Genomic DNA, 69639 nt, shown 5'->3' on the forward strand with positions numbered 1-69639 from the left:
CATTATCCTACTCTGATTTGAATGGTAATAAATTTAACTGCCTTTATCTTCATCCACAAGGTTTTTTTCCCATCCTATCCCCCCCCCCCCCCCGCCCTTCTGCTAAGGGGAGTGATAAAACAGTTCAGCAGGCACTTGGCATCCAGCCAAGGTCAACCCACCACACACCAGTACATTCCCTTCCTAGGAGGAGCGCTCAGCATGGGTGCATATGGGTGCATGTCTCTCCCAGCCCTTGCTCTGACAGGCTAGAGCCCTGTAGGGGTGAGTACCTCCTGGAGATGCCCATCCTGCATCAGGGTTGCACATTTCCCTTCCAGATCCACGTGGTCCACTACAACACCAAGTATGACAGCTTTAAGGAGGCAATGGTCCACCTGGATGGCCTGGCTGTACTGGGAGCCTTCCTGGAGGTGAGTCCCATAGCTCAGCCCTGGGTGAGAAGGGGTAGGAGCAGTGCTGGGGGGGGGAGTGGGACTGGGGAAGGCAGAGTCAGGCACAGTTTTGGGGACAGGCAAAGGTGCAAATGTACCTGGGGAGGTACCAGAGGGCAGCGCAGCCCTGATGGGAGGAAGGGGTCACTTGGACCGGGTGCTCCCCACAGGGAACAATTTCTCCCTGCTGGCACTGCCATCATCACCTGGTCTCCATTTGGCCCCTGTGCTTGTCATTTCTGTGAGGTCTCTATGTTGCAGGTTGGGCCCAGAGAAAACCCATGCTATCAGGAAATACTTGAGCATCTGCACAAAATCCAAAGAGAAGTAAGGCCCTGTCCCACCTAGTACTTGTCTCAGGAGCTGCAGCCCAACAGAGAAACCTGCTTCATGGCAGAGAAGCTGCAGCAGACATTTGCCATGTCTATGTGAGAAGGGGAGCATTGCACAGATTGTACAGAAACAGTTTTTCAAGGTGCCCTCTGCTTGCATGTGCTTTCCCTTGCCTCCAGGGAAAACCAACTGCCCGTTCTCCAGCACACTGGGTGCAGCAGGGTGGACCCTGGCACATGTGGTGGCAGGCTGGGCTGGGGGGATGCTCCAGGTCAGGTCTGTTCCCATGATTTCCATGCTGGTCCTGCCTGCTGTCCTCCAAGGGGTTGCCCCACTCTTGCTCCTTATGATGTTTCTTCTTCCAAGCAAGGAAGACTTGGTGCCTGGATTCAACATCACAAGCCTGTTGCCTGCCAACCTGAAACTTTACTTCCACTACAGTGGCTCTCTGACCACCCCTTCCTGCTACCAGATGGTGAAGTGGACGGTCTTCAACCAGAGCATGCTGCTCTCTCGTGACCAGGTCCATGAAGGCAATGAGCTCCACACTCAGTCTTGCCTAGCCTCTCCCTGCAAGCATTCACCATCTGTTGGTCCCCTTGGGGCTCACCTAGCTCCTGAAGGCAGGACGCACCCTGCTCTGCTCAAGCTGCTCTCCTTCCAGATGTCAGTGCTGGTGACAAGCCTGAGGAATGATGATAGCAAACCTCTGCAGAACAATTTCCAGCTGGTGCAGGACCTGCAGGTGCTTGCAAGTTTCCAGACCATCCTCCTTTTGCTGAAGCAGCTGCCTTCTGGTAAGGAGCTTGTGAATGTGCTCAGGCTGCACCCAGCCATGGGGATGCAGGGATGGGGTGAGGAGCAGGAGTTGAAGCTTTGTGTCTCTTTTGGAAATGCAGCATTTGCATGGGTTAGCCTTGCCTGGCAGGTGACTTGTGGCAGCACTGGTCTTGGGGTCCCACTCTCCCCCATTTCTGCACTTGTCTCACCCTGCATGGGGAAGATCAGTTTCTAGGAACTTTGTCCTTGGTCTTGCAAAAGCAACAGTAGCATGGCTGGGGAATGTATGGTCAAGGGCAAATAGCTAACTCCTAGCATCCCAGACAGATTCTTTATCCCCAAATGCAATAGCTAAATTTGCTAAGAGCTGCAGAGATACAGGCTTGCAGTGAGCACCTCACTGCCAAGTGCCAAGACCTGCAGAAAGGGCTGCACTCTACCAGTGGGGTGACACAGCCATCCTAGCCAGGTGCACAGTCCCCTGCCTGACACATCCCCATCTGTCCTTTGTCTGTTTGTCCTTGAAGGCCTTTCTTACATTGGTGGTTTCCAGTTATGAGTAGAAATTCCTGTTAACCCTCAGGTGTGACTATTGTTCTGCATTACTGGATTCTTGCCCATTGCTGCTCTCTGAGATCACTAGGGTATTTTTGTCCAACATCCTGTTCCTTTTCTGTTTTGATGGTATTTCCTACACTTTGTGTCAAGATAACTAATAGAAACAGCACACAGGCTTGGTCGCAGGCCTTTGGTCAATGCCTCAGTAACCACAAACCATGGTGCAGGGCACTTCCCATCTGCAGCCAGCTTGCTAACAGACATAGGTTTTTAATCACTGTGGTCTTCAGCCTGGCTAGCAGTTTCCCATGTGGTACCACATTAAATGCTACACTGAATTAGGGAGAAATTAAATCTACCACATTTTCTTTTGTCTAGAATATGACTTTACAAAGGATATCAGGTTAGGCTGGCATGCTCTATCTTTGGTAAACCTTTTAGATACTTTATCATATTTCTCACCTCCAAGCATTTCTCTCACTACTTCCTTGCAAAAGCTGTTCCAAAGCCTCCAGCCACTGAAGTTGGGGCAATGGGAGCTGGCAATGGCCAGCTGCCTCCTCCTGGGAAGCTGCACACCATCTTGCCGCAAGGAGCTGTCCCTGTGGTTGCTGCCTGATGGGCTCACCCCATGCCCTTCTCCAGGGTCTCCTGCAGGGCTTGGTGTGGTCATGGGGTGCTACGGTGCTCTGCTCCCTGCCCGTCTGCTGCCCAGGCAGTGGCAGCCACAGTGGGGGAGTTTCTGGCTGGACTCAATGAGGCTTTCATGTGAGCTGTGGTTCAAGGAACATTTTTTTCCTTCCTTTCCCTTAATGCTTTTCGCAGGGTATTGGGGCCAGGCTTGTGAGCTGCTGGGGATGCAGAAGGCAGTTTTCCCCTGTCTGCTCACAGGCAATGGGGAATCTTGCAGGCAGCCCTGCTTTGGCAGCATGGCCTGAAGCCCTGCAGGCTTGACATTTCCCTCCCCAAACACCCCCGGGCAACCTCTTGACTGTGCTGTCTCTCTTCCAGGTAGCAACAGCTCAGCAGCAGCAGGTAGGTGAGGTGCTGGCCTGAAGGAAGAGAAGGTGGCCAGGGGGCATACCCACCAGGAAGGCTGAGGCAATTGCCTTCATGTTCTTTCTGCCTTTGGGCCATCAGCCTTCTCCAGCCTTGCCCCATCTCCCTTGTCCAGCAGCCACAGGGGACTGTCCCCAGTGTAACAGGCCTGTGCTCAGCTCACTTGCAGGGGATGCACTGGCCATGCTCTTTGGGGTGCTCTTTGCCATCACAGCACTGGCCTTCCTGCTGTACAGCTACAAGAGAGCAACAGGGAGATGCAGGGGGAGGGGCCCCAGGGAGTGGCAGGAGTCAGTCTGGGACATGGGAAGGGGGGTTAAAGGTGGTCTCTCAGGCAGCAACATTAGTAGACTTGCAACATAAGCAACAGTTAGCAGGGACCCCCTGCTTGCTCTAACATCCCCCTCCCTTCCTCCCCCACCAGGCTCAACTTGCTGACCAAATCCAAGGTCATCTACACAGCAGCCACCACTACCGTGTGAGCTCCATGCCTCTGCAGAGGTCCTGGTTCTGCTGGCTCAGCCTGTTTCACCCCATCTCCCCTCACTCCTGCCCTGGGCCAAGTGAGGGCCAGTGCTCCAGCATCCCTTGGCCACAGGCTGCTCACATGGACTGTTTGCCTGGGCAGTGTCTGGCCTCAGCAAATATTTGTTATTAAAAAAAAAAAGGGGGGTTAAAAAGGTTAAAATGTATTTAAAAAAAAAGCCTCCCATGGTGCCAGCTGTCTCTGCTGTCCCAGTGTCGCATGCCGGTCTGAGACCGGAGCGTGGTTCTGTTTGTATTCTCTGGAACAGAATTAAGACTCAAAACAGAGTCAAGAGCCAAGGAACTTTATTTACCCAACAATAAATCTGCAAATGCAAAGGGAGAGAGAGCGAGAGATAAAGAGAGAAAGGAAGGAAAGAAAGAAGGAAAGAGTTCACAGCAATAGCTACCACCCCAGAGTTGCAGCATCCCGACAGTCTGATCCGTTTCCAAGTCTGGTGGGGGAACATTCCGTCCCATGTTAGTTGGTTCCGTTTTTTATAGAGTTGTTACAAGCTGTTCTACTTCACCACACCTTCCACCTGGCAATGATGTACGTGCCCAACATTCCTCAGGGGCCTCCAGGCACCTTGATCCCCCTGACCCCAGGTCTGGGCACATGCACAGGGGTTTGGTTAAGTTTTGCAGGATCAGCCTCCCCCATTGCTCCATAGCATCAGTTGGTCTCCTAAATCTCTGCAGTGGCAGTGGTGTTATCTTCCTGCCTTAACAATGTATAGATAGATCATTCACTGTGGTGATGGCATGAGTTTCCTGCCATAGCAATGTTGAGAAAACACATCTGCTGTGGTGATGGTGGGTCTCACCGGCACAGTCTCTTACACCCAGTCTGAAGCTGTAGGGCAGGAACAGGCACTAGTGGAGCTGGATCCACAGCAGAGGAGTGCAGAGGGACCCCTTCCTGATCAGCAGAGACAGCATTAGCCTCTGTGCCCCAGGCAGAGCTCTAGAGCAAGCAGTACAGAGCTCCTTGCACAGCCTGGCCCTGCCCTCTGTCTATCTGGGACTTCCTCCTCTTATTTGTGCAGTGTTGGAAAAACATAGCCGTGGCTTGGTAGGGCTGGAGAAAGGCAGAGCTGAACATTGGCAGAGCCACAGCTTCATTGCTGGCTGACCCCCACCCAGCTCCCCTCCAGCTTTGATGTAGCTGGGGCATTCCCTGACCCATGGCTGCCTCCCACCTTTCCTAGCAGCTCCAGCACAGCTAGAGCTAAGCCCTGGGGAGCTCCACAGCCCCACTGAGGCCAAGAAAAATGGTCTGGACCTGGGAAAGGGGAGGAACTGCTCTTTCTACTTCAAAGTGGTAAAACCAGAGATGGACAGAGCAGGAGCAAGACCTTCAGGCAACTGGGATCTACGACTGCCAGACACCCCCCATGATCACACCAACATGAAAAACACAGGGATGGCTGGGGACAGGAACATCCCATGGGGCCTCAGGATTCCAGCTGAGGGCTGGCTCTGCTCCATAGACCTGCAGGAAGCAAGAGGGGAGGGGGCCAGTTTTCACCAGACTCCTTACCCCATCTACTTCCCCCAGGAGAGGCAACAACCTGACCATGGCTCCAAACCCCAGTGTCTCCTCTAGTCCGGCAGCCAAAGGGGATGATGACCTTGCTCCAGCCCCTGGGACACCCTCTCCCCACCCCAGTGCTGGTCCAGGTACCCAGAGGAACCTGCAGGGTCCCCTGTCCCCATTATGGAGCAGAACTTACAGAGCAGGAAGTGCCGCAGGTTCTGGGCTGAGCCCCCTGAGAGCAGATAAGCCCAAGTGGCAGCGGTAGCCATCAGCAGGTAGGAGGGCACCAGGCTGCCCATGTACAGGGGGTTGCAAAATGTCTAGGGAGAGAGGTAGGAGAGGGAAGGGGTGAGCAGGCAGGAGAGGACAGGGCCAGGATGAATGGCCATCTCAATGAATAGAACGGGACAGGAGACACCAGCTTTGGCATTCAGTTTGCAAAAGGCCTGTCCTGTGCAGGGACAGCTGCAAATCCCCAAAACCCAACTGCTTCACTAATGCTGAAGGCTGTCGTCCCCCCAGCACAGGGACCAGCATGCACCACAGCCATCCCCAAATATAGGTCCCAGTGCAGAGCTCTGCTCCTGGCTACTCACCAACCCTGAAACAGTGAGGTGCATGACAACAACAGCTGTGATCTCCCACCAGCGCCAGTGCTCACAGCCGTGGAAGAAGAGGATCCCCCAGAAGGTGTGAAGGAAAATCAGCACCATGGTCATAAAGGCTGCAGGAAGCAGCAGAGGGGTGTCACTGGGGAGCCACCTGCCCTAGCCCAGCCCAGGCTTGGGGAGGGATGGAGAGGAGCTGCAGAAGGGGAGTAGGGGCACTGCTGGGTCAGACTGGGAAGGATGGGGAAAAGGAGCAGAGAGGGCCATGGGACAGAGAGAAGGGTATAGCACAGAAAGATGTGACAGGGGACCACAAAGGGCTCAGATGGGTATGGGGAGTGGCAGCAGGATGCAGCATGGAGGGGAGAGCACAGGGGGCTGAGCCCCAGCCCCCCCCCCCCCCCCCGGTCTGCTGTCTCTGTGGTGGGGCAGAGATGTGGGCAAAGGGTGCCAGTTGCTCACCTGAGGCCAGGAAGTAGAGCTGTGAGTCTCCGTGGATGCCCATGGTGCCAGGCCCTAATGTGTCTGCCAGAAGATTGATCATGGAGAAGGTTCCACTCATGAGCCCAAAGCCCACGCCAGCCACTGCCAGGACAGGGATGCCATCAAGCCCTGAGCCACCCAGGGCCACCCCAGGCACCTCCCAGCCCCTTGGAGGACTCAGCCAGCTTCAAGGTGAGAAACCTTCCTTAACCCCCAGCGCCATGCCCAGCCCTGCCTGGCTGCTCTGTGCAGCACTCACCATATGCCATTTGTTGGATGGAAATGGGGGAGCAGCCATCCTCACTGAGGGCCACCAGCCCCTCAATGGCCTGCCTGCAGAGGGGAGAGCATGCTGGAGGCTGACACGGCCTGGCCACCTCCCAGGGCACGGTGCAGCACCAGGACAGAGTAGGTAGGAGTCAGGGATTCACTCTGCACCATCCTACTATACTGGTAACCTCTCCATCACTGAACCGCAACACCTGCCACTGGAGACCATCCACAGGACCACCCTGAACCACCAGACAAACCACATGTGAAAACCGTGCAAAGCCACAGAAAAATTTCCACAGAGGGGACACGAGTGCAAGCCAGCCTCACAGGTGGGGCAAGTGAGATGTCGGGTGCAAAGCAAGCAGCACCCCCGCACAGAAAACAGCCCCAGTGCCAGCATCGGAGGCGCATGCCAGGAGGGTGTACCTGATCTTGGCAGTTATACTCTTAGAAGATGTTGGGGGAAAAAACAGAGAAGTAGCAGGGAAGACCTCAAAGAGCTTGAAAATTTCTTTGGAGGGAGAAACTGAGAGCACTGGGCTTCATAAGTTGTATCAGCTAGAGGTGTGGCAGGTGAGGAGGATGCCAGATGTTTCCACAGCCCTGGAAGAACAGCAGTATTTGCAGCTGGAGAGCCACAGGGCAATGAAATGCAGTGGTTTGTGTTAGAGGCCACTCCACAGAGTTCTGCTACCCTCTGCCTGCCCACCTCCAGCAGCACCCTGCCACAGGGAGCAGTGCAAGCATGTGTACCTGACCCCCCCAGCCTTCCCTCAGCCCCTTGCCCCATGCCAGTGCCCAGCCTGCTGGGAAGGTGGGGACCGCTGGGGGGGGGGCAATGAGGGATGCCAACTGTTACCGAAATCTCGGAATGAAGAACTTATCGACACCAATGTGATGTAGATAAGCAGACACTTCTTTATTGACGGCCGGGTGCGTGAGCGAGTCCTCTCACGATCAACGCACGCCAGGTCCCAAAATCAGATTCCATATATAGAACTTATTCATACATATTCATTAAGTATTCATGCATAACCATGATATTTCCTGTAAATCATTAACATATTCTCCTCCCATATCCGATTCTGCACAATAAAGCTTAGAAAGGTCTAGAAATGGGTCTGGGGTACGATTTGGGTAGGTGGTATATGAGTCGGTGGTCGCGATCTCCCCCTGCCAGAATTACCTTTTACTAAAGTTCACGATTTCTTGGCAGGCACCTACAAGCTGTTCCAGTCGACTCTCCCCAGTTCCCATTAATCTCATATTCTGACATTTCAATACACCTCTGCGTACAGAAAACTGGTTAAATACAAAGAAACCTTTCAACCCTAAAGTTATTACCTATGTTTTAACAATAGTTCCAGCCCCTTCTTCTAGCCTTGGTACAGGACGTACAGAAGATCTCATAACAACTTTTACTGTGTAGCTATAAGTTTCTTATAAAAAATTTTTTTCTTATCCTTCTATATTTTAATTTTATTAAATGGTTTTATAAAATCAATTAATCAATCAAATAAAGTCAATCAATCTTAACTTATTAACAAATCGATAACAAACTGCAGCATCAACTCCCCTTGTCTGCCTGCCCAGCCCAGTGCAGCATCCATCCAAAAGCAGTATAGTGTGCAGCGTGTGCTCACCCAGCAGGTGGCACAAGCCCCCACACTCTGGGCAGGCAGCACCAGGGAGGCCGGGAGCTGCTGAGGCTGCACCCAGACTTTGCCTACAGCTGGCCAGGGTACTGAGCACTGGACTGGCAAGGATGCACCACCCCGCAGAGCACTGAAACCACTTTCAGGCTGTCCCCACTGACACAAAGCCATCCCTAAGAAAGGAACAAGACTTGCCAGGAGACAAGGGCAGATCCCTAACCCTTCCCCATCCCCCATGCAGCAAAGCAGGCATTTCCTGGTGCCTGGTATACCCCCAGATTCCATCTGAGCTACAGGAGCACTGCTGGTGCTAGTCACCACAACAGAGAGGATATTACACATCCTACAGCAGCCCAAACCCACAGCCTACCTGTCCCGAATTCAGAGAGACACTACCAGCCACCTCAGCCCTGGGTCTTCTAGACCTTACGGCTGCGCTGCTCCGCCACCCGAGACCCGCTCGCTCGAGGTCAATGTACTGACACAGGTACCACCCACTTGAGGCAGCCTGGTGCCATGCTCTACAACTCCCCCACTCAGGAGCTCCCAGCTGAAATCTGGACCTGCCATAGCTGGGAGGGCAGAAGGACCATTCAGCAGTGCTGGAGCAGGGTGAGAGATGCCCTTACCTGAGGAGCTTGTAGTAGAGGAAGCGGAAGGCCTCCTGCAGCAACACAGAGAACATCACCCCAAATATCAAGAGCCCCTTCTGCAACGGCTCATCCTGGGGGTCGCTGACTTTAACAGTGATAAACCAGATGAGGGAGGAGAGCAGCAGCGACACCAGCCAAAAGAAAGCCCTGCAAGAGAGAGTGCACCTGCTGACACCAGCGCCATGCCTGTGCCCATCAGCACTATGCCTGCATCCCTCTGTGTTGGTACTAGTACTGACAGCAGTGCCCCAGCCTTGCTCACTCTCCTATCAGTCCCAGCACCATTCTGGTGGTACTGCTCTATTGGTACTGCTGCTGTGCCTGCACTCCTCTGCTGGTAAACAGAACTGGCACCTGTGCTCCTGCCAAGCCCACACCAGTACCAATACCACTGCCAAGCTCATATCCATGTCAGTACCAGTACCATACTCTACTGATCTCACAGTGGACCTGGTACCACTGCCCCTGCTGTGCACCTATCATAAAATCATTTAGGTTGGAAAAGACTTTTAAGATCAAGTCCAACCATTAACCCAGCACTGGCAAGTCAACCACTAAACCATGTCCCTAAGCACCATGTCTACACATCTTTAAAATACCTCCAGAGATGGTGACTCCACCACCTCACTGGACAGCCTCTTCCAGGGCTTGACAACACTTTCAGTAGAGAAATTTTTCCTAATATCCAAAGTAAACCTCCTTTAGCACAACTTGAGGCCATTTCCTCTTACCCTATTGCTTGTTATCTGGGAGAAGAGACTGACACTCACCTGCCTACAACCTCCTTTCAGGCAGTTGTAGAGAGCAATAAGGTCCCCCCTGAGTCTCCTCTTCTCCAGACTAAACAACCCCAGTTCCCTCAGCTGCTCCTCATAAGACTTGTGCTCCAGACCCTTCACCAGCTTCATTGCCCTTCTCTGGACACACTCCAGCACCTCTACATCCCTCTTGAAATGAGAGGCCCAAAACTGAACACAGGATTCAAGGTGCGGCCTCACCAGTGCTGAGTACGAGTACAGGGGGGACAATTACTTCCCTAGTCCTGCTGGCCACACACACTATTTGTGATACAAGCCAGGATGCAATTGGCCTTCTTGGCCACCTGGGCACACTGCTGGCTCATGTTCAGCTGGCTGTTGACCAATGCCCCCAGGTCCTTTTCTGCCAGGCAGTTTTCCAGACACTTCCCCAAGCCTATAGTGTTGCATGGGATTGTGGTGACCCAAGTGCAGGACCCAGCACTTCTTGTTGAACTGTTAACACAGAAGGCTCAGACACAACTTATACGACCAATGTGATCAAGTTAGTGCCACTTTATTAATAGATTCACTGCAATTTATACTCTACAGGTGCTATTAATAGACCCACATCAATTTATACCCCCAGCTAAAAATACGCATGCTACACAGGCTTTGTTATGTAAAAGGTGATAGGTTAAAACTACTTGTTCACATGCTTCCATCTCCCCTATGATTGGTCCCGGTCTGGTGCCCACACGCTGCTCCCCCCTTGTGCGGGCATCCTGTTTTTTCTCATCTTTCTGTCCAACTCTCTTATCTCTCTGTGAATACACAGTTTCTTTGTCTTCCTTGGCCCTGCATATGTCCTTCACAACACTTGCAGCTTGCTACAGTTTCGGCCTGCTCGGCCTGCTATTACAACAAAGTTACTTGGTCTGGATTGCTCATAATAAGTCCATTTTCTTCTAGCCACTCTACATTGAACCTCATACAACTGGCATCAGCCCATCGATCCAGCCTGCCCAGATCCCCCTGTAGAGCCTTCCTACCCTCAAGCAGATCAACACTCCCCCCGCCAACTTGGTGTCATCTGCAAACTTACTGAAGGTGCACATGATCCCCTCGTCCAGACCATTAATAAAGATATTAAACAGGACTGGCCCCAATACTGAGCCCTGGGGAACACCACTTGTGACTGGCTGCCAACTGGACGTAACTCCATTCACCACCACTCTTTAGGCCCAGCCATCCAGCCAGTTCTTCGCCCAACGAAGGGTACTCCCATCCAGCCATGAGCAGCCAGTTTCTGTGGGAAATGGTGTCAAAGGCTTTACTAAGGTCCAGGTAGACACCATCCACAGCCTTTCCCTTGTCCACTAGGCAGATCACCTTGTCATAGAAGAAGATCAGGTTCATCAAGCAGGACCTGCCTTTCATAAACCTATGCTGACTGGGCCTGAACCCCCAGTTGTCCTGTACATGCCACGTGATAGCACTCAGGATGATCTGCTCCATAACCTTCCCCGGTACCCAGGTGAGGTTGACAGGCCTGTAATTTCCCAGGTCCTCCTTTCAGCCCTTCTTGGACATAGGCATCACATTTGCTAACCTCCAGTCAACTGGGATCTCCCTGGTTAGCCAGGACTGCTGATAAATGATTGAAGGTGGCTCGGTGAGCACTTCCACCAGTTCCCTCAGTACCCTTGGATGGATCACATTTGGCCCCAGAGACTTATGTGTATCTAAGTGGAGTAGCAGGTTGCTAACTATTTCCCCTTGGATTATGGGTGCTTCATTCTGCTCCCCATCCTTGTCTTCCAGCTCAGAGGGCCCTGAGAATAACTGGTTTTGCTATTAAAGACTGAGGCAAAGAAGGCATTAAGCACCTCAGCCTTTTCCTCATCCTTTGCCACTGTGTTTCCCCCAGCATCCAATAAAGGCTAGAGATTCTCCCTAGCCCTCCTTTTGCTGCCAATGTATTTATAGAAACTTTTTTTTATTGTCTTTTATGGCAGTAGCCAGATTAGTTCTGGTTAGGCTTTGGCCCTTCTTTTTCTCCCTGCATAGCCTCACAACATCCTTGTAGTCCTCCTGAGTTGCCTGCCCCTTCTTCAAAGGTCACAAACTCCCCTTCCCCCCCCCCCCCCCCCAACCCCCGAGTTCCAGCCAAAGCTCTCTGTTCAGCCAGGCCAGTCTTCCCTGCTAGTTCATCTTTCGGCACATGGGGACAGGCTGCTCCTGTGTCTTTGTCTTTAAGATTTCCTTCTTGAAAAATGTCCAGCCTTCCTGGCCTACTTTGTCCTTCAGGACTGTCTTCCAAGGGACTCTGTCAACCAGGCTCCCAAACAGGCCAAAGTCTGCCCTCCAGAATTGCAAGGTAGCAGCTGTGCTGACCCCCTTCCTTCCTTCTTCAAGAACTGAAAACTCTATCATCTCTTGATTGCTGTGCACAAGATGGCCTCTAACCATCACATCATCCACAAGTCCTTCTCTGCAAACAAGTCCAGTAGGATGCCTTCCCTAGTTGGCTCACTCACCAGCTGTGTCAGGCAGCTATCTTCCACACACTCCAGGAACCTCCTGGACTTTTTCCTCTCTGCTGTGTTGTATTTCTAGCAGACATCTGGTAAGATGAAGTCCCCCATGAGAACAAGGGCTAGCTGTTGTGAGACTTCTCCCAGCTGCTTATAGAATATTTCATCTGCCTCTTCATCCTGGTTGGGTGGTCTATAACAGACTCCCACCAGGATATCTGCCTTGTTGGCCTTCCCCTTGATTCTTACCCATAAACACTCAACCCTATCATCACCATCATCAAGCTCTAGACAGTTGAAACACTCCCTAACATACAGGGCTACCCCATCACCTCTCCTTCCTTGCCTATCCCTTCTGAAGAGTTTATAGCCATCCATTGCAGCACTCCAGTTGTGCGAGTCATCCCACCATGTCTATCACAACTATGTCATAGTTTTCCTGCTACATAATGGCTTCCAGCTCCTCCTGTTTGTTGCCCATGCTGCGTGCATTGGTGTAGATGCATTTTAGCTGGGCTATTGTTCCTGCCACCTTTTTGGGAGGAGAAACCCTAATTCCTACGTGACCATTCTCAGGCGCTTCCATGGTTTCTAACACATCAATAACCCTTGCATCTTTGCTGTTGAATGGATCTCCATCCCCTACCTTCACTGCGATGGCAGACCGAAGGACCTTGCTAGCACACCATCCCTCAGACACTGGTGTGACCCCAAGCTTATCTCTAGTGAGCCTGATTTTATCCCTTTCCCCCTTCAAATCTAGTTTAAAGCTCTTTCAATGAGCCCTGCTAACTGCCATGCAAAGATCCTTTTCCCCCTTTGAGACAGGCGTACCCCATCTTTTGCCAGCAGGCCTGGTGCCGTGTAAACTAACCCATGATCAAAAAACCCAAAATTCTGCCAGTGACACCAGGCTTGGAGCCAGGTATTGATTTGCTGGTTCTTCCTGTTTCTTCCCTCACCATCCCCTGCAGCTAGAAGGATAGAGGACCCTGTACAAGTACTGGTACCAGTGCTCTACTGACCCCATGCCATTACTGATACCAGTGTCGCTCTCCATCATGCCCGTGCCATGTAGTGACCACAACGATGCCAGTACAATACCAGTACTGGAGCCCCGGTTGTGAAAAGAATGGCACCAGTATGAGTACTGGTGTCCCCGTCATGCCTACAGCAGTACCAGTATGAGTGAGTACTGGTGCCCCTGCTGTGCCTGCAATTATACCAGTACAAGTATGGATATTGGTGCACCTGTCACATTCACAAGGATAGGGGCACCAGTACTGGTGCTCCTGTCATGCTCACAACCACACAAGTATGAATACTGGTGCCCCTGTCGTGACCACAACGGCACCAGCACTAGTCCCCTTGTTGTGACTCTGCCAGTACCAGTCACGTTCCTGTCACACCTACGCTGGTACCAGCACCAATACTGGTGCCATATCAGTACCGATACGAGCACCAGTGCCCCCTCCACGCCCACACCAGTACCCACGATGGCACCAGTGCCCCTCCCGCATCGGTACCGGCACCGGTGCGGGACTGATCCGGCGATGAGGATGATGATACGGAGCAGGTCGCGGGCAATGGTGAAGAGGAAAAGGCCGAGTGTCGGCCCGAAGGCGATGAAGGTGCACCCGAAGAAGATGGCGAGCGTCATGGCGACAGGACACGAGACCAGAGACGGAACCCAACAACTCACCTCGACTCCGCACCCCCCTCTCCCTCCCCCGTTTTTCCGGTTCTGCCTGACGTCACACGACGTGCGCCGCTGCCGACGGAAGGGCCGCGCTGGGCGGGGGCGGAGTCTGAGCTGGAGTGGGGTGAGGCTAGGGTCTGTTTTGGAGTGGCACGGCCTGCACCGGGGGGGTCGGGTCTGTCACTGGGGGGAAGCTGGGCCTGTTAAGAGGGGGGGGGGGGGCGACACACGGACGGTACAGCCTGAATCCCGGGACTCGGGCCTGACACGGGGGGAGCTCTTGGCCTGTCATAGGGGGGCACAGCCTGAAGTGGAGGGCTCAGGCCTGTCATGTGGGGGCTGGACCTGGTCGTGTCATGGGGGGACATGGCCTGCACTGGTTGGGGACCTTGTCTTGTAATAGGAGGGTGGGGACCAGGGTTTGTCACAGGGGACATGGCCTGCTTAAGGGGGACCTGATCCTGTCATGGGAGAGCAGGGCCTGTACCAGTTGGGGATCTGGTCCTGCGGGGGGGGGGGGGGGGGGAGCAGGGCACAGCCCGTACCAGGGTACATGGCCTGCACCGGGGGGGAAGAGGGGAACCCTTGGTCCTGTCACAGAAGGACATAGCATGCACCACTTGGGGATCTGGTCCTCTCACTGGTGGGCACAGCCTATACCAGGGGGCTCAGGTCTGTCACAGGGGAGCAAGGCCTGAACCCAGAGGAGCTTGGCCCTGTCACCGGTACCTTTACAGGACCTGAGCCATCTGGGGGTGCTCAGGCTTGGGTGAGGTATGGTGGCCATCCCCAAGGGTCCCTAGCTGCCTGTTGCCCAGCCACAGGCCTGCTTCAGTGCAGGGGGCCTCTAGTACTGCCCCCAGGCCCCCTGCAGCGTTTGAGCATGCAGAAAAGGGACCATGCACCCTCTGCACCCCCCACTGCTCTTCCTGTAGTGCCCACTCCACACTCACAGCTCAGGCAGCGCAGCCCAGATGTGGGGCATGGTACTGAGCGCTGCATACAGGGCATACGTAACTCATACAGAAATGAGACAGCACCATGTGGTTATAACTCTGAATTTCCCTCCAGCTGCATTGTCCTCTGGTGGGATTGATAAATAAGTAATATTGATTATATTGACTGGGAGCTTCGTGTGGCACTTAGCTTTATGTGGCCTGACCTGTTCCAAAATCACCCAGAGCCCTGCAAAACCCACACAGCTTGGCAACACAGCTCTTCCTGCCCTCACCCAAATGTCTCAGGCTGTAAATGTGGAGGTAATCAACCCAAAGAAGGGGCTGGAGGGTTTGTATTCAGCTCTGTGCAGCTCAACATGTCTCATCAAAATGTGTCTGTGATGCTCTTTGTGTGGTTGTTCCCCTCCAGCACATTGTTCAAGGATATTGAACAGGAAGGATTCAGAGATGAGATGAGGCACCAGAGCGATGAGAAAACTGGAGAAGAGAGCAGAGGTGAGAGGCTGCTGGAAGTTAATGTGGTGGTTTATCAAAGGGGTGGCAGCACACACCAGGACTGAAAGCACTTGGGAGAGATCTTCAGTCTGTCAAGCCAAGCTAAACAAATCTAAAGGTTGAAATTCAGTGGGAGAGGGGGAGAGGAGGGGACAGGCCCTGTGATCCTCAGCATGGGTTAGAGTAGGGAGAGGTGCCTTCCAGGTCAAACACACACCACCCCCATTGCCCAGCCTCTCAGAGCTTCCCTCCACCTGCATTTTTCTGCAGGACCACGGGGGAAGTAGATGGGCAGGAGGATGGAGAAAACATGAAGCTTTGCTCAACCATGAAAGATAGTCTCACATCTTTGGGGCAGAGCATTACCTGTGAACAGCAGCCAGGATCTCACTGCCAAACCACAGAATGTTCAGGGGGGGGGAAAAAAAGGCCCTTGCAGCAGGGTGTAAACAGTTAAATGGACTAGTCTAAACCAGGAGGCTGGGCAGCTAATAGGAAAAAAACCATGGTGTGAAAGGGCTCTTTGTCCCAGCAGGAAGGCAAGGGCACACAGGCTGGACTCAAGGAACCCATCCTGATAGGAGTGCAGGGCAGGCTTGTTTGCAGTGCAGAGCATTGCTTGCTGGGACAGGCTCCTGCAGAAGAGGTGGTTTTACACTCTTGTTCCTTTTGCAGCCAGACAAACCCCTGCCTGGAAGGTGCTTTGACCAAACAACAGAACAGCTCAGCTGATGTACTGTGGAAAAGCAAGTAGGACCCAAGGAAGAGCTCCAGCCCTTGTGCAGTGCCAGCTCTGCAGGCCAGGACAGCTGTGCACCATCCTTCCCCTCCAGCATGTCCCAGGGAGGGAGGCTACAGCTCCTAGCAGGTCCTGCACCCCAGGAGAACAACTAAAAAATGAGTACCCCGTGCAAGAGGAGCCCTTTTCCCTGCAGGAGGTCTTGGAGCCACAAACCAGAGGTGCTAGGCCAGGGGGAAGGCAGGAAGCTGGCAGCACCTGGGCAGGTAAGAGATGCAATTGCACCACTCGCCTTTTCTGAGCTGAGAGGTGTAGCAAAGCAAAGCAGATAACAAAAGCTATTCCTGCCAGCCACTTGCTGGGGCAATGGCCCAGCATGAGTTATGTTTCCTGGCAGCATAAGGCTATGCTTTTAGAGTGTTATTCATTGGGTAGTGTGGGACAACAGGGCTTGGCACACATCAGCTATGACTTCAGAAATTCTATTTTGTGCCACAGTAGAAATTGGCTATTGCATTACATTAGTAATTTTTGAGTCAGGGAGTGCAGGGGCTGCACACAGCACATGCACTGTAGCCTCCCCATTTCTGCCAGGTTTGGAATTGATGTTTGAAGTGAAGGACCACATGCCCCTATTTGGCAGGCACCAGGTTAGTTGGTTAAAACATTGAAACCTAAAATGTTTTCATAATGATCTTTAATTGCAAAGCAAGTAGTTGACATTCACTTCTCACCTGGGAGCCATAGATTGACCTTGGCAGTTTGACACACAATACTCTGTTCACACTGCTGATCTTAACTCTTCACCATGTAGATCGCATGCCCAGCTTCTCAGCATCTTGTGTTAGAACTGAAATTTGTGCTCCCATATTTATTAAAAACTTCACCAACTGGAAATAAAGCCATCATTGCTTATCCACTGATAAGCTTCCACTTTCTGAACAGGCAGGCCCAATTACCTTCTGGACATTACTTATTTTTTACTTCATGTCCTACAATTCCTCCCTAAAAGGGAGTAAGTGGTGTTCTTCCTTTCTGGCGACTAGTGCCAAAGGAGTTGAAGTATGCTCCTTCCTTTCACCATTATCTCATTTCTGGAATGCTGTCATGATTTAACCCTGGCCAGCAACTAAGTCCCACACAGATGCTCACTCACTCCCCCCACAGTGGGATGGGGGAAAAGGATCAGAAGAGTAAGAGTGAGAAAACTCATGGGTTGAGATAAAGACAGTTTAACAGTCAAAGCAAAAGCTGTACATGCAAGCAAGACAAAGAATTCATTTACTACTTCCCCTCAGCAGACAGGTGTCCATCAATCTCCAGGGAAGCAGGACTCCATCACACATAACAGTTACATGGGAAGACAAGTGTCACAGCACTTCCAAAACTAGCCAGCTGCAACAAGGTCTTTTACCAATCACATACCAAGTTAACTTCAATAAGTAGTTAACACACCTTGCCCTAGCACAGCCACCAATCCCCCACAATGCCTCAAAGGTCCATCTAATGCTCATGCCATTTCTTCATACTCTTCTGGCCAGTCCTTCTGCTGCCTTCTTCTTGCCTCTCCTACCACCAGAACACTCTTCCTCTCGTCTTCTCTTTCCCTTCTCCCCACTTCTTCCACATCTCTCTTCCTTGACTGCTCCTCTTCTATGCCCCTTAGAGCTATTTAAACACTTAGCAGGAAACAGCCACAGCTGCACCTTATCCACATCATCCAACCCACTGCCCCTGAAGCCAGCCCACAGCTGTATATTATCAATGTTAATTAACCCAGCTTCAGTCCTCTACAGACAAGCACCATAATGCTGAATGTCCCTCCCCTCCTTCTTCTTTCCCCAGCTTATATACTCAGCATGACATCCTATGGTATGGAATATCTCTTTGGCTATTTTGGGTTGCTTGTCCTGGCTGTGCCCCTTCCAATTTCTTATGCCCCTCCAGCCTTCTCGCTGGCAGGGCCTGAGGAACCAAAAAGTCCTTGACTTAGTATAAACATTACCTAGCAATAACCAAAAATATCAGTGTCCTATCAACATTGTTCTCACACTAAATCCAAAACACAGCACTGGACCAGCTACTAAGAAGAAAATTAACTGTCCCAGCTGAAACCAGGACAAATGCTTTAGTCAAACTCAAGATAATGCCAGTAGTCCGACCTTGAATCACAGCTCTGGGGATGCCTAGGGCAACTTCCCAATTATGTCAATTGTCACAAGCACACTCTTCTGAGAAGTTGGGTATTGAATTCACTCTAAGCCTCCAGATTCACTCTACACCTCCGTAAATAAGCTGTGATACTACTTGCTATCCTGCTGACTACGCCAATTTGTTGAGGATGGAGTGACGCACTTCACTCATAAGAGAGAAGCAGCAATATGCTTATTGGTATGCAACAGAGATTTAACAAAGTTTGATAGTAAATGTGACAGTGGTTTAACAAGATTTGATGACAAGGTATACTTGATTATTTACTGCACAGATGACAGGGTCAGACAAAACTGTCAGGGAGACCCTCCTGTTGAGTCATACATAAGGTTCAGAAAGGACCCCCTTGCATTCTAAACTCCTTCTGAGAGGGGAGTTTAGGTGCAGCTAGATCCAGACTTAGTCTCAGACTTGGTCAACGGTTTATATCTAAAGGCTTATATGTGCACAATCAATCCTTTATACCACTTAGCTAAGATTTCAAAATATGGCATGCTATTAATCACTTACCGGGAATCTGTTGTAGCAAGGAATCTCTCAGCCTTGAGGAGTAACTTTGAGAGGCATCCCTCAAGGGGAGATCTTGTCATGCAACCCGCTGCCATGCAGGAGAGTTCAACAGGCCCTGGGCTGTCCACTATTTATGGAGTAAGATAATTGACTTTTATAGTCATATTTGCATACTGACTACAGAAGTCAGTTTCTTTCAAACTTGACTTGAGTTGGACCTTGACCAGCACTGTTAGGTGAATGCATTGTTCAAATTAGCCCTTGGCTATTGTGTTGTTATCTGTCTCCCCTAAATACACTTTGAGTTGGATGCAGCCATTGTGACCAGACACATCCATTTCAACTGCCACTGGTGGTTATCACTTGAGCACTGTTACAGAAACAAAGATCAAGATGGGGGGGGGGGGGGAAGCACATCACCACAGGCCCAAAGCAGAGGGAAGGACTAGATCATTACTTTGGGCATCCCCAAGGAATCCAGCCTTTTTTGGTGACAGCGATGAGACATATCCTGCCATTCTTTGTGTTGGAGAAAACACAGCAATCCAGAAGGAAACTTCCTGAACGCTTTGGAAATTGGCTGCCTACTGCATTTTAATATTTGCTAGTTTATACAGCTTTCCCTCAGGCAGCCGTTCAGTGACTGGTAATAGAAAATGCAACTAGTACATGGTGTAAGCAGCTAACCACAGACCTGGAGAAGACCCTAGTAAGTAATAGTGCGTGCATGTATGGTCACATGGTTGTATGCATGCTCAGATGGCATCATAAACATGAACCATGGAAGCAGACTCCATGAGAAGATCAAAGACCTTGTGGCTTCCCCAAGCGCCAGGCAGGTAACACGCCAGTGACATATCTCTATCACTGCACTTGAAGAGGATGGTCAGTTTGAACTGAGCTTGAGATTTGAAGGTTTTCTGTGCATCCCAAGGAGGTGATGGAGACGTGGGAACAGAGCCCAAATGTTGTGCATTATTGCTTCCAGCCCATCACAGATGCAGAGGACATCCTTATGCTGGCCATACCCACCCTGGACCCAAGACCCTGCAGAACCTCCTGTGCAAACTGGGTGGAGACCCCCCCACCATGTCTCCCTGTGCCTGCCTGCAAGGACCAGGCACACCCATCCATCTTGTCAAACTGCTTTAATATTTGGACATGAAGACAGGACAGAGCCAGTCAGACTGTGCACAAACAAGACACCCCTGAGCCACAGCGTAAGGCTGCAGGGCTTCCCTTCTCAATGGGTGTGTGGATTTGGCCAAGACAGTTCAGCTGATGACATCCTGAGTGTGCCAGTGAGTTGCACATGTGGGGTAGGGAAGAGGGACAGGAGCTCTCCAGAGCAGCTCAGAGGTTGTTCAGCTCCAATAAGGTCTGGTCCAGGACCTGGTGGATGCCCACATTCTCCTCTTTGGCACTAGCCAGACTCTCTGTGAACACAAGGAACATGCAACCAGCCACACACATGGACACAGACACAGCCCAAGCATACCCAGGCACAGCCGGACCCATGTACACCACACCAAGCACAGACACACACACACACATTTCAGTACAGCACCAGCCTCCAGCCATGTGGGGCATCCCTGCAGAGCAGAGTCCATACAAGCAGCCCCACCATCAGCAGGGATGAATCTAGACAACCCAGGATCTGCTGGGGTGGCCAGGCCAGCTGGACTGGTTGCTCGGGGCAGGCAGACCCTGCTTTTCATCATTTCCATCCTCCCATGGCACCTTGTTGCCCACAGCCAGGCCCTCTGCAGCACAGAAACCGCTGATGGGTACCCCTCCCCGGAGAGCCACCAACACAGCCCCATCTTCCTACTCAGCATGTCCTGCCCCAGGGCATCACCACCATCCAGCTGTGGGCTTGCACACAAACCCTTAGCCAGCCTGAGAGCCAGTACCTGCTGCATGACCTGGCAGTGCTCTGTGAAGAAGAGAGTGAAGCAGCATCCCAGGAAGGCAAGCAGAGAAAACAGCAGAGAGAAGGAGCAAAGCTAACAAGGCTGCAGGGATGAGCTCTGCTGGGCAGCCTGCTGCCAAGGCAGCCTTCTCTGGCACTCACTTCCAAACAGCATCCTCCTTCCATCTAGAGATGGGGATGGGACGAGAGTTCTGCCCACCCAGTCCTGTCTCCTAGCACTCCCAGCCAGGATCTTCCCTGTCCTCCACCCCAGGTTTGGGGCAACAGCTGCTGGGTCCCCAGTTCCTATCCCAGCCCTCCCAGAACCCTGCAGGGACCCAACTCTGAGGAGATCCTCCCTGCATAGTTTGGGGTGACCAGAGTGAGGGGAAAGAAGCTGACCACTGGCTCCTGGGACAAGGGGAGGAAGGCAGCAATACAAGCTACCGCATCCCTCCCCGGCAGGACCAGACTGATGCTGGGGGACAGCCATCACCACGTGGGTGTCCCAGGCCATCACAAAAATCCTTGTTCCTCTCCTGAGAAAAAACAATCAGCTCCAGAGGGTTCCCCGTCCCCCCCAAGCAGGGCAGTTACCCCCAGGGGGATAAGCCAAGGCTCCACACACCACCTAACCCCAGCGGGGATTGAGGAGGGGCTCCCAGCCCTGAGCCAGCCTGGCTGAAATGAAGCAAGGAGCGAGGCTGGTGGCAGCCTGGGTGTGGGAGGCTGGGCTAGGAATGGGAGTTCTTGGCAGCTCAGTTGTTAAGTTCGGTAAAGGATGACCTGCAGCTTGTTAGTGAGAACCCGATTTTTCTCAGCCTCCTGCTGGGACCACTCTAGAGAAAACAGTGACATCAGTGCAGCAGAGGGGAGAGACAGAGAGAAAGGCAAGTTAGTGAAGAGACAGCATTCCCCAAAGCCCTTGCTGGAAACCCTGTTTCTTCCCAGCCAGCATTGGGGAATGAGCTGGGCTGGCAGGAAGAGGCAGGCGGTCCTGGGGCAGGAACAGGGCTGCAGGTCCATCAATTCAGGGACAGAGTTGTGGGGCAGGGTAGGATGCTGAGGAAGGAGGAGGAGGATGATCAGGGACCCGTTTAGGGCCAGGGATCACAGCTGAAGAGTAGAGTCAGTCCCTTCGGCATGGGAGAGTGATGCAGGAGAGATGCCAGGGCTGAGACTGCTGCTTGTGGGCAATGTCTGGGAGTGGGGACAAGGAATGGACAGGACCAAGTCTAACCCTGCTATTTCAGGCCAAAAGAGTCATGGAGAAGGTGACAGGAGATGAAGAAAGCTGTGTCCAAGAGCCAGGCGGTGGTGAGGGTCATCCCCTGGGTGGAGGCACAAAGGGCCCCATCCCACTCAGCCTGGCAGTGTGGGAACTGCCCAGGGCTCAGCTGCTGCCATCCCAGAGGTCCTGTGGCTGTGAGCTGCCTGCAACCACTTCAGCTGCTGGCACATGTGTGAGACAGGCAGATGAGGGACAGAGCAGCATGAAGAAAACAAAGGAGAAACAGAGGAGACAAAATGCTTTATTGAGACCAATTCAGTAACCCAGAGGGACAGAACAGAAAAGAAAAAGTCATGAAATGCAAACTGAAGAGCGATGTGCAAAGGACAGAAGGGAGGCAGAGGGTCTGGGGACTGCCTGCCTGGGGATGGGCTGCCTGCACAGCTGGACCCCCTCCTCCGTCCCCCAAGCCTAAGCCCTCTCTGTTTTGGTGGTGGAGGTGCCACTTCCCCTGTGTGCCCCCCCCCCCCCCCCCGGGCTCAGCAAGAAGAACCAGGGGACTTTGCTGGGGGAATATGAGGGCAGGTGTCCCCCCAGCACCAGAGCTGCAGGGTCCCTGGTGCTTATGATGCTAGGGAGCAGAGGAGGGAGCTACTGAAGTGAAGGGCTCCTAGGCGCAGCTCTGTCCCCCACCAGGCAATGCTGCGGCATGGACCTGCAACTGCATGGGTACCATCCACCCAGTGTGTGTGGGTCCTGGGGGCTGCTCCCCTTCCCCATTAAACACCCCTAAGCACCTACATCTCATCTCCCCACAAAGCGAGGTATTGCAAAAACACCCCAGGCTGGCTCCTGTCTCAAAGGAACTGACAGACAGGTGCAGGCTGGGAAGGACAGAGGGGACAGAGCAGGCAGGAAGAGTGGTGGGATGGCTGGGCAGGCAAGCAGCTGAGCTGGGGAGGGGTGAGGCAGGCAGGTGGGTGCAGTGATGGTGCCCGGTGGGGGGCTCAGAGGGAGGTGATGTCATTAAGTGCATTGTCTAGCTCCTCGCTGATGGATTTGTACTTCATCTTCTGTGCATACACTTCATCTGCAGGCAGGGGGCGGGTGGGGGGCAGGCAGTAGAACAAGGTTGGGTAGAACAAGATCGGGGGGCAGGTAGTGGGGAGGGGGAGAGAGAGAGAGAGAGAGAGGGGCTGTGAGTGGGGGGCCGAGGGCAGCAGGAATGTGCATGCACAGGTGATGTGGATGCAGCCCTATTCCCCCACCTGAGGGCAGAGCCATAGACCCCAGCAGCTCTACACCCCCACACCAGACACCATGGCATTCAGCCTCCACCCTCCCAGGACCCCTGCCCACCCCTCACCCCAGCCAAGCTCTGTCTGACTCTATGAGGGGCACATCCTGGCTAGTCCTCCCTGGGAAAGAGGGACACAGGGCCAGTGAGGACATTTTACCTTCTAGATCATCAATGGTTTTCTCCAGCTTCGCCACAGATCGCTCTGCAAACTCTGCCCGGGTCTCAGCCTGCAGAAGAGAAGGGGGAAGAGGGTGAACTGTGGGGCACAATGGGGATGGCGCAGGCTGCACTGCACTCCAAATCTGCCGTCTGCATCTCTCATATCCCCCCCATGAGCCCTCCCCTAGGAAAGGCAAGGGACAAGGACCCCATGGACCCCCGCACCCTAAACCAGCAGCAGGGGTGAGAGCTTGCCCTCAAAAGAGGCAGCTGGGCAAAGTGCCTCCATGTTGGGCTTCCTGTTTATCCCAACCTGTCCTGACCACCAAAAGCAGGGGTATCATGGGAGCCCACATACTTCACAGGTTGCATGTGTGACTAACACTAGATGGATCACTCCAAATTGGACATGGCTTGAAGTTAGTGTGTGCAGGGCATGAGCTCCTGCCAGCACATATCCTGGGAGCAGGACACCATGTGGGGCAGAGATGAGCAGAGCAGGAGCAGAGCACAGCATGAGGTTGCAGGATGCACCCCAGCAGGACTGTGCTCCCTGGGGATGAAAACACCAGCCCTCCAGATGGGACAGGGACCCTTACAGGGTAGTGGGACCCCACAAGACCTATCCCAGACCCAGCCACCCACCATGCTGCAGGGCTGCAATTTGGGGAAGGGTGAGAGGATACAGGTATAACAGGGTCAAAACCTACATGGGATGGCAAACTCATGCCTGCACTGATGCAGTGCCAGCCCCTCTCTTGGGGGTCCTGGCCCCACACCTCTTACCTCCTTCAGTTTTTCCCCTAGAAGCTTGATTTCCTCCTCATACTTGTCCTCCTTGGTGGAATACTGCAGAGACAGAGATGGGCACCCATGAGCCCCACAGGACACCTCTGGCCATCCTTCACTCCAGTGGATGACCCCACTACCCCCAGACCCCACACACTCTGCCCAGCCCCAGCAGCCCTGCTGGGTCCTACCTTGTCAGCCTGGGCTTCCAGGGACTTCAAGTTGTTGGTGACAATTTTCAGCTCCTCCTCTAGGTCACCACATTTACTACATCCCAAGCAGGGCCGCCAGGAGGGGGGTGGGGCCGAGGGGCAGGTGAGAGGGGGGAGCAGAAAGAGCAGGCACGGGGAAGGAGGAAAGAGAGAGAGAACAAGTTAAGAGAGGAGAAAACTCAGGAAACACAGGTGGAGGAGTAGAGCTGCTGCGAGTGGAAGCTGCTGGGATGCATCTGTTCATCTGTTTCTCATGCCTCCTTACACAGACACCCCATGCATCGCTGCCAGCCAGGCTCCCATCAGCCCTGCCAAGAAGGAGAGCAGGCACGGAGGGATGAAGGAGTGTACCCAGCCCATGCTCACTGGAGAGGGAGGTGAAGGGAGGTCGATGGCAGATGCAGTGGTGCAGAGAGGGGAGAGGTGGCTTATGTGATTCAAGAGACAGCAATAGAGGGGGGGGGGCTGCTGCACATCACCCTACACCCCTGCCCCAGTACCTCTTCCTCTGAGGCAATGAGGGACTTGAGAGTCTGATCCATGGTCTGCAGCTCTTCTTCCAATTGTCTCACTCGGCTGAGGTGGAAGAGGGGCACCCGGGGGGGGGGGGGGGGGGGGGGGATGGGATGGGACGGACAGGGACACGACACACACGGGACGACGGACAGCAGAGAACAGGGTCAAGGATCTGCTGCTTAGCAGGCTGGCATCCCCCTGTCCCCAGCCTGCAAGCCCAGGGACCACCCCCACAGCAGACTGCTGTTCCTGGGGAGGGACATCCCCATCCCCACACAAACACACAGACAGGGACTCTGGGCAAGGGCTGTATGGGACCCCCACGCGCTGCCCACTGGGAGCCCCACTCACCTCTCTGCCACCTCTGCCCTCTCCTCTGAGCGCTCCAGCTCTCCCTCAAGGACAACCAGTTTGCGGGCGACCTGTCAATGGCAGCAAGGGGCATGCATCAGCCCTGCCATTGCCCTGGCTCAGGACAGAAGGCTGTGGTGAGGCAGTCCCAAGTGCCACCAGGGGGGTCAGCACTGGGGGAAGGGGGCACACGGGTACAGGCACACACCTCCTCATATTTGCGGTCAGCCTCCTCTGCTATGTGTTTCGCCTCCTTCAGCTGCATTTCCTGGAGCTCCATCTTCTCCTCATCCTTCATGGCCCTGTTTTCAATGACCTTCATGCCTCTAAGGAAAGCCCAAGCCAGAAGATGTTACTGCTGTGGGTTGAGGTGGCACCTGCACCTTGCCGCCCACCCACTGTGTCCTGACCCTGCCATACTCCAGCTCTGGAGCCTTGGGACACTGGCACTCACTGGCCACCTCACACGGTAGAGTCACACCAGTGGTACCCCAAGGATGCTCCTGCACACAATTAAAGCAGCGGAGCTGACCCCAGGGCCATGTAGCCACAGTGCCTCTCAACCAGGCAGGTCCTGAACCTATCATCCGGGGGGAGGTGTGTAAAAATGTGTGCAGCCCAGGATAAACTGGCCACAACCTCCACAAAAGCAGCCTGACAGGCCAGAAACCTTTAGGAAATGCATCCCATGGCAAAGCCTCTTCCCATTCAGGAGTGATGCTCATAAGCAGGAGGTCACCAAACCCCCATGAACCTCCACAGTAGGGACTCCTGCAGACTTCTCTGGCTCAGATGCTGTTGCTCAAACTGGTCTTTGCCAATGGAGGAAAGAGCTCATGTAACTATCAGGAATGCCATGATGTGTCCAGGCATTCCCATGCAACCTGAGTGCCCTCACCTGTGCAGCTCCTGCCCAGTAAATCTGCTTGCCGTGAGGATGGGGAAAAACACTCTGCAGGACTTTTTTTTTAAAGAGGCCAGTTCATTCTCAAAGGTCAACCACAGTTTCCAGGCACAGAAGTCCCCTCCTGGGCCATTGCTCAGCTCTCGAGTGAAGGACACTGCTCCAGGGCTGAGAATAGGCTCCAAGCACCCTCTGGCTTTGGTTACAGACTGATATTTGTATAAGCGCCAGATCAATTTTTTTAAGATTTTATGGATGCCCTGGAAATTTCAAAGTGTGCCAAGAACGCCCATATCTGGGGGACTTCTCTGCATCATGGCTTTGTTCTTTCCCTTCAGGGTCTGCAGGAAAACCAACACAAACCCCATAAGATCACTTCAGGGGGATCCCCAAACCCCACTGCAAAACCAAGGGGGCTTCCTGCAATCAAGGGTGACCTGATGCTACCCTTGCTGTCCCTCCCCATCACACCTCTCGCTCTCATCAGCTGCCTTCTCAGCCTCCTCCAGCTTCTGCAGGGCGGTGGCCAGGCGCTCCTGTGCTCGGTCCAGCTCCTCCTCCACCAACTGGATACGGCGGTTCAGAGAAGCTACTTCAGCCTCAGCCTGGGGGAGCAGAAACCCCTTGGTCACCCCATGTGACATATATATATCTATATATATAGATCTAAAAAAGCATTTTCAGCAGTTACTTTGGCATTCGCTATCCAGAACACCCCTTGGCACTGTGCAACAAGCCTGGCTGGGGCACACATCCCATCACCTTTCTATAGGAACAATGGGGCTCTCTCCATCCCTAGGGCCCTGTTTGACACTGGCTCCTCCCCGGCCATGCAACCGAGTCCGGGATGTGCAGCCCCTTCACCTTGTCCTTGCACCTGTCTCCCACCTTGGAGAGGGACGAGGCATGTTTGCCAGGGTAGGGTGGTCAGAGCAGCTACACAGTCACAGGGAAGGTATTTGAGGTTTGTGGAGCAGTGAGTAAAGCAGGAGGAATGCCCTGTGTGGCTTTACTCCCAAAAAGGAGATTGGAGCCGCTTGTGGATTTCCTGTTTACAGAGGCGGGGAAGTGAGCCAGGAGTCTCTTCTGCGGGGAAACCTCTGACCCTGAATAACGGGGTAACGGGAAGCTGAGCGCAGCTCCCCGCCCCCCCCCCCCCCCCATCCCCAACTGCTCCCCCCGGCTGATGTACAGTGCGGCAATGGGGGCAATGAAGCGAGTCACCCTCAGCAGGCTGGAGCACAGCTAAGCAGAAGCTGCTGGTGCCTGCAGGACCAGGACTCCCTGCTTTCCTAGGCTCCCTTCATGCAGGGCCAGGAGCCAGGGCCAGCCAGGAGCAGTGGCCCTGGCCCCTGCCAGCCCCTTGATGCCTGACCCTGCACTCTTTCCATTTAGTGAAGACCTCCTGCCTGCTCCATCACCACTACCGGGAAATGCTGCCTCAGCAGCTCCTGGCCCCACTCCCCACCAGGGGGGCTGCGAGGAATTAAAACCCCAGATGCAGAGAGATGAGCAGCAATGAGACCTTGCTGTGGGGAGCAGCCCCATGCACCAAGATGTAGGGAGGCATGTGCCAACACAGGGGATAATGTCTCATGCTTATTCACAGGCTGGAGCAGGCCTGGCCAGCTGCAGTGTCCAGTCCCAGCCGGCCTCCTGCTCCAACATCGGGAATGCCCCGGGGGACATTGGCCAAGCAGAGGGGCCATGGGAGCAGCAAGGGGCTGTCACCCTGCGCAGCCCTGCTGAGCACCTGTGGTCCCCCGTGGCAAGCTGGCAGGGTGGAGATGGGCACAGCCAGCGCCGCTCCAAGCAGAGCAGCCCAGTAGTGTGCCAGGCAAGTGGCTAGCCCCATGGCTGGCACAACAGCCACTTCCACCCCATGAACACCCTCTTTCTGGGCTCACCAAGAGCTCATCCCTGGCCAAATTGCCAAATGGGGAGCTGGATTTGACCCCTGCCAGGGCAATGCTCCACTTACAGCATCTGCCTCACCCTGGCAGGGGCTGTTTTCCCCAGAGAATCATCCCCAAAGTGAGTCAAAGTTGCCTGGATGGACACTCAGGAACATGAGCTCTCCAGCAGTGCCCAGTGACTGGAGAACTCAATCTGCAGCTGCAGGAAGGGGCCATTTCCTCTGCACACAGCCTGAGTGACAACAGCCTGGGTACTGCACCCAGCTCTGCTACTCCTGATATAGTGAGGATGTTAAAGTAGTGGGCATAGGAAAAAGAGAGAAAAAATCTCACAAGCTCCAACAACAATAAAAAAGCCAAACCAGGCACAAGCTGCAGCCTGGAAATGCTGTCCCACTGCCACAGAGTGGAAATCTTGGCCCATGACAGTGCAAAGGGACAGCTTGTCCCTGCGAAGGGACACACTGGAGAGCCAAAGGCTCTGCGACTGCTATGGCCCAGACCGCAGAGCCTGCTGGAAGCCAGACAAGAGCCTGGGTGTGGGTTTTTTAGCCATGCACACAGCCGGCCTCCAAGAGAGGGGATCCTTTCCCAGGATCTGCCCGACCCCAAGCAGACCCAAGGCAGAGCTGGCCGCTGACTGCTCCCTAGTGCCCCACCAGCCGGGGAAGACATGGAGGGCTCCACCGCACGGAGCATCCCTCGCAAGACCCATTAAGAAGGCAGCTGCAGGAGGCAGATCGGAGCAGGGATGCTGCCGCGGCACCTGGATGGCAGCGCCCTCCAGACCCCCAGGCGGCGCTCCGCCCCGGGAGCAGCCAGCCCGGCTACCGGGGGGGGGGAGGGCAAGGACGGGACGGCTGGGGCCAGCCCGCGGGGAAGGAGCCGGCGGGGCATCCCGGGGAGCTGCCGGGGCGCCCCCTGCCCCGGCGCCTCTTACCCGCTCCCGGGCCTGCCGCTCGGCATCGGCCTCCCGCTGCAGGTGCTGGGCGCGCTCCTCCGCCTCGTCGGCCACCTGCTGCAGGCTCTGGATCTTCTTCTTGACGGCGTCGATGGAGCTGATGCCGGCCATGGCGGGGGGCTGCCGGCGGGGAGGCCGCGCCGCCGAGCCCTTTGTGGGATCCGCCCGGCTCGGGCAGGAAGCGCTCAGGCAGCGGCCGCTCCCGCCGCCCGCCCTGCCTCCATCCCTTCCTGCTCCTCCTCCCGCTGCTGCTGCTGCTGCCACTGGCCGACCTGGGCTGCCGCTGCCCTAGGCAGCGCACGCAGACCTCCGGCCAGGGTGCACGGTGCCCACCCCGTCAGGGGACAGTCCCCAACACCAGGAGGGATGCACAGAACCACCACCCCACCACCCCGAAATAGTACATAGGGTGCCCCCCTGGGCAGGACGCATGGTCCTACCCAGGCAGGGGACACTGTCCCTACCTCCCAAGGCAAGATGCACAGTGGCTTCTGGGCAGGGCACACTGTTCCTCCACCCCAAGCAGAGTGTATGGTGCTCTTCCTCCTCCTCCCTGCAGATGCACAGTGCCCATGACGCCCCCTAGGATACAGGACACAGCTCCCCCAAAGCAGGACACATGGTGGCCCCCCAGATAGGGGTGCACAGTCCTACCAAGCTCCTCCAGGGTGATGGAGAGGAGCCCAGGCAGAATGCCAGAGCCTGGCCCTTGCAAGCCCCCATGGACATGGGAGCAATGTACCCATGGGTGCTCCCCAAGCTCTGCCCCCCACACCCCCTGCTGCAAAGCTGGGGGGGTCATAGGCTTTTGCCTCATGGGGCAGAGCCCACTCCCAAGCATCCCCCCAGGGGACCTGGGGCTGGAGCTGTGGGGCATGGTCAGATCCCCAGCAGCCATCCCACTCAGCCCCTTGGCATCTGGTCCCCCAAGCAGGGACCTGGCTAGCAGCCCTGCAGAGACCCACTGAGCCCATGGAGCCCCCTGCACCCCCCAGCTGCCCTGGGAGCTCTGTTCCATAGGAGAAGCCAGTTCCCAGCTCCTGGCTCTGCATCCTGGTTGGGACACATGCCTTGATCCATCAGAAGAAACTGGCACTGGTGGCACTCAGTCCTCCCTTAAGGAGCTCTGACAGCTTCCAGGCAGCCCTGGCTGCACTTCACACCTGCCTCCAGGGACGCCAATTCCTGGGCTGACCCCACCGTCTGCCCTTGGCTTTGGGGTCAAGGGGCCTGGGGGGGACCCAGCCACACCACTGGCAGTGCCCTGCAGCCCTGTGTCCCCCTGCTAAGTGGTGGCAGAAGAGGTGGCACTGCGGGTCCCCTGGAAGCATGCAGCCGCAGACTTGGCCCCAGTCCTGGCCAGTCCTGCACCACCCCCAGCCCGATGCCTGGGTGCCAAAAGTGCTCTCAGGCCAGTGCACTGGTCTTGGAGCAGAAAATGGGGTCTCAGCCAGCAAAGGGGCAGGTGTGAGCTGACTGCAGGAAGGATGGGGGTAGGTTGGAGGGCAAGTTGGGGGGCAGTCACCCAGCTGGGCTGGGTGCCTCCTGCTCTGGCCCTACCCAGGGACGCAGTCACTTCCCAGCAGAGCCCCATTCCCTCCCACTGGCTCAAGGAATCACCAAATAAGAACAAAATCTCAGCTGGGGAGAGCAACCAGGGTAGGAACTTGGGTGAAGCCTTTGGGATCATGGCCTGGGAACTATGGAGTTTCCCTGGGCCCTGCTGGGGTGGCTAGGGACAGGCCACCAGCTGGGGATGTGGGATGCTGGAGGGGACTGCTCTGACTAAACCCACTGTCCCTGCTGCACCATTTCCAGCAGCCCCTGCCAGCATCTGCCCATGGGCCCCATGGGACTGGGGACAAGAGGTGGTGGGGCCACAGTGGCCTTACAGAGCTGCTGGGAAGGGGCTGCCAGCACTGTAGAGCTGCCAGTCCAGGGGCAAGCACTCTCTGATCTGTCACCATCTGACCCCCCTCCAAGTGCCTGGGGATGCCATATTTGCACCCTTTAGTGCAGTCCCTGTGGGCTTCATGTATTGCCACCCCATGCCAGAGGCAGGGCAGTGCCAGAGCAGGGGGAGATTTATTCTTTTAAGGCATTTGTTGACATTTTTGCCAAGACCAGGAGCCTGCCTGGATTGCTGTGATGAGCCCTGACCTGGCCAAGGTATGGGGACATTCTGTGCTCACAGGCACATGCTGTCCTGGCAGCTAAGAGGGGCATGGTGGTCCCTAGGGAGGCAGGTGGATGTGCTCCAGGTGTCTACCCTGTGCTTCCTCCACCAGAGCTGGGAGCAGCACTGTGCCTTGTCCTGGGGAGGAGGTAACACCAGCCCTGGCAGTTAGTGCTGTCAGCACATTCAGGTCCCTGGTGCAGGGACCTGGTAACTCCCAGTGCCTTGCACATGGCACAGCTTGTCCAGGCTTCGGTATGGCCCCAAGGTGGCTGTGATGGTGATGGGCTCCCAGCCCTGCCTGCAACATCTACCTGCAGCCAGTCTGCCCTCCCTGACACTGCGGGAGTGCTCCTTCTCCATGCCTCCCTGCCCAGCCCTTCCCTGGAGGGGTTGGTGGCTCCTGTCCCCTGTATCTGCTGGGACAGGACTCTCCTTGCCAAAGCCCGCAGACTTGCCAAACTACCGTGGACCAAGAGCATGGCAATGCATCTTCCCTGCCCAGGATGGCATCACACAGCCTGCTCCCAGCAGCAAACTGCTCCATACCTCATGGCTGATGTCTGCCCTGTGCCACCATTTGCCCCTTTCTCTGAGCCCCTCACCAGGGACATCCCATCCACGCTCAGCCGGATCCCGCACTGAGCTTGCCCTGTCCCACACCAACATGGTTCCAGTCAGACCAGTACATACCCCCACTACATACAGCAGCTGCCCTGCCCAGCTTAACGTGCCTGCCCCACACCAGGATAAATGTGCCCTTTCAGAGGATTTGTAATGTTTTAACTACTTGGTTTAGTATCTAACTAACCTGGGTCAGGTCTTTAGGATCAGCAAACAATGCTGGGGAGCCCCCTGGCCACTCCCCGGGGGCTCGGGCCACCCTGGGGACTTGTGCTGCTGCTGCTCATCCTTGTCTACTTGCTCCTGTCCTTGGTGGCTGCCTCAGAGATTTGACACATATTTAGCTCCATAAACCAGCTGAGATTGAATTTTTTGTTCTCAGTCCTAAAAAGCCTGGCCATGCTCTACTGGCTGCAGTCCAGCCGGCTCCCCTTTAGCTTCTCCTCCAGTTTCCAGGGTTGGTTTTCATCAAAGAAGGACTGGCTACCAAAAGGAGCATTTATTTATAGGGTGTCAAATACCCTGTGTGGCACCACAGGTCATTATACCTCGTTCCTGAGTGGCTCCATGGCCACACACAGCTGTTCCACCCTTCATCCTGGCCAGGCACAAGCCAACTTCAACACCTTAACATCTCCCCAGTGGGATCCATTTCCCAGGAGAAACATCAGTCATGGCACTAAATAAAACTCTTCCTGGCCTTGCCCTTGCCAGAGTATAGGGTGGCACACTGGACCCCAAAATGACCAAGCCCCCCACCCCAAGCATCCTTCCTCACAGCCAGCTCTCAGCAGCTGGCCATGGGCAAGAACTTTTTCCATTTCTCTGCTCTTTTTTGCTTTCCTGCCAATTTAGCAAGCACTGCAGACTTTTTTTTTGTACAAGCTCTGGGGAGCTGGGTAGGTGGCTGCCCACAAAGCTCCAGAGCTGACTGAGCAGTGCCTGCCACAGCCTGTCTGGCCCCTGCATCCCGAGCAGGATTTGGCCAGTCCCTGCCCTGCATCTCAGTTGGATTCAATGTCAGCGTTGCAGGAATGGGATCCTGACAGTCTTCCCCATGGACACTTTCCATATAAGGCCCCCCTCTTCCTTCACCCCTCTGAGGTCTGGCACCCGCACAGGGGAGGAGTCGCTGGCATGCCTACATACGTCTGTAGCTTTCTTCTCTGCCTGCTCCAGCTTCTCCTGGGCTTCCTTGACGGACTCAGAGTACTTCTCCACCTCATCCTCTGTGCCCTTCAGCTTCTTCTGCAAGCCCTGCTGTTCCTCCTCTAGCTGGAGAAGGGATGGAGGGCAGGGGTCAGGGGGGATGGCAGTGCCCACAAGGCTGGGGAGGGGATGGCCATCCTCCTTCTGGGATGGCTGAGGCTGGAGGCACAGCAGGAGCATGCAAGACACGCTCAGTCTGTCAACTTTGGGGCCACATATCCTCAGGGAGCCCTTGATTCCCAGGGCCAGAGCAGCCCCCAACATCCCTGAGCCTGGCAGGGATAAGAGGGTGGTGGGCTCTCTCCCTGTGCAAGGGACTGGAGAGGTCCTGACTGGAGGACACAGCTCCAGGGGGCACCAAGAAAGTTCATATCTCTGTGGCTGGGGTGGGAGTATGCTGTCTCCCTGGCAGAGGGATAGGGAGGTGGCACTGTGATGTCCCACCAAGACATGGCATGCTTTGGGGGTATACTAATGTGAGTGGTCAGGGGCAACAAGCTGGAGTGCTGGTCCATGGGGATGGGTACCCAGGAGGATGAGGTCCCCAAGTACAGGCACCCAGTGGGGTGAGACTCCAAGGGCTTGGGCACTCCTACAGCTGGGATCTGCCAGCTGGACACCCAGCAGGGGCAGGTCCCCAGGGTTAGGCACTCCTAGGCAGAGGGTCCCCAGGCTGGACACCCAGCAGGACAGTGTCCTCGGGGCTGGACACCCTTAAGGTCCCCAGGCAATGCCATCGGGGTCCATGGGTCACCCACCTGCTTGCAGCGGTCCTCTGCCTGCTTCTTGTCGGCCTCCGCCTGCTCGGCGCGGTCGATGGCGTTCTCCTTGTCCAGTTTTAGCATCTGCATCTTCTTCTTGATGGCCTCCATGGTGACAGCGGGGCGGCGGCAGGGCGCGGAACACCGGGAGCGGCAGGGGCACCAACACTGCACCCCCTGCACCGCACCGCCACCTAAAAGCAGGGGAGGGGCCGCGTCCTGGCACCTCCCCCTCGCCCGCCAGCACCTTTTACGGACTGGCTCTCCACTGGCCCCACCGCGCCAAGCGGGACGGGGGGGCGGCACCCCTGGTAGACACCACCGCAGCCCCGGCGCCGGGCACTCACAGAAGCACCGGAGGAGGAACACCCCGGGGCAATGCACTAGGGACACTCCGGTAGCACTGTGAGAGGGACACCCGGGGGCACTGCACTAGGGGTACCCCGAGGACACAGGACACAGTGCTAGGGACACCGCTGTGCTAGGGGCATTCTGGTGGCGCTGGGTGAAGGACACCCCAGAGCACTGCACTAGGGGGTGCCCCGGGGGCACTGGACTAGGGACACCCTAGGGGTATTGCACTACAGACACCTTGGGGCACTGGACTAGGGACACCCTGGCGGCACTGGGCTAGGGGGACACTCTGTTGCCTCTCACCATTGTGGGGGGCATCCTGTGGTTGGCCCTGCACTTGGGACACCCATCGGCTGACAGTATGCCGTTACCATGCTCCAGGGACACCACCAGCTGTCCACTCCCAGGGCCTGAGACATGCTTTTACTCTGGCCAGAGCTGTCCCTGTGCTAAAGGACACTGCATGGCTGGCACTGTCCTAAGCACACCCTGTCACTGCACCTTGGGGCCTGTGACTCTGCTTCCTGACACTGGCTTGGGGGTACCCATGGGCTGGTGCTGAAGTCTTAGGGACACTCACAGGCTGATTGCACTCAGGGACACCCACAGGCTATGATTGCAGTTGGGGACACCTATAAGCTGTGATTGCAACTAGGGATGTCACAGGCTGGCAGTATGCTCAGGGGCACCCATGGGTTGTGATTACATTTGGGGACACCATGGGCTGGTGCTGCCCACATGGGGAAAATCCTCTGGGAGAGAAGTGAGCCAAACCCCCAACCTCCCTGTCCATCTCCCGCATCACAGCGAGACAGGAGGGCCTTGGCTCTGCACAGGCTCCCTGGCACCCATCTCCCCACTTCCTTGCACCCTGGTGCCACTGTCCCTGGCACCCACAGGGACACCTGGCACATGCACATCCCATAGGGTGGCATTTCACGGCAACACAGGGTGCTGTGTCTGTCTGCTCTGTCTTTCTGCTCTAAATAAACTGTGTTCCACAGGCAAAAATTCAAACCTTTCAGATCCTGGCTCCTCCAAAAAATAACATGCATTTTAATAACACTCATAAATGCTTCTGGTACGTTCCCAGCTGCAGGGAAAGTTCTGGACCAGGGGGGATGGAAGGAGCCAGTGGAGGGGCCACAGGAGCTATGTGGCACATGGGGACACTGGGATGGGACAGGGACAGGATGGGTGCATGTGCTTCCCCAGCCCATCACCCTGGGACCACATCCAGCCCTTTACTGCCACAACTTTTTGGCACCAGTGTTCCAAGCAGAGAGGAACAAAAAGTTTTTGAAAGCTGGAGAAAGTGGCTTTCTAGGAGTGCTCAGCCCTGGGTTGCAGGGGGTATAGGAGGGATGGGAGCAGCCAAGGATGGAGAGGCTGCTGGCACCATGGAGAGCAGCTACTAATACTGATTAATTAGGCACATATTTGGACAAAGAGAGTCAGTAACTGCCAACATGTGGCTTCTGAGGGGAGGGGGAAGATGCATCTCCTGTCATTCCTGGGCAAGGATGGATGGCTTTCTGTGAGATTTTTTGGTCCGGAGCAACGTCATGGGCTCAGCACAGAGGAAAACAATGATGTGCATGGTGTGAGCAGCCAGGAAGGGCAAGGCAGGGCTTCAGCCCTCAAATGTCCCCCCTGAAGGAGCAGTTCCCCCTTGCTACCTGCTCCCCTTTGCTCCAGGCATCAGGGTTATGTCCAACTAGAACAGCTGAAGCCACATGGGTGTCTGGGCCCACGAGTCTGCCCTCAGAGCTGTCCTCTGGGGTGGCCTCCAGGACAAGGGGGTGCAGAGGGTTGTGGGTGCACATCCCTCCCTTTGCTGCCCCATGCCCAGCCCTACCCCAGGCTAAGGTCTCCAAGGTTGGGGATCTCCCCTCCATGTTCCACTCCAGTGTCCAACCATCCCTCCTGGGGAAAGGCTTGTCCCACCACCTAACAGGAACTTCCTAGTGCAACCTATGCCTCAGTGTCTCGCCCTGTCCCTGGGCTCCCTGAGAAGTTGGGCTGTGGCTTCCCTGCCCACCTCCAGCTCAGCCAGTTTTGAATCCCCACAGAGGTGCTGATGCCTCATGACTGCAGTGTCCCAGCTCCAAGCCCCTGTGCGTGCTTGCTCAAACCTGCCTACCAAAATAATCTCTCACCCCAGCAGGAGAGATTTAGGGGGCCAGGGTGAGTTACGCCCCATGTCCCTCCCCTGGTGTTTGTGCCACCACCTCTTGCCTATACCCTACCCAGCCTAGAGAACACAGCCAGGGTGGGTGGAGTGTGCATGTGTGTGTGCACATGCACTTGCAGCCTTGTGCCAGGGACATCGGAGCCCCTGGGGCTCCAGGGCTGTCTGGATGAGGCTGGGGCTGCTGCCATGCTGCACCTACTCGCCATCCTTGCTGGCCACTCAGAGGGGCCCTGTGTGCAGCCAATACCTGGGTGAGAGCCTGGTATCAGGTCAGGCCAGAACAGATTGTCAGGGGACACCTGGGAGGACTAGGATGCCTGCAAGAGCCACAAATTCACCCTGGAGCCTGGCCAGGGGTGAGCATCCCAGGAGGGGACAGCCCCTCTGCATCTGTCACAGCACTCTCCCAACTAGCCAGCTGCAACAAGGTCTTTTACCATCTCATACCAACATACTCTTCATGCCAGTCCCTCTGCTGCCTGCTCCTAGTCCCTCCTCACCTAAGACACATATCCTCTCATCTCTTCCTTAGCTGCTCTCTTTTCATTGGCTGCCCAACCACCTAACAGAACCAGCCACAGCTGCACCTTATCTACATCGGCCAACCCACCGCCCCTGAAGCCAGCCCACAGCTGTATTTTATCAATGCTAATTAACCCAGCTTCATTCCTCTACATGCATGCCCAGGGATGTGCCTGCAGGGGGACAGAGGGTCGTTGGTGGTGATGCTGCCATCGCTACTCATGATGCTTGTAGCTCATGCTGCTGTGGACAGGTCCTAGAGACAGGGGACACATGCCAGTCTAGCCATGTCCCTGTTCCACCCTACAGCATCCCTGTCTGCCCCACCACTGCTTGGGCACTCCAAACCCCTGCTGAGTGACAGGGTATGAACAGGTGGGGACATGCTCAGGACAGCTGCCACCCACACAGGTTGGCCCCAAGGGGCTATTTCAGGAAGTGACCTCAGTGCCAGCAGCTGGGAGGGCTCCAGACCCATTCCTGGTCTTGCTGCATGCCAGGCACTGCCGCTTCCCCACCGGTGGGCTGCTGGTGACCAGGGGTCCCCCACCTACACCCCCATAGCACCCTAACCAGGGATATTTTCAGCTGGTATCAGGAAAATTACCAGAAACCTGTCTGGTTCCCACCCTGAAGCCCCAAATCCCCCAGCAACAAAAAACCCAGGGCCCCCTTGTGCAGCAGTATCCCCCCAGCAGCACCTGTGAGGGTGAGCACATGGCTAGCAGCAGGAGTCCAGCCCGCCAGATGCCGAGGGCCAGGCCTGCCTTGAATATTTTCCATACTGTATAAGCACCCAGAAAGCATTCCCTCCCCTGAATCCTGAGGGCAGGTGCCTGTGGGCCTCTCTGCCTACCAGCCCCTCATTTCTCCTAGGAGGTCCCATTGATGTTGATACACAGGTGGTGAGAAAGAAGTAAAACTAGATTTTATTGATGAACATGTCTTTCCAAGGAGACATTGACACCTCCCAGGCCAGAGTGTCAGGAGGAAGCTGGTTTCCTCCAATGTTTAATAGGGGAAGCTTAGTAAATGTATGTTAAAAGCTGCAGGTTCGATACTAGAGAAACTAAAAAGTTCCAAAAATACTGCAGGTCTTGGAAAATGATGCAGGCACTTGGGAAAGAAGAACAGGGCAGAGCTGGCTGGGGCCACAAGGGGGAAAAGCCCGGTGGGAAGGCAAAGAGCAGCTCCAGGGGCAAACCCATTGCATTCCCCCACCCTGAGTAGAGGCAGTGCAGCTTCCAGACCTCCCAGGAGGGGCCCAGGCTGAAGAAGATGTTCATGGTGTGTGTGTGTGTGCATGCTTGATGTCTCCCAGGGAAGCTGGGGAGGAAGAGGGAGATTTAGCCAGCAATAGGGCACTGGAGGTGAAAGGCAGCTCCATGCAAGAGCTCAGTGAAGGACCACGCTGCTCCCTGCACCCCATTGCACAGAGGGCAAGCTGCCCGCCTCTCCCCTCCCATGCAGAGGAGAGAGAAGAAAGGAACACAAGTGGGAATGATGAATGCACATGGAAACATTCCCCATGCTGGGGAGCTCTCCAGCCCCCCAGCCTCTGGGTCTGGTGGGTGAGCTCTGAGCTGGCACAGCCCCAGCTCTCACTCCAGTTAGGCCCCTTGAGGTGCTCTGGCCATGCCCTAGGTGTGCATGGGAAGGTGGGCTGGGTGGCAAAGCACAGTTGCTGGTGCGGTGCCAATGAGTGGTGACTAGGTTAGTCCTAGCACTCTGGGTGCGGGCAGAGCTCTGGTCTAGCCCAGGCAGCCCTTTGTTTGAGGAAGGTTGTCTTAAATAGGAGTGGGTAGGCAGCAGTCTGTGTGGTAAGTGGTGGAAGGGTGCAGGACTCAGTTCTGCTCTTCATTCTGCAGCTCCAAGGGCGGGAATTTGTACTGCTGCTGCCGGATCATGGCCAGCTTTTTCCACGCCTCCTCCAACTCCTGCTCCTTGCGCAGCATTTTCTCTTGGGCAGTGATGATCTGCCAGAAGAGCATGGCGAGCACTCTAGGGTCACAACTGTCTCCATTGGGGATGGCCAGAGCCTCCGCTGTGGCAATGCTGAGCCCAGAGTTGGGCTCTTGGGCTGCTGCTTTTCCCCCATCACAGCCACAGTCTCCCTAGGCTGGCATAGCCCCAGGCATGAGGGCTACTGTCCCTACAGTGGGACTGCAGTCCTCCAGAGATAATGGGGAGCAGCAGAGCTCCTGGGGCTCAGCCCCACACACTCTGGGGAGGGTCTCAGCTGCAAGCCCGTGGCTGGGAGGCAGTGCTGGGATATGTGGCAGCCCATACCAGGCAGCTCTCACCCCTTACCAAATGCTCTGCCCTTCACGTGTCCTGGACACAAGGATAGTGAAGGCACCATGCCAAGGAGAAGCCAGGGCATTATGCTCCTGGGAGCATGCATGGTCACCGGCTGTGCCTGCTGCTACACACAGCAGTACAAGGATAAAGCCACAGCACTGAATTGGCACTGGGTGGGAAGGGTGCATCTGCACCATTTTTTTGAGGCTCTACAGAGATGTGCCCTGTGCCAGTGGGTGGTAGGACATGCTCCTGAGACAGGAGCACATAGGCTGTGGTGGCAGACAGCCAGAGCCACCTCTGCTCCATTGAGAGCGGCCCCACTCCTCACCTGTGCAATTCTCCCAACCATCTTCTCCTTCACCACCACTGTCTCATCATGATCCTGGAAGGCAGCTGCTTTTTGTGCTGCCTTCACCAGATTGTCTGATGCTCTCTTCACTGCATAGCCGGCAGCCTGCAGCAGGGAAGAGAGGGAGCAGCAGCCTAAGTCCCAGCCCCAGGGCACAACAGCCGCCTGGGGGGATGAGAAGGAACCCCTGCCTCAGATCAGACTGGCAAGCAGGAGGGCATGCTGGGAGCTGCAGGCAGGGATTCCTTTACACCAGGGGTCCTCAAACTTTTTAAACAGGGGGCCGGCCGGCGAGCAGGTGAAGTGGCAGGAGGTCATCTGCAGCTGCTTGGTTTCCCCCCCCAGCGGGGGGGGGAGGGTTCTGTAAATACCGGGGGCCGGATTGAGGACTCTGGGGGGCTGTATCCAACCCTCGGGCTGTAGTTTGAGGACCCCTGCACATGGCTTGCTGCTGCACTACTACTACCCACTCATAACCATGTCAGGCACTGCTGTTCCCAGCTGGGCTCTAGCTCCTGTCTGAGCTGGGGGGCAGGGACTGGGGGGCAGCCCTGCTGACCCTCCAGCCCTTCGCCCTGAGGAACCATTGCTGGAACCATGCATTAACCTCCCAACATGTAGGTATTAACCTCTTGTGTGCCATGGCCTCTGAGGATTGAGTGCTACAAAACATGCCCCCCAAACATTAACCTCTTGAATACCAGGGATCCAGTGCACACATTTCAGGCATTTCCATGCCAGTTCATCAGCCCTGAATGCCCCTAAGCTCAGCAGCCTAGCATCGCACATATGCCCAGCATGCAGTAGCAGTAAAGTCCAAGCTATCTGGAGCATGCACCCCAACAAGCTCCCCACTGATACACACAGTTAGGGAGCATGAGCCTTGGGGAGACACATCTGTTGTGGAGGGCCCCATCCTGAAGTCCCACGTGCCCTCACCCCACTCCCAACCACCTCTCAAGTAACCAGGAGGAGGCAGCTGGGGCTGGAGGTCAGCCTGGGACTCACCTGGAGCCAGTTCATGGCCTCTGAGTCACGGTCAGCCTTCACCTTGCAGGCCACCAGGAGCTGTGATGTGGAGGCAGCCACCTGCTTGGCTTCTCCTTGCTGGCATGGCCCTGCACTGCTGCATTGGTGGCTTCACACAGGTTGTTGGTAGCAGCAGCTACCATGCATGCCTGTGGCGAGAGAGGCTGTCAGGGGTGTGGCAGGAGCCTCCCCCAGAGAGGATATGCCCAGACTGGCCCCAAGGAGGTCATGGGATATGGGATGGGGATGACCAGCTTCCATGCCATGTCTCAGCTAGTGGGAAAGGGAGCAAGAAGTGAGGCTGCTTCTTCCACAGAGAAGTGCAGAAGCAGAGCATCCTCATCTTTGCAGCAAGAGCTGAGAGGAGGGTCCCCTCCCATCCCACAGGCATGACCTTGATACTCATGGCTGAAATGAGTCCCTGAAACCACTGTCCATTGTCCACTGCATTGGCAGGGATGATGCCCACCTGTGAGGCAGGAGAGGAGTGAAGCTCATTGCCCCACACACTCCTTGCCACAGGGCCTGAGGGCTGCAAGCAGCTCCGGGAGAAGGGAGAGCCCACCACAGCCCTAAATTTTCTTTCCCCCTTCCAGCCTTACCTTTCCTTGGGCCACTAATTCTCACTGGGCCACTGAGGCTGACTTCACCAGGGTGCTTGTGGCTGCAGCAATGGATTTGGCAGCTTCCAGGATCTGTTCCTCAAAGTTCAGGCTCTTGTCTTCTTGCTGCGGGCAAAAGTGGGGCATAAGTCCCAGTCAGGGGTGCTCGGACAGATGGGACAGAGAAGGAAGATGGTTGCAGGGGGCTGAGGGGGACACACATAGAGCTGGATTAAAGGCCATGGAGAGCAGGAGGGTGTGAGGCTGTGGATAACTGGCTAGCTGAAAAAGGTCTCATAGACATAGTCCAGCTGGCTGGACAAAAATGCACATCGCTCTCAGCTTATCTGAAGTAAAGCAAAAGTTACAAAATAACAGGAAGACTGCGGTGCGAAAAGAATGTTGCAGGTGGGAACAGATAACTACAGAAGAGAAACTAGGGGCGGGCTTGGTATTTAGGCAACTAACCAATAATGAGCTTAACTTTTGTAATATGTATGAGCTAATTATAACAAGGCATAAAAGGTGACTGTAAGGCACAATAAACGAAGTCTGCTGATCACTCATATTGAGTGACTGTGTCTTCCCTCCGTCGCGACAAATGGCGCCCGAACAGGGACCCTAGAGAGGGCTGAACCTGCGAGCCACGGTTCGGCGGAGATTCGGGTACCGGTCCTGAAAGCAGCGCAGGAGGCGGAAGGGCACAGTCCCCGCGCCCGGGAGCACCTACAGAGGGTCCCGCCGGCCACGCGTCGCCGAAGTCTCGCAAAGGCTGCAACAGCGCTGACGAAGGTATGGAGAGACAAGCGACGTACGATTCGCTCATATGCTTTTTAGAAAAGCGGAGCGTTCAGGACATAGATTGTAAAAAGGCATTACCCGGGTTATTAGCGTATGGGATAGCATCCGGGACCCCCGCGGCAGCGGCGAGCGGCGGCGCAGCCCGGCAGGCCCCGTCCCGGCCGCGGTTTCTCTCCGAGGCGGCACCATCCCCCCCCCCCTCCGATCGGCGCCATGGCGATGCAAGCGGCCAAGCGAGCTGACATCCGGCTGCCCCCAGAGGTCAGTCGGACCCTTTATATTCGGAACCTGCCGTATGAAATCACAGCGGAGGAAATGTATGATATCTTTGGGAAATACGGACCTATTCGACAAATCAGAGTTGGAAACACTCCTGAAACAAGAGGAACAGCTTAAGCTTCTCAAGGAAAAATACGGACTTGATTACAAACCCACAAAAAAAAAAAAAAAAAAAAAAAAAAAAAAAAAAAAAAGGTGCTTCAGATGTCACCTACAAGAAATGGGTTTCTGCCTTGAACTAGCAAACATCTCTGTGTTTAACGAGAAGCCTTTTTGCCTTGATGGAGATAATTTATTCTGTATTCTGTATTTATGCTGTATTCTGAATGTGGAAATTGGTTGGGACTAGGAGGCTGGCTTAAAGGCATTTTGCAAACGGGATTATTATTTTTGATCATTATTGTAATAATAGTTTCTTGATCAAAACCAGCCAAAATTATTTGTAAGCATTAGGCATATCTGAAGAGAATGCCTTTATTTGAATCAGCAGTTAAGGTGTAGTTTAGTCTGAGGCTGTGGTTTTATCTGCTTCTGGTGAATTTTTGAAGTGATGAAATCAGAGATACTAAGAGTTATGAGGTAATAAGGTAATAATCTAAGTAAGGGTGCTGTCTTTTATATCTACAAGTGCAATATGCTTTTATGTAGCAGAGAGAAACTTTGACAATAATGTTGCTTGAGCGAGATGTGCATGTGACAACTTGGGAAAAGGGATATCACAACTGGAGTGCAACAGTGTTTCTACGTCTGGCAGAGTGAAATCTTTCAAGGGCTGAGTTTAGACAGTCTAAAATAAATTGTTAGTATTCAGAAAACCCATCTTAGGCCTCTTTTGCTTACACAGTGTTATGGAAGTCAACTGCTATTGTAGAGAATTAATGATTTTTTAATACATATTAACAAATACTACTATTTTACCTTGAGGCAGTTGAGTGAGAAATACTCACGTGTAGCATTTGAGGGAATGTCAGCATAAATCGCACTTACAGTAAGACTGCATTTTTAATTACTGTACTCGTTAAGATTCGATGATGCCATAAGGCTAAGGCCTTTTATCACAGATTGGTTCTGAACTAAAAGGTGTGTGCACATGTAGATATGCACATTTGTGTTATTTTCCTTAATTGGCTACAAAATAATATAATTAGGTTGGGGACTAGATCTTGGGAATTTGTCTATTATACTTCTGTTTGTTAAGGAACGTGCATAACACACAGCACCCATGTAGGCTTGGCTTGTGGCACAGTTGTCAAATTTAGCATAGACATTCAGACAGATAAGCAACGTACTCTTCTTGTGTGTATCACCTACAAGCCATTATGGCTTAGTGTGTAAATCTGTATGTAACTATTGAAAAATCCCCTTATGAATGTATATAGCTTAGAACTAATTTTTCCCCTTTGTTAATTCTTTGATATCAATGAGGTATTCTTCAGAAATGTATGGACTGGTTGGTTGCATAAAGGCAGTTGTTATTTGGACAGAAAATTGTTAATGGTCAGGGATTTTCCACTAAAATATTTGCAAATATTCCCAGTCAAACATCAGTTTGGTTTCTTTTTGGGTTTTGAGCTTGCATTAGTCCAGGTTCAGAACTTTGAAATTACCTTTGAATTTTTTAAACTTTTTATATCACTGGAACAGAAAGAGCATCGAAATTAAAGCTTCAAGCTAACTTTATTTTTCAAGTATTTCAGGAATTATACTTCTGAACTGAGATTTTATAAGTTGGCTGTGTATTTTCCTGTGTTAAAACGCTGTTATTGAAAATGGTCAACCAAGCCTGTGTCGCCCAAAATAAAAACGGGGGAATTGTGGATAACTGGCTAGCTGAAGAAGGTCTCATAGACATAGTCCAGCTGGCTGGACAAAAATGCACATCGCTCTCAGCTTATCTGAAGTAAAGCAAAAGTTACAAAATAACAGGAAGACTGCGGTGGGAAAAGAATGTTGCAGGTGGGAACAGATAACTACAGAAGAGAAACTAGGGGCGGGCTTGGTATTTAGGCAACTAACCAATAATGAGCTTAACTTTTGTAATATGTATGAGCTAATTATAACAAGGCATAAAAGGTGACTGTAAGGGACAATAAATGAAGTCTGCTGATCACTCATATTGAGTGACTGTGTCTTCCCTCCGTCGCGACATGAGGCTGCCCAAGGAAGGTCCAGCTGAGGATGTGGGAGGCAGCAGGGGTGCAGGAAGAGAGACTGGCTGTTGGATGGGGCTTCCCATGGGTGACCCTTCACATCTGGCCAAGGCCCAGGCAGGAGAGCCCCAGCCTACCCCAAGCTGAGTATAGGGCTCAGCACTACTACACCTTGGCTTTAGCCCTTGGTTTCAGCTGCTCCAGCTTCTTGGCTGCAGCCTCAATGGCAGCTGCTGTCCCCAGCAGCATGACAGTGGGGTCTTCTAGGTCAACCCACTCCATCCCTAGAAAAACCAGGAAGTGAGGCAGGTTAAATCTGTGTACAACCTCATTTCTGACCTGCCCTACCTCCTCCAGTAGCTGCTGAGCCCTCCACCCTAATCTCAGTCTTTAGTCCTGCCCCTTTGAGCAGGACTTTTCTTTACCTTTCATGGCCTCAGATGCCTGGATGAGCTCAGTGATAGAGCTGGCCACATGCTTGGAGTAGCCTGCCAGCTGCTACTTCAGCTCACGAGTTGGCTTTTCCAGGATCTGTGGGAAAGGAGGAGAGGTAAGCACCTGGAAAAAGAGGGGGGCCCATTGGCCTGTTCAGGGTGAGCTCCCCAAGGAAGGAGAGTGGGATCCCCCAGCCCCACTGCATGTGTGTATGTATTGGGCATTGTCTGCAATGCTTTCTTGAGTGACCCTAGCTGGTCCCTGGTCTCCTCCTGCCCAAGGATGGGATGAGCATCCACAACTTCTGGGACATCTTGCAGACAAGTCCCTCAATGCAAGCCTTCCTGCATTCAGTGGCTACCCCCTCCAGTATTTCTCCCCCTTGCCAAAAAAAAAAAAAAAAAGTATTTCAAGCTCCAGAAGCATTTCCCCCTTGCTGCTCCCACATCCCAGCCTGGGAGGGCTGGCCCCACCAACGCAAGGTGGCAGGAAGAGCCACAGAGGTCCTTCACCAGGGCAGGGGACAGACACACACATACCATGGCATGTGCACGTGCACACACGCAGGGTCTGTATGTGCAAGCAGAGCTCACTGCTGGCCTGACTCACACTGCATAGGCAGCAGCCACCCCATCAGCTAGAGCAGGTGTGAGTACACATGTGCGTGCACACACACACCAGGGTCCTTGCAGACACACACAAGTGCCACCCCAGGGCTGGGTACACAGACACACCATGAGCAAGGCTCACGCTGAGGTTAGACACTGGCAGGCACCCCAATGTTGCCTTACAAGCTGACAGAGAGGGAGGGAGGGAGAAGAGATAAGACAGCAGTGAATGCCCTGGCTGGGAAACATGGGTGCTGGGGATGGGGAGCACAGGAAGGTGGGTGCTCTCTGGTGGGGGGTGAAGGGCAGGCAAGAGGAGAGGTAGGAATGAAGGATCAGAGGCCCCAGGTGGGGAGCCGTGCTGCCAGTGTTAGCTCATACTTCAGCCTCATCAGGGCCAGGGGAGCTGGGGTGCTGGAAGAGGCTGGCTACCCAGACCTAGAGGTTCCTGGGGCTGGAGGAGCCACCTACACTCAGAGCAGCCACAAAGTCACGGTTCTCCTTGCCCCCCTTTGCACTTTGTTTCTCCCCACTCTGAACTGCTTCGCTGTGGTCTTCAGCCATCAGATCGCTCTGCTTTTGAAGAGAGAAACCTATTGTTACCAAATACCAAGTCCCTGTAGAGGTTCAAATTCCTTCCCCTCCCCAGTGAAATATGCAGGCTTTCCCACTCTTCTGCCAGGAGCCACATTTTCCATTCTGAGTCAAATAACTCCCTTTCTCAAACCCTAACCATGCTTGTTCACGCTCCATGCAAGGTGCTGGTTCCCATGGGAACCCAGTGTACAGCAATGGTCTTACTGCTGCCAGGGAGCAAGGCAGCATTGCATCTCCCTTCCAATTCCCCTAGATCCTTCCTGCTTGTGGCTTTCCAGGAACCTGCTGCTCTGATAAATGTGACCCACACGCTTAATTCCTGCCTTCGCAGGCCAGAGTGCTGCAGAGGCTGAGGGGGTCATGACTTTATTCTGGACTCACCCACATATGGCCATTTGGCTGGAAAGCTGCCTAGTGGAAAAGGACCTGGGAGTGCTGGTTGACAGTTCAGCATGAGCCAGCAGTGTGCCCAGGTGGCCAAGAAGGCCAATTGCATCCTGGCTTGTATCAGAAATAGTGTGGCCAGCAGGACTAGGGAAGTGATTGTCCCCCTGCATTCAGCACTGGTGAATCTGCACCTCAAATCCTGTGTTCAGCTTTGGGCCTCTCACTTCAAGAGGGACATTGAGGTGCTGGAGTGTGTCCAGAGAAGGGCAATGAAGCTGGTGAAGGGTCTGGAGCACAAGTCTTATGAGGAGCAGCTGAGGGAACTGGGGTTGTTTAGTTTGGAGAGGAGGCAGCGGCTCAGGGGAGAGCTTATTGCTCTCTACAGCTATCTTAAAGGAGGTTGTAGGCAGGTGGGTCAGTCTCCCAGATAACAAGTGACAGGACAAGAGGAAACAGCCTCAAGTTGTGCCAGGGGAGGTTTAGTTTGGATATTAGGAAAAAATTTTCACTGAAAGAGTGGTGAAGCATTGGAACAGGCTGTCCGGGGAGGTGGTGGAATCACCATCCCTGGAGGTATTTAAAAAACACATAGATGCGGTGCTTAGGGACATGGTTTATTGATGGACTTGCCAGTGCTGGGTTAACAGTTGGACTTGATGATCTCAAAGATTTTTTCCAACCTAAATGATTCTATTATCCCAGCAAAGTCACAAGAGCTGCACGAGGCTGAGTCCTTGAGCTGATGACATACAGCAACAGACTGTTTGCCTTCATAAGTGCATCCAGACAAAATGCCACATGATTAAGTCTGCTGTTTGCTCTGATGCGTTTAAAACTGCTGAATGATCTCTATTGGGAACTGAAGGAAGCCTGGAAGCTATGAGCTTAATAAGATGCACCTCTGTTGCAGAATGGCTCTGTGATCATGGCCATGACTCCCTTAAAGATCTTTGTGAAACAAAGTTAGCGTAAGTTAGCTGAAGCAGGCCTTGCAGCTATGCTGAGGCATGCTGATAAGGAAGCTGAGAAAAACACGGACCTTGTGCCTAATGTTGTAAATAACTTTGAGGAATTCGCGTAGACAAGAGAGGAAAAAAAAAAATGTAGCTAGCTATCCGCAGAAACCGCAAGTAGGAGGACGTATGAAAATGTAACCCTTTAGAGCTCAGCCAATCAGCAGATGACTAGTAGGCATAATTAACTGGAACTGTATATAAGACATAATTGCGCCGTAATAAATCGAAGCTTGCTTTATCACTCATATTGTCGGCCGCGTGCTTCCCCTCGCTCGTCAAAGTGGCGCCCGAACAAGGGACCCCTAACCTTGTTCTTCACCGGACAGCGAGGATGGAGAAGCACTGGTAGCAGCGACCAGAGAGCAGAAGATCGGCTGATGCTGGCATCGTACCCGATCCGTGCTTGAGCCCAGGATAATTCAAGAAGGGGTTCGCCGTCCGTGAGCTGCTACCCAAGGGAAAAGGCTGCAACAAAGAGGACTTTAACGAGTGCACAATGGAAAAAGAGGTAGCGCTAGCACTTTTACAATGCTTTTTAGAAAAGCGGGGAGTAGGCCCTTTAAAAGATCTGGCCAGGTTAATTGTATTAGGTAAAGCAAAAGGATATTTTGCAGATCCTGAGCATATGTTTGAAGTAGAAGAATGGCGTAATTATGGGGATTGTTTATGGGATTTAGTAATAGATGATGATAAGGCAGCAAAAAGATTGATGAAATCATGGCATGAAGTAACTAATTGTATAAAAAGATATCAAGCAGAAAAGCGCCTTGCTGCAGCAGTAACAAGCCGACTTGCAAGCGCAGATCCTAATGCAGGAAAAATTAATTATGCCATGTGAAAATTACATTCCAATACCCCCTTTATCACAAACGGTGCCCTCTGTACCACCTATAGAGCCCACTGTACCACCTATAGACCCTTCGTGTCCTCCGCCCCCCCCTCCGGCGAAGTAGCCTCGGGGGGGGCCAGAGGGCGGGGACACATCTGACGAAAGTGCTGCTGAGGAAGAAAATAGCAGTGGGCAGTCAATACAAAATTAAAAAAACAAAACAAAACAAAACAAAACAAAAAAAAGGAACAAAAAAAGACAGTAAACAAACTGGTGCGTTCTACGTGCATTAATTGGCAAAAAATAGCACAAGAAGCAGCTGCTCAGGGAATATTTGATATTGCTGAGCAAGTCAACCCCCCACAAGCTTTCCCTGTAACGTATCAGATAAATGCCGCTAACCAAAGACAGGGAACCTGGGAGGCTTTGATTGGAAAATATTAAGTCAGTTACGTAGTACAGTGAATGAGTCAGGCCTCCACAGTGAGCCCACCAGATACACCTGACTTTATGAAAGGGCCGTTATTGTGCCAGTGTATTCTGGAGAATAGTAACAGTTACACCAAAGGCATTTTAGTAACCCTGCCCTTAGATTCTTCTGTAGAAACAATGCTAGAGCGAATGAGTTGGGTGCCAGTAGGTCAGCAAGCCTTGCTAGTGGAAGCAATCCAAGCAGTAGGGAGAGATTTAGTGCAAGCCCAAAGTCAGGCTTTTGCAGCGCTTGCGCCTCTGCGCCCCCCTGGGGCTACCGCGCCCCCAAAGCCAGCGACCACCACGTGCCGAGACTTCCCCTGCTATCGATGCGGGAAGCCAGGACACACCCGTGACCGATGTCGACAACGTCAAGTGTGGTGCCAAAATTGTCAGTGAGGGACCCACAGCACCAATGTCTGTCGGCAGACGGGAAACGAGAAACCGAGCGCGAGGAGCCGCAGCGCGTCAACCCCAATCGCGACTCCTGTCACCTTCACGACACCCCCTCCAGGAGACATGACCAACTCTTATCGGCAGACACCGTGTTACAACCCGCCACCCGAAGGAGCCTCGGCCTGGACCTGGCAACAGCAGTAGATACAACATTAATTGACAACTGACCACAAAACATCGCAACTCGTGTCCGAGGACCTCTGATAATTAATGGACAAAGCTATGGTGCTCTATTATTAGGGCGGTCTTCTGGTAGTTTGAAAGGGCTGTTGTAAAGTGTGTTGCTTATAGTAATAATTGCTATCATTGCACTCGTATGTTTAAGCTGTGCTCTCTCTTGTATTCAAAAATTACTTGAGCGTGTAACTGCACAAGTTTTGCTTGCGCAACGAGAAAAAGGGGGAAATGTTGCAGAATGGCTGTGTGATCATGGCCATGACTCCCTTAAAGATCTTTGTGAAACAAAGTTAGCGTAAGTTAGCTGAAGCAGGCCTTGCAGCTATGCTGAGGCATGCTGATAAGGAAGCTGAGAAAAACACGGACCTTGTGCCTAATGTTGTAAATAACTTTGAGGAATTCACATAGACAAGAGAGGAAAAAAAAATATGTAGCTAGCTATCCGCAGAAACCGCAAGTAGGAGGACGTATGAAAATGTAACCCTTTAGAGCTTAGCCAATCAGCAGATGACTAGTAGGCATAATTAACTGGAACTGTATATAAGACATAATCGCGCCGTAATAAATTGAAGCTTGCTTTATCACTCATATTGAGTCGGCCGCGTGCTTCCCCTCGCTTGTCACACCTCCAGTGAATGTTTCAGGGGATGTACTGTACATATGATATTCAAAAGATATCACACAGCAGCTGGACAGTTACACCCAAAATACAGCAGAATAGTGTGTTCCTGCAAGTAGTCTGACCTCATGCACTGCCACAGTAAGTCATTACACCAATCATCTGTTAACAGGTCAGCCAGAGATTTTTTCGTTAGCACTACAGCCTTGGCTGCGATGACTTATGTGTGGCTAAAGCATCTTCCAGACAGATGTTTGATCTAGATGCAGAGGACAGAAAACTCACTGCTCCCTTTGGAACTGCACCCCAGTGGTTACCGCCTTTGGATAAAACCATCCTTTGACCTCCCCTCTGCCCAGCTTCAATTTCTAGCCACTGATTCCTGCCCACCTCCTCTTTGTGCTGCCAGTGCTGGTTACCCTCTGCCTAAAGGGGCTTTTTCTGGTGAACCTGTGTCGCGACGGAGGGAAGACACAGTCACTCAATATGAGAGATCAGCAGACTTCGTTTATTGTCCCTTACAGTCACCTTTTATGCCTTGTTATAATTAGCTCATACATATTACAAAAGTTAAGCTCATTATTGGTTAGTTGCCTAAATACCAAGCCCGCCCCTTGTTTCTCTTCTGTAGTTTTCTGTTCCCACCTGCAACATTCTTTTCCCACCGAAATCTTCCTGTTATTGTGTAACAAGGACAGCCAAAGACAGTGTATTTTGCTTTACTTCAGATAAGCTGAGAGCGATGTGCATTTTTGTCCAGCCAGCTGGACTATGTCTATGTGACCCTTTTCAGCTAGCCAGTTATCCACAATTCCCCCGTTTTTATTTTGGGCGACATAGGCTTGGTTGACCATTTTCAATAACAGCGTTTTAACACAGGAAAATACACAGCCAACCTATAAAATCTCAGTTCAGAAGTATAATTCCAGAAATACTTGAAAAATAAAGTTAGCTTGAAGCTTTAATTTAGATGCTCTTTCTGTTCCAGTGATATAAAAAGTTTAAAAAATTCAAAGGTAATTTTAAAGTTCTGAACATGGACTAATGCAAGCTCAAAACCCAAAAAGAAACCAAACTGATGTTTGACTAGGAATATTTGCAAATATTTTAGTGGAAAATCCCTGACCATTAACAATTTTCTGTCCAAATAACAACTGCCCTTATGCAACCAACCAGTCCCTACATTTTCTGAAGAATACCTCATTGATATCAAAGAATTAACAAAGGGGAAAAATTAGTTCTAAGCTATATACATTCATAGGGGGATTTTTCAATAGTTACGTACAGATTTACACACTAAGCCATAATGGCTTGTAGGTGATACACACAAGAAGAGTACGTTGCTTATCTGTCTGAATGTCTATGCTAAATTTGACAACTGTGCCACAAGCCAAGCCTACATGGGTGCTGTATGTTATGCACGTTCCTTAACAAACAGAAGTATAATAGACAAATTCCCAAGATCTAGTCACCAACCTAATTATATTATTTTGTAGCCAATTAAGGAAAATAACACAAATGTGCATATCTACATGTGCACACACCTTTTAGTTCAGAACCAATCTGTGATAAAAGGCCTTAGCCTTATGGCATCATCGAATCTTAACGAGTACAGTAATTAAAAATGCAGTCTTACTGTAAGTGCGATTTATGCTGACATTCCCTCAAATGCTACACGTGAGTATTTCTCGCTCAACTGCCTCAAGGTAAAATAGTAGTATTTGTTAATATGTATTAAAAAATCATTAATTCTCTACAATAGCAGTTGACTTCCATAACACTATGTAAGCAAAAGAGGCTTAAGATGGGTTTTCTGAATACTAACAACTTATTTTAGACTGTCTAAACTCAGGTCTTGAAAGATTTCACTCTGCCAGACGTAGAAACACTGTTGCACTCCAGTTGTGATATCCCTTTCCCAAGAAGACAGCACCCTTACTTAGATTATTACCTTATTACCTCATAACTCTTAGTATACCTTGTATCTCTGATTTCATCACTTCAAAAATTCACCAGAAGCAGATAAAACCACAGCATCAGACTAAACTACACCTTAACTGCTGATTCAAATAAAGGCATTCTCTTCAGATATGCCTAATGCTTACAAATAATTTTGGCTGGTTTTGATCAAAAAACTATTATTACAGTAATGATCAAAAATAATAATCCCGTTTGCAAAATGCCTTTAAGCCAGCCTCCTAGTCCCAACCAATTTCCACATTCAGAATACAGCATAAATACAGAATACAGAATAAATTATCTCCATCAAGGCAAAAAGGCTTCTCGTTAAACACAGAGATGTTTGCTAGTTCAAGGCAGAAACCCATTTCTTGTAGGGGACATCTGAAGCACTTTTTTTGGTGGGTTTGTAATCAAGTCCGTTTTTTTCCTTGAGAAGCTTAAGCTGTTCCTCTTGTTTCAGGAGTGTTTCCAACTCTGAGTTGTCGAATAGGTCCGTATTTCCCAAAAATATCATACATTTCCTCCGCTGTGATTTTATACGGCAGGTTCCGAATATAAAGGATCCGACTGACCTCTGGGGGCAGCCGGATGTCAGCTCGCTTGGCCGCTTGCATCGCCATGGCGCCGATCGGAGGGGGGGGGGGGATGGTGCCGCCTTGGAGAGAAACCGCGGCCGGGAAGGGGCCTGCCGGGCCGCGCGCCGCCGCTCGCCGTTGCCGCGGGGGTCACGGACGCTATCCCATACGCTAATAACCCGAGGAATTCCTTTTTACAATCTATGTCCCGAACGCTCCGCTTTTCTAAAAAGCATATGAGCGAATCGTACGTCGCTTGTCTCTCCATACCTTCGTCAGCGCTGTTGCAGCCTTTGCGAGACTTCGGCGACGCGTGGCCGGCGGGACCCTCTGTAGGTGCTCCCGGGCGCGGGGACTGTGCCCTTCCGCCTCCTGCGCTGCTTTCAGGACCGGTACCCGAATCTCCGTCGAGCCGTGGTGAGAGAGAGAAGGGGGGGGTTAAGAGATAGGGTAAAATTTAACGACTATGGTAGTCTGCTTAGCTGTCTAGAGTAAAGTTTAACGATTATGATAGTCTGCTAGTCTGCTTAGCTGTTTAGGGTAAAGTGTAAACGACTATGATAGTCTGCTTAGCTGTTTGCCAAATTTTACATGGTTTGCTTGGGTGCTGTGATAAGGTATACGGGAGTAGAGGGCTTTATGACCATATAAGTCCAGAGAATAATTACAACCTTGCAAGAACAGGCCAAAGCCGGTTCTGCGGTTTGGACAAAGACCAGGACGTTACTGAGCCTGCGCCAGGTGTGGGGGCAACTAGCGGAAGACTCACCTGCCTTCATCCTCAGGACCCCCGACGACCACCACCAGGGGACACTGCGCAAACTCAGTCGAGAGAAAAATATGGAAATGACTCGCAGAGCTAATTTTAATACGAAGCGGGGATAGGTAATGCATATGTATAGGCGTATTGCAACATATTATGAATATGTAATGAGTTGCCCTATAAAAATAGAGCAAGTTTTCGAGTCGGGCGCGCACGGTTTTTGGCGGGACTACCCCCCCCCGTGCTGCCCAGCGCTGAATAAACATACCTACTTTACAATCTTACAGATTGTGGAGTCTGCTTTCCGCACGTCAGTGGCTCGCAGGTTCAGCCCTCTCTAGGGTCCCTGTTAGGGCGCCATTTGTCGCGACGGAGGGAAGACACAGTCACTCAATATGAGTGATCAGCAGACTTCGTTTATTGTACCCTACAGTCACCTTTTATGCCTTGTTATAATTAGCTCATACATATTACAAAAGTTAAGCTCATTATTGGTTAGTTGCCTAAATACCAAGCCCGCCCCTAGTTTCTCTTCTGTAGTTATCTGTTCCCACCTGCAACATTCTTTTCCCACCGCGATCTTCCTGTTATTGTGTAACAAGAACAGCCAAGGATAGTGTATTTTTGCTTTACTTCAGATAAGCTGAGAGCAATGTGCATTTTTGTCCAGCCAGCTGGACTATGTCTATGTGACCCTTTTCAGCTAGCCAGTTATCCACACATTCCTTTCCGATTCTCCTCCCTATCCCTCTGGGTGAGGGGGGAGTGAGCGAGCATGTGCATGGTACTTAGTTACTGGCTGGGATTAAACCACGACAGTCCTTTTTGGCACCCAACGTGGGGCTCGAAGGGTTGAGATGACAGGTCCAATCAGACTGTGTTAGAACGAAATACTTTTCAGTGTTCATTGTATTGGATTAATAATCATTGGCAACAATGCTGATTTCTCTGCTCTTGAATTTGCTGCCCATGGTCTCAGGGTTGTGTTATTTACTTTACTTGCAGTATGTGTTCCCTGTTGTTCTGTTGTCATTGGGACCTGGGCTAAAGTCATTATAGTGTTATACTATATAGAACTGGTTTATAATATGATGGACTCGCTGGTTATCAAACTAATCTGGTCGGTGTACGGGGTGTTGTTGTCACCCTTGTGTCTCGGGTGGCCCCTGATGGGGAATGTCAACAACTGCACCTTTGGATTTTCTGGAGAGCCAACCTATGGGTGGGGCCCACACCTCCCCCTTCTTCTCAAAGCTAATTACTGAAGCATTTAGGATTTTTGGAAATTCTGAATATCTTTGGTCCATTGGAGCCACCATAGCGCAGGTCCTGATCCTATTGCTAGTAATACTGAATGTGGTTTTCACCTTCTGTACCTGGTGGAGAATTAAGCAACTAATTGTAACTACTCTAGCCTCCATGGCAGAAAAAACAGCTGCTCCAGCCCCTGCAGCTACTCCAGCCTCCACGGCAGGTGCTTTAGCTACTCCAGTCCCTGTGGCAGGCACTGCTGCTACCTTGGCCCCCGAAATGAGTGATGCAGAAGATCAACCTGTGTCAATATCAGTGGCCTCTATAGAGAAAAAGAAATGGAAACAGAAAGCAGCTCGTTTTGTAAAGGAAGATGAAGCAGGGCCATCACAGGATCAGGATGAAGAAGGTGAACAAGAGGTAACCTCTCGATCCCTATCTTTGAATGAACTGTGGGATATGCGGAAAGATTATGCCCATCAGGTGAACACATTATCACCTGGTTGCTTTGATGCTGGGATAATGGGGCTAATAGTGTAGAATTAGAGGAAAGGGAAGCCAAGCAGCTAGGGTCGCTTCCTAAAGAACAAGATATTGACAAGGCAATTGGAAAGGAATGCAATTCCTCAGCCTCTGGAAGCCTCTTCTGTCAAGCATTAAGGAAAAGTATCCAATCAAGGAGGATATTACATGCTGCCCAGGCAAGTGGACTGCAAAGGTATCCAGTACCTGAGGGGATTAGCTGTGAAAGACATGATTGATTATGACTAGGACAATCCAAGGTCATTGATGGATCCCAATGAAGTTCTACGCACATGACCCATGTGGTGGAAATTGATACAGAGCACACCATCATCATATGCCAACTCATTGGCAGTAATGGGTTAGAAAGACAACACAGCACCAACAGTGGATGAAGTGGTTCATCATCTCTGGGACTACAAAGATAGCATCTCTACCTCCATCATCTCAGCTGTGGAGAAGCTGGTCCAGCAACTTGAAGAGGCTATATCCCACTCTCCACCTGTACAGACCTGCATCTCAACTATCAACCATAGATGCCCTACTGTTTGGGAGGGAGAATATAGAAAATACACACCACAGGGTACTCTGTGGTTCTACCTGCGAGACCACGAAGAGGACATGAGGAGGTGGGATGAAAAACCTACCTCAACCCTGGAAGCACAGGTGCGTGAACTACAAGGAAAAACAATCACAAATGGGGAGTCTTCCAGGAAGGCTGCTGCTCCAGTCTCCAATGGGCAGTTTCCCAGACAGAGTGATAGGGCTGACTTTACTCTTGATCCTGTGAAAAGGAATTCTAACCCATTCTGGCAACACATAAGTGGACAGAATTACTCCTTGATACAATTGCTTCACACCAATTCCCATCCTGCTGGAGAACCCTATAACTAGGATTAGAGGGACCCTGACTCCAGCCAGGTGGAGGAAAGGGATAACAGGGTTTGCTGGACTGTGTGGATGCATTGGCTTGGCACATCAGACCCACAGGAATATAAAGCTCTAGTAGATACAGGTGCACAGTGTACTTTAATGCCATCAAGCTATGAGGGGGCAGAACCAATTAGTATTTCTGGAGCGATAGGGGGGATCTCAATAGCTAACCGTATTGGAGGCTGAAATAAGCCTGACTGGGGATGAGTGACAAAAGCACCCCATTGTGACTGGCCCAGAGTCTCTGTGCATCCTTGGCATAGACCAGGGGTCCTCAAACTTTTTAAACAGGGGGCCGCTGCATGGATGAATTGGCAGGCAGTCATCTGCGGCTGCTTGGTTTCCCCCCCCCAACCCCCAGTGGGGGGGGGTGTTCTGTAAATACCGGGGGCCGGATTGAGGACCCTAGGGGGCTGTATCCAGCCCACGGGCCGTAGTTTGAGAACCCCTGGCATAAACTATCTTAGGAGAGGGTATTTCAAGGACCCAGAAGGGTATCAGTGGGCTTTTGGTATAGCTGCCATGGAAATGAAGGAAATTAAGCAGCTTTCTACTGTGCCTGGCCCTTCAGAAGACCCATTTGTTGTGGGGTTACTGAAAGTAAAAAAGCAATAGGTGCCGATCGCTACTTCAACAGTACACCAGCAGCAATATCGCACCAACTGAGACTCCTTGATTCCCATCCATAAGCTGATTCACTGACTAGAGAGCCCCATATGATATGGCCAGTACGAAAGTCTAATGGAGAATGGAGACTAACAGTGGGCTATCGTAGCCTGAATGAAGTCACGCCGCCTTTGAGTGCTGCTGTAGCAGACATGCTAGAACTTCAATATGAACTGCAAACAAAGGCAGCCTGTTGGGGTCTGCAGCGGGTCTGCAGATAAGTTAGTTGACCTCAAAGACTTAGCCATGTATCTTTAAGACAGCCACAAATTGTCAGGTCTGTAAACAGGATGTGAAGAACCAGAACTTAGAACCGCAGCATACGGGCACCTACAGCAACAGAAAATAGCAAGCAAGAACACAAAAACGTATCAGGGTCTAACACCTGCACTGTCTAAGATATATAAATAGTTTGTATAAACAATAAAGGCCATTTTTTGTCCGAACCCAGCCACGCAGACATAGTGTTTTTTTCAGTCCGCCTCAACTTGTGTCACCATAGTTGGTGACCCCGATGTGCCGATGTGATCCCAGTAAAGGGTATCAAAAAGAGACCCTGAGACTGTGCCGATGTGACCCCGGTAAGGGGTGTCAGGAGCGATCCTGAGACTGTGACCAGCGGGTTGCTGGGGAGGCGGAGCCTGGTGAAGCGGAGTAGCGCAGCGAGCGGCTGCAAGATCCCGGGAGAAAGTGACACCGGTAAGGTGAGCCACCAGGGACAGCATGGGGACTAAGTTATCTAAAGAAGATACCATGGTGCTATCAATGTGGAAATTAGTATTAGAGAAGCGTGGAATTACTTTAGATGGGCTTCGGTTAAAAAATATGTTATTGTGGGCCAAAATACATGGAGTGGAAATGTCCCCAGCGACTGCTCTTAGTGTGTGGACCTGGGACAATTTAGGATCAACACTGTCAGAAGCTCTGGAGAAAGGGGACAAAGAGGCGTCCGGGTTTTTGCTTACCTGGGGACTGCTTAGACATGTTGTAGGGGGCTTCAAGAATCCACAAGACGCAAATGGGGGCTTGCAAAATCAGCAAAATGCGAATGAGGGCTTGAAAAATCAGCAAAATGTGACTGGGGGCTTGCAGGATCAGCAAGATGCGAGTGGAGACTTGCAGAGTCTGCAAGACGCGAGTGAGAGCTTAAAAAGTCAGCAAAATGCGAATGAGGGTACATCGTTCAAACCTCCCCTGTATCCCCCTCCAGAACACAGACAAGAGGATGAGGGGGTGGGGGAGGGGGAGAGACTGTGTCCCTTACCAGACGCCACTCCCCAATGCCCCGAATCCCCTAAATCTGTCCAACTGCATCGACTTATACTTGATACCGATTCCGAGGACAAGGACGGCAAGCAGAAACCTCGGTGGACCGATCCCAGCCCCCCTGACTCCCCCCAGCCCACACTCCTTCCCCCCTCTGCTCCGCCCCCCCCGCCCGCCCCCTCGGCTCCGGCCCTGCCTGCGCAGGATGGAAATGCCGAAAACCCGGATTGGGGTCCAGCTACGACAACGTTATCAGTCACAGGCAATGAAGAAGGTCGAAGGTGGTAAAAATCCAGTTTCCAGTGGTACAGTAATGATGCGCGACCCTCGGCGATTTTGGCAGGCTGTAAGAGATGGGGCATTAAAAGACGGGAACTGGGATTTAGTAGAACAGATAGGCGGACCGCTCCTTGATCTTCCTACTCCTTCCACCGATGCACCGCACACATGTCCTATTGTATTGGGAGATGCGGCTGCTGGTAATACCTCATGTTCACACACCATTTGCTTGGAAAGTAGCACAGGACTTGCAAAAAACTGTTTCTCAGTACAGGGTGACTGTGTTCTGTCACGCAGAAAAGCTGTCTATACTCTACTGTATTACAGTGGTTGAAATGTATTTTGCTGTTAAAAAAAAAAAAAGGAATTGTAGAATTGTATGGAACAGAGCAGTGGGTTGTTTTGACATTGATAATGTGCAGGTTTGGCCTTGCTTTGAATGATGTGCAGCTGACATCCTGCAAGCAAAGCGTTAAATAACTAAGGGAGTATGAGTAGAAACTAGGATGAGATGGAAGTTTTAACCTATCAACTTTTAAATAACAAAGTCTGCGTAAGTGTGTGTATTTTTAGCTGGGTTACACATTGGTGTGAGTCTATTAATAAAGTGGCACTAACTTAAAAAAAAAGGGAATGAAGGGAATGACCCCAGAGGCACGATTAGAGAAAGCATGAAGGTGTCGTACCAGGCATTGGTCGGGACAGCATGAATTGTTAACTTGGGGGAGAGGTTATGCTTGTGTTTCTACAGATGAAGGTCTGTGATGGATACTTGTAGAGGGATTTTTAAAGGCCCGAGGACATATGTTACCATTGTCCGGGTTGGACAACCCAGGCCTGTTAGTTGAAGCTGCAGAGCAACTTTGAATTGTCCTGGGAACAAGCAGTGTGAGAAAGAAAACAAGCTGTGCACAAACAAGAAGCCAGGTGCAGAGCAAGTCCTGGGAACCGCGAAATCAACACACTCTCATCGGCACACTCTGATCAGGCGCCTGCAGCATGCTCACTGATCAGCGACACGGACACCTGCGTGACCAGAGACTTTTATCCAATCACCTGGGTGTAGAGTCGTGTGAGCGGTCGGTTTAAGTTATAAATATGACCTGTTTGTTTAATAAAGTGAGCACGGCATGTAGCCATATTGGTGTGATTGTCGTGACTTGGCTGACTCTCTACGGGGGACTCTCTTCCTCTGGCGCCCGAACAGGGACCCATTTAGTCGCTTAAATGCGGTTTAGCTTAAATGCTGTTCGCTTAAATGCGGCAGTCTCCGTGCATCGGACCCGAAGGGACGTTGTCCGATTAGGGAGCTGGAGGTCGGAGGCGGGCGGAACCTGGAAAGCGAAAAGCGGAGTCCAGAGTTCGGTGTAGAGCTGCAGATCGCACCTCCGCCGGCGGTAAAACCGCGTAAAGTAAATCGCGGCAGGACTCTACGCTAAATTCCTCTCGGGGGGGGGGCGGGGCACTACGGAAGGCCGCGACGAGGAGTGCGGCGGGGCTCCCCGCTGATACCCTTTCTGTGAGAGGGGGGAGCTCTGAGAAGACCGCGATGGAATTAGATGCGGCAATTAAACCGTTAACTGGCATCCTCCTTGGGAGAGGGGAGGGCGTTAAAGAGACAGAAATGGAGACCTTAGTTCGCTGGGCACCAAAAAAGAGTAAGATCCCCGAGCCCGCGTTATTGTTTAGTATTGCGGAATGGAGAGAAGTGGGAAATTGCGTCTGGGACACTACGATCGAGGGAGGCAAAGAAGGAAAAGAAGCTAAAGCGTTAGGAGCTACGTGGCGGTCGATAGTTAACACTCTGGAAACTATGAAGGCGGAAAAAAAAGTAGCGACGGCAACCATAGAAGCGTTGGGGGGAGATGTGGTAGAAAAGCCGGTGGAGCAGAAGGGTGATTCACCTAAGCCTTCTCTCTTGGCTACACTTTTCGGAGTTGGGCATACTCGTCCTAGGAAGGGTATGTCAGCCTCTGCGTGCTCAACTGTACAGCAGTATTAGATAAGACAGCGGACAAACCGGAAGTTCCTCCTCGGGAGTCTGCTGTAACTGAGCCGAACCCGGAAGAGGCTGCTGAGCCTCCCCAGGAGGGCGGGGCAGCGAGTCCTGCTGCACCAATCGGAGCTGTGGGTGGAGCAAGGCCGAAACGGCGGGTGCCCACAGCTCGTAGATCTCGTCAGGGCGGGCAAAAGCGCCGTCCGATGTCGTATCCTCCTCTTCCTGAAACATCATCGCACGAATTTGAGGAGGAAGGCGGGGAGAAACTTTGTGATAACAATACAGGGAAATCCATACAGGAGGTAACAGATAAATTAAGAAAACTGGAAAAGGGAGTTAAAATGAACCTGCCTACTACTCCAATACCCGTAGTTCCTCCAGTTAGCCCAACTACCCCACCGATGCTGACCGCTAGAAAAGATCCAATTCTACAGTGTTGGTCTGGTGTTATTCGTGATGCTATTTTGGAGGGTGATTGGCAGGTGATTAGCTGGTTAGCTTGTCCAGTACTGATTAATAATCTTGATGCACATAACTGGGACATGATTTATGGAAGATTAATGATCAGATTTTCGCGATGGGAGTGTTGCAACCTGTTCTTCCACCTTTTATGATGATCCCACAGATTTGGCAAATTGTTGTGATAGACTTGAAAGACTGTTCTGTCTTTTTCACGATTCCCTTACACCCTAATGACACACAAAGAGACTCACTAACGATGATTTGCAACTGTTCCAATCCTGGTTGCATGGCACCAAAGCCAACAGTCCTCAAACTTGTTCACCAGAATAGCGGGCTGCCCTGAAAGTTGTGTCCCGCAAGATTCAGACTTGCTGGTGTGGTCGCCAAATGGCGAATCATCCGTTATCTTTTTTGGTTTGTAATGTTGCCACTTCACCTTTTGCCCTTATTTTGCAATGGCAAAAGAAAAAGGGGGAAAATACGGCGATCGTTTTATAGTGGTTGTTTTTGCCATTGCAACCAAGACATCATATTTTAAGTCATCCTGAAGCAGTAGCGGCCTTGGTGAGAAAAGGAAGAGACAGGATTGTTGAAATTGATGGGACTGAACTGGCAGATATCAGTATTCCAGTCCGTGGTGATGATTATGAATGGCTTCTGAGACATTCAACAGCCATACAGGGAGCCTTGATGGGCTATACAGGTCTTGTACACAACAACCGGCCAAAAGGACCTCTCTGGAAAATGTTAGAACATTACCAGTGGATTGCGAGACCGTTATGCTCAAAAAGGCCAGTTGAAGAGTCAACAGTGTTCACAGATGCAGGACGAATGATGAAGAAGGCTGCGTGTGTTTGGCAATCCGATAATCAGTGGCAGAAACACGTGATCACCGGTGAACCACGGGACAACCTTCAAACCTTAGAACTGAAAACAGTGTGTTGGGCATTGGGAAGCTGGAAAAATACAATACACCTGTAAACATAGTATCAGACTCATTGTACGTAGTTGGTGTAGTACAGCGCATTGAAGATGCCTTGTTGAGAGAGACAAAGAACCAACATCTTGGTGAAATGTTTCTACAACTGCTTAGTACTCTTCAACAGAGAAAACATGAATTTGTATTATGCATATTAGAAGTCATCAGTGGACTGTTGGTTTGGGCGAAGGTAATGCTAGAGCTGATGAAGCAGTCAGCTGTCTGGCAATAACTCCTCCAACAAATAAGTTCGAAAAAGCTCGTAACAGCCACGAGATGTTTCATCAAAATGCAAAGTCTTTACATCGACAGTATCAAATACCCATAGTAGACGCAAAGGGTATTGTTCGCTCCTGTCCTCAATGTAGTCATCATGGACCTGGTTTAGGGGTGGGCACTAACCCAAAAGGTCTGAAGGCACTTCAGGTTTGGCAAATGGATGTAACACATGTACCTGACTTTGGGAAGCTTAAGTATGTGCATGTCACAACTGACACCTATTCTCATTTTATATGGGCCACTGCACAAACCGGTGAAAAGGCATTACATGTGGAGAGACACTTAATGTCTTGGTTTGCTGTCATGGGAGGACCTGTAGAAATAAAGACAGACAATGGTCCAGCGTATAGTAGTCAACGGGTCGCTACGTTTATGACAGCTTGGGGAATTAAACACGTTAAAGGGATTCCTCACTCCCCAACGGGGCAAGCAGTTGTTGAAAGGGCAAACCGTACCCTGAAGGATTATCTTCAGAGACAGAAAGTATCGCAGGACACAGATGTAACTAAACGGTTGACTAAGGTGTTGTTTACCTTAAACTATCTCTCCCTTACGGAGGACAGAGAGGGACCACCTGTTGTTATACATCACCAAACAGCGCGAGGGAACCAAACAACTACAGTTCCTGGTTTGAATGTTCTGTATAAAAATATGGCTTCAGGTGTATGGGAAGGACCTAATCCGGTGTTATTTATCGGTAGAGGTTAGTTTTGTATCTCCACAGATAAAGGACCAATATGGGTCCCTAGCAAGTTTGTGCGACCTGTATTTCCAGATCAGAAGATGGAAGAGAAGACTCAGAGCGAGCAGACGGAATAAACTGTCTATGTTGTAAGGGATGTAACCCGCGGGTATTGTGCGGGTGTATGCTATGTGGGGTAAAACGGTTCTGTAAGCCAAAGCTGAAATGTAAATGGAGTAAAGAGTGTATGTGTTTGATTGGTAACCGGGCATGAAGCAAGAGAAAACATACGACTAGTGTAATACCATGCCGATTGGAGACAGTATACATCAGTGTGAAACGTCGTAAACCCATTTTTGTATCTAAAATTTGGTCTGTTTTAGAGCAGGATAGGGAAGAAACTTAAAAGATTTGTTTAAAACAATTTTGCGGTAAATAAAAAAAAATAATTGTGGAAATTTTAGAAATTGTAGGAGTAACATTTTTGAGTGGTGGACTTGGTTTACGGTCTTGAATTTTTTACCAATTGGCCAAAGTATTTTCGACGTTTTTGCCCGGAGAATCATATGGGTGACGTGGGCAAATGTCACGGGAATAACAGACTTTTGTCTAAGTCTGCAACAGGCAGACAACCCCTTTAGAACTTGTTTAATTGGTATTCCCCTGCAAGAGAATGAAACAAATTTTGATGGTTTTTGGAATGTTGACTTCCAATCAGAATGGTACATGTATGAGTCCAAATGGGCAATATGTTTGGCCTTCTATGCGTAATGCAGCGTGGTTATTGAGACGGTTATTGAGAATTTAAATCAGCCACATCATTTACCTTTACAGGAGTCCTTGCCCCCATATTTATTCCGGGGGGAAATGGCAGCATTATATGCTAAGAATATACAAAGGTTAGCGTGCTGGGGAGAGAAGCAATTTAATCTTACATCACAGATATTAAGTTCGTTATTGCTTGACGTAGATAGTGTTAGGCATGATACGTTACAGAACAGAGCTGCAATAGATTTTTTGTTATTAGCTCATGGACACAGTTGTGAGGATTTTGAAGGGATGTGTTGTATGAACCTTTCCGATCATTCCATATCGATGCACAAGAAGTTGTCACAACTGCAGGGAAACATGAAGCTTATTCTTGCTGATGACAATCCCTTCGATGAATGGTTGAGGGGATTGGGGATAACAGGTTGGTTAAAGACGTTATTGATGGAAGGAATACGCTTTGTTATAATCATTGTTGTAATGTTTTTAGTTTTTAGCTGTTTATTTTCTTGTGTGAAGAAAGGTTTAACATCTATTGTGAATCAGATATGGGTTGTCCAAAAATAAAAAGGGGGATATGTAGAGGGATTTTTAAAGGCCCGAGGACATATGTTACCATTGTCCGGGTTGGACAACCCAGGCCTGTTAGTTCAAGCTGCAGAGCAACTTTGAATTGTCCTGGGAACAAGCAGTGTGAGAAAGAAAACAAGCTGTGCACAAACAAGAAGCCAGGTGTAGAGCAAGTCATGGGAACCGCGGAATCAACACACTCTCATCGGCACACTCTAATCAGGTGCCTGCAGCATGCTCACCGATCAGCGACACGGACGCCCGCGTGACCAGAAACGTTTATCAAATCATCTGTGTGTAAAGTCATGTGAGCGGTCGGTTTAAGTTATAGATATGACCTGTTTGTTTAATAAAGTGAGCACGGCATGTAGCCATATTGGTGTGATTGTCGTGACTTGGCTGACTCTCCACAGGGGACCCTCTTTGGCTCCCTACAATGGCATTCTTTACAAAGTAGTATCCATATTTCACAATTCCCAGGAATTTGTTGTAAGGCTATGTTACATTCACAAATGACTTATTTTCCATCAGATTTAGATAGAAAAGTCAGAAACTTTCTGTAGCAATGAATGGCTTGGGTTTATTGGTCTGGTTTCTTTAATGGTTTCTTATACCTTCTGATAATAAGACTTGGAAAACGACTGTATCACTGGAAAAGAGGATTCTCTGTTCTCAAGGTGTGTTGCTAATTATTCATTACAATTTAATTTTGCACTCTTCTGAACAGACACACCCAGTCTCTTGTGAAAGATTCAGGAAATCAGTCTGACTTGCAAGTTACTGTGTTAAAAATGTACTATTAGAATTACCACTAGTCTAGTGCTACATTTACAGTAGTGAGATATTCCTCACAAACAAGAAGGTCATTTTTATTGTCAAGGTCTTGTTCAGAGGATTTTGTGAACACCAAAGTCATCCTTTCAGTACCCAATTTTGGCTTTATTTAGGGTAAGTGTTTTATCCACAGATATATCTGACCATAGTGAGATACATGGTAGCCAGCAAGATCTATTGTCATTTGTAACGCCTTTTGTTTGTCTTTTTTTTTTCTTTAAAGATGAAAATACCATTTTTTATTTATTTAAATGACATCTATACTGTAGTGAAGAAAATTCAGTGAAAGAACATAGAGACTTTATTCTGGGCTATAAGGTACTCAGTGCAAATACTTGTACTCACATTTTTTTGCAACAATAGTGTTTGAATATGGCAACTCTCCCTTTTGTTATGTTTGCACTTCAGAAGTGTCAACTTCATTTTCCTCCTCCTTTTTCAACTGTTTATTAGAAAATGCTAATGTTCTTGAAGTTCATTCTTTGCCTGATGCCTTCCTTGTGGATACTGTGATACTATGATAGCAGGGTGGGGAAGCATTTCTGTGTTTTGAATAATTTAAGTGTATCCTACAGATTTTCATGGTTAAAGTTGTTTAGAAAAATAGAACAATGCACACAGAACAGCTACAGAAATAAGATATTGTTTCTACACATGGGGCATCAACTGCTGGTTTTTATTTCTCACAGCCATGGTGTGTTATAGTACCAGTATATACATATTACACACTCCCCTATCATTTTGTAAATTAAATGTTGACATATTTAAAACCTTTAAGTATGTCAATATTTATTTAAATGATAAGTGGCCTACCATATCCACATTGACCCTCCACAAAGGCAATATTTTAATATGCTACTCTCATGAGAGTTTGCAGCAAAATTTCTGCTTCCAGATACTGTTGCCATCTGCACACAATGAAGTGACATGCTGTTGATCACCACTGACCAGCCTGGATATTTGCAGGTCATTTGTGATAAGAGAGGAAGACAGTTTCATCACAAGAGTGAATAATGAAATAGATAAAATGTATTCTTGATAGATAAACCTGTTATGAGGGAAATTGGAAAGTATTTAAACATCCTGCTCGATACTAATAGACTATTCTATAGGAATAGATCTGAGATAATTCATAGACATAGCTTCCTCTGTACAGTTACAAGCTTCTCTTGAGTCTTAGGTGATTTGTTTTTTTGCAGGTGAGAAGAACTGAACTTTATCAGAGCAAAACCACATATGCTTTTAGGAAAAAATAGGAATTTCTTTAAGGAAGGTCTAACAACATTTTATTCTATTTGTTATTTCATTTCAAAGACACCATTGATTTTATTTTAAACATTGACCTAGTTAATTTTCTTTAAGAGTAAAAAGACGACTGGAAGTTGCTTCTTTCTACCAGTTATAATGAAGGCAAAGTACCTTTCTTAGGGAACCACATCTTCAGGTGCTTGCTTGGAGCTAGGTTCTCTTTTACATATGAGCAGAGGAAAGAATGGCTCAGGAGTTCTCCCTGCCTTGGGCAGCTCATGAAAATGCCAAGTAGAATTGCAGCCTTTTTTTAGCTGAGGGTGGAAAGGACTACTTTGCATTCCTGCTTTTTCCAGTGGAATGATACAGATCTCCACAGTGCTGTAAGCTATATTTAACAGAATAATTCTCAGGTCTATCTCATATTGGATGTATGCTAATAAAGAATTAGTAAATATATAGGACTGTCATTGTTTTCAAGTACAATTCTTCATTCTTTACTAGCATGATAAAGATTTCATGATTCATTTGAAGTCTGAACAGGACAATATGGATTTAGATAGTTGAATGCATGTCAGATGTAATTAGAATATATAGTTAAAATATTTTAGGAGCAACAGGAAAAATCAGTTGTTTCAATCTACTAGTTTTTATGAGTTCTAATAATGAAAATAATTTTCACATTTTTAACTCATCTCTTTTAATTACCTCAGTGCAAAATTGAGAACTAGAGATTAGAGATTCATGAGAACAAAAATACCTGCAGAATGACACTACCAGTAACAAGTGCTACATTCTGTTATGAAAATCTGATAAATTGAACATTGAAATATACACTTGAGATTAGGGTCAGATTTTCAGAACAGTCAATTTGTGCAATTTGTGCTTTTGAATTTTGGTGAAGAATACAAATATCTATGCAATAATGTCTTGATTATTCACACAATACTGTAAGGTCTGATTCAGTGGAAACCAATGTACATATCTGACTCCATGTACTTTCACTTATTCATGATACACTGTATTTATTTTTACTTTTTTGGATCAAGGCCTGTGTTACAAACAGAGAAGTCAGAAGGGAGAGTCTTTGGAGAGTCTTCAGTTGTCAGATAGGGGAGTAAGAGATTCCTGCAGCAAGAATATGAAGAATGAACTCTGGAAGAAAAGTGTTTCAAGTTGTAAAAAGTTGTTTTGAGTGTAAAACAGGTGTAATTGATGTCATGTCAATATCCAGCATAGATAGCTATAAGCTTTATGAGTGGAAAAATATTAAGATACTGGAAATCAGAAAAAAGCCTGGAAGAAGAGATCACAACATTAAATGAAACTACATTATATGAGAAAACACTGTATAGATGACAAGTTAATGGAAGATTAATTTAATTATAGACATGACTGCTTTTGTCTTGCATTCATAACTGAAGCATTTTCTCCTCCTCTTCCTCTTATCTTCTTCTACTCTATACTCCTTCCTGTATTTTCTCATCTGATTGCTGTGATTTTATGGTATAATGTGCTCCACATAACATGTTATTAATATATTTACGGAAGCTTTATGTGCATTTTTATTGTAAACAGGAGGAGTAAAAACAAAATTGTATTGAGATATGGATAGGCATATTGGAAATGAATGTGAGATTCAGATATTATTAACCTCTGAAGGTTCCAGATGGAAAGAATGCTGTCAGCCTGCCAGAGGGAAACTGGCTGTGGGACCTGAAACTAAAGAGTCACTATAGCCTTCCACTTCAAAACAGGAGATGCAATACAGAATCCTTCCATGAGGTTAAGTGTTATGTTTCCTGCAGACTTGAAACAAAGAGGTATACCTGGATGAAGAACAATAACAGAAACTGCAGAGCTTCAAAGAGGCACCTGAGTGTGTGTATTTATCTTTGTGATTGCAGCTACCCTGCATTTACACAGGCTGTGCAGCGAGTCTTACACATTATTGAGAAATATATAGGGCAGAAAAAAATATTTTAACCAATGTTAATATCCTTACTTTGACTCCTTCCAACTGCAAGGTGTGAAACTGAGAACAATACAATTCTTCTTAAGGAGTCGGGTTTGTGTGGAAATGGCAGTCTCTTCTCTCCTAAAAGCTAGTTGCCTTTTGCAAACCAGAATATAAATGGCTCTTTTCCTATCACTCTAGGGAAAAGAGGTAAGATTTAAGGTGTGTTTTGAGAGAGACGAGGAGAATCCTTCCATATGGGAAGTGATATTTTTCCAAGCACTTGAGGCAATATGAGAGCAGTCACTGAATTTTAAAGGAGACAAAGAAAACTCTGAATAGAGGAGTGGGCAAAGCTTCAGTAATACTGAACAATGAATGTAAATAAATTACCTTGACCTGTAGTACAAAATAAATGTATTCAGCTGCTTCTATCACGTATTTTTAATCTCTGAGGAGAGTGTCTTTTTGGTGGTTTTTACTTGTATAGCATAGAGCTACAAGGACCAAAACAAAGCAGAAGGTATAACATAAATGAAAACAGTATGATTAAAGAGATATGTAAACATTTTATTTCATTGTGAAGTGACTCATTCCCAACACTTGACTTAGGATAACAATCTCTCAACAATTAAGAGAGAAGCTGCCATGCCTGCTAGCATTAGAAACTTGTTTCACTACTAAGAGTGGAGATATCTGATATGTGAGAGATCTGACACCCTTAGGGAAAACACACAGATGCAAAGGGTAGGAGTAAGCTCAGGTTCTGATGATTATTTACTGGAAACAACACTGAATCATTGGTGCTGAAGTTCTCATCCTAAACTAAGACAATGCTGTGATCAGGAAGTCCCACCAGGTGTTCACAGGTGGGAATACAGACCACATGAAAAATTTCTAATAATATACATCCTTGCCACGCTGAGCTGCAGTGCAAACTAAACACTCTCAAACTTGACTGGAGAGACAGGAGTTCATTGTTAAGCTTTCCTACCAGTGTTGTCTCTTTCATTGTAGTTAGAGTGAGGTAATTTTACCAAAATGCAAGTATTATGGCATCATTAGCATCTTCTACAGATTGTTTGACAATGCAGTTACAAACACAACATTGAAAGAAACATATACTCCTTTCTTCCATAGTGATCAGAGAAGATAATCTGGAGTTACTTAATGGAAACTTCATTTTTTCTTCACTAGCTTTATAACAGCCATATCAGACCAAATCCTCAATTAGTGTAAATTGGCTTAGTTCCACTGAAATCAATGACGCTATACAAAGGCCTTGGCCACTGTATATAGATAATACCAAAGAGTCTGTCAGTTCAGTGTTGCTTGGTTCTTTGAAGTTGTTTGCTTTTGATGAGTAGATAAGGACTAGGAGTCAGGACCTAAGTGATTGAATCATTTACAAAGTGTTCCATAGTCTTTATTCATTGAGCTGCTTTTTGGAATTTCTCAGATCCTCTTTCATCAGTCTCAACTTGAGATAATTAAAGAAGCTCTGAGGAGTGGTTAACACTCATCAGCTTTTATTTATATATTTCAATAGCTTCTCCTGGGTTTTTTTGTTTCTTTCTATTTCATAAGCTACATCAATAGTAATATAATCTATAATGAATGCTCATCAATTTATTTAGTAGGATTAATTTCTAGGTG

The 69639-nt window shown here is 50.7% G+C and overlaps 4 protein-coding genes and 1 long non-coding RNA gene across 15 annotated transcripts; 1 reads left to right on the plus strand and 4 right to left on the minus strand.

Annotated features, from left to right (window-relative positions):
- Window positions 1–4034: 4034 nt before the first annotated feature.
- LOC129783024 (gamma-secretase subunit Aph-1b-like) lies at window positions 4035–6644 on the minus strand. The gene is made up of 4 exons (XM_055792662.1): window positions 6580–6644; window positions 6300–6422; window positions 5826–5953; window positions 4035–5184 (listed from the first exon to the last, which is right to left on the minus strand). Exons 1-4 carry the CDS (start codon window positions 6587–6589, stop codon window positions 5065–5067), a joined length of 381 nt encoding a protein of 126 aa, XP_055648637.1. The 5' UTR covers window positions 6590–6644; the 3' UTR covers window positions 4035–5064.
- Window positions 6645–7493: 849 nt separating this feature from the next.
- Window positions 7494–13871, minus strand: LOC129783023 (gamma-secretase subunit Aph-1b-like). The gene is made up of 3 exons (XM_055792661.1): window positions 13702–13871; window positions 8878–9048; window positions 7494–7881 (listed from the first exon to the last, which is right to left on the minus strand). Exons 1-3 carry the CDS (start codon window positions 13833–13835, stop codon window positions 7776–7778), a joined length of 411 nt encoding a protein of 136 aa, XP_055648636.1. The 5' UTR covers window positions 13836–13871; the 3' UTR covers window positions 7494–7775.
- Window positions 13872–13877: 6 nt separating this feature from the next.
- Window positions 13878–19796, plus strand: LOC129783025 (uncharacterized). Of its 2 annotated transcripts, none has more exons than XR_008745049.1 (3): window positions 13878–13998; window positions 15243–15328; window positions 16004–19796. It is a non-coding gene; the product is annotated as an uncharacterized LOC129783025 (long non-coding RNA). The 2 variants fall into 2 exon arrangements; XR_008745050.1 differs by lacking the exon at window positions 13878–13998 and adding an exon at window positions 15010–15133.
- Window positions 19797–19921: 125 nt separating this feature from the next.
- LOC129783021 (tropomyosin beta chain-like) lies at window positions 19922–33979 on the minus strand. 10 transcript variants are annotated; one of them, XM_055792656.1, is made up of 9 exons: window positions 33807–33979; window positions 32989–33114; window positions 26634–26767; window positions 25467–25584; window positions 25259–25329; window positions 24371–24446; window positions 24177–24239; window positions 23389–23458; window positions 19922–23021 (listed from the first exon to the last, which is right to left on the minus strand). In XM_055792656.1, exons 1-9 carry the CDS (start codon window positions 33918–33920, stop codon window positions 22939–22941), a joined length of 855 nt encoding a protein of 284 aa, XP_055648631.1. In that variant the 5' UTR covers window positions 33921–33979; the 3' UTR covers window positions 19922–22938. The 10 variants fall into 10 exon arrangements, with proteins under 10 accessions (XP_055648631.1, XP_055648632.1, XP_055648635.1 ...); XM_055792657.1 differs by having other exon boundaries at window positions 19922–20224; window positions 33807–33976; XM_055792660.1 differs by having other exon boundaries at window positions 19922–20224; window positions 32989–33110; window positions 33803–33976.
- A 3815-nt stretch (window positions 33980–37794) lies between these two features.
- On the minus strand, window positions 37795–46000 carry LOC129783043 (talin-1-like). The gene is given in 7 exon segments (XM_055792707.1): window positions 37795–38855; window positions 39512–39637; window positions 40541–40629; window positions 40632–40710; window positions 40947–41030; window positions 41212–41289; window positions 45908–46000. Coding segments are annotated over 7 exon segments (681 nt in total). The 3' UTR covers window positions 37795–38723.
- Window positions 46001–69639: the final 23639 nt, after the last annotated feature.

Source organism: Falco peregrinus, chromosome W, assembly GCF_023634155.1.
Source record: "Falco peregrinus isolate bFalPer1 chromosome W, bFalPer1.pri, whole genome shotgun sequence".
Lineage (NCBI taxonomy): Eukaryota > Metazoa > Chordata > Aves > Falconiformes > Falconidae > Falco > Falco peregrinus.

Excerpts from the sequence above, each read along its gene's own strand:
- LOC129783024 (XM_055792662.1), bottom strand. Across the intron at positions 5,954-6,299 it reads GCTCTACTTCCTGGCCTCAG|CCTTTATGACCATGGTGCTG; the intron begins GTGAGCAACTGG and ends TGCTTCCTGCAG. Across the intron at positions 5,185-5,825 it reads ACCTCACTGTTTCAGGGTTG|GTCTATGGAGCAGAGCCAGC; the intron begins GTGAGTAGCCAG and ends TGCTTCCTGCAG.
- LOC129783023 (XM_055792661.1), bottom strand. The coding sequence starts at position 13,835 with ATGACGCTCGCCATCTTCTTCGGGTGCACCTTCATCGCCTTCGGGCCG. Across the intron at positions 9,049-13,701 it reads TCAGTCCCGCACCGGTGCCG|GGCTTTCTTTTGGCTGGTGT; the intron begins GTACCGATGCGG and ends TCTCTCTTGCAG. Across the intron at positions 7,882-8,877 it reads CTCTACTACAAGCTCCTCAG|AGGTGTATTGAAATGTCAGA; the intron begins GTAAGGGCATCT and ends TTCTGTACGCAG.
- LOC129783021 (XM_055792656.1), bottom strand. The coding sequence starts at position 33,920 with ATGGAGGCCATCAAGAAGAAGATGCAGATGCTAAAACTGGACAAGGAG. Across the intron at positions 25,330-25,466 it reads CTGACCGCAAATATGAGGAG|GTCGCCCGCAAACTGGTTGT; the intron begins GTGTGTGCCTGT and ends TGCCATTGACAG. Across the intron at positions 23,022-23,388 it reads AACCATTGATGATCTAGAAG|ATGAAGTGTATGCACAGAAG; the intron begins GTAAAATGTCCT and ends CCCTGCCTGCAG.